Here is a 72089-nt window from a genome sequence, read left to right on the forward strand (position 1 = left end):
GGATTTGATGACTAAGGTGCCCTTCACTACAATAAAAGGAAATTTGTATTAATACATTTCACAGTAGATATACCTTGGCATTTTTCATGAGCTGGCTTTCTGTTCTATAAATGAATCTTTCCACTGCTATTTATTATTATATATGAGGCAATTATTTCAAACTAAGGAGATCCACATTTGTTAATACTGATTAATAATTTATCTTGATATTAATTCCCAAAACTACGTTCAATGCATCAACTACTATACTCCAGAGGGTACTTAGAGAATCATTATCTCTATTCTTACAAATAATTATTACATCTCTTACCAAAATTATTTCCATAATTAATAATTTTCGAAATGCTGAATTTCAAATAAATTGATGATTAACATACATTATAGATATGGATGTAATCTAGGTAAAGATAGTAATCTCTTCTATATAATGATATCTTCTACTGTTGCCACAGCTTGAACAATAGAAGCTAATGTGTGAAGAATTATTGATAGAACAGAGGGGTGGGTAGTCTGTTCATATGCTTACATAGGGGCTGTGTTTCATTTAACATTATCTTAGACATTCATCACTAAACTATTACAGTTCTCAATTTACTACTTTAATCGTTATTGCAACTCCCAATAGTTAATTATACTTCTAATACTATATAATATTTTTCACACTTCACCGTTCAATACTATTTAAAACTCATCCAAAATAATCTAGCACTTTCTCCATCGTCTCCTCTACTTCTTATTTTTTCTTTCTCGTTTCTCTTCTTGATCTTATATTTATAATGATTACTTGAATATTGTTGTTTGCGATGATGATTATTATTCTTTTCTATTCTTCTTCTCCTTCTTCTTTGTTTTCTTCTTCTTCTCCTTCTCTTCTTCTTCTTCTTCTTCTTCTTCTTCTTCTTCTTCTTCTTCTCTTCTTCTTCTTCTTCTTCTTCTCTTTCTTTTCTTCTTTTTCTTCTCTCCTTGATTAATTCAAGATCACAATTCGATGTTCTATTTCTTATTCTATAGTTCAGTTTCATAAGTTCTTTGCAATTTGTGCACATCCCTTCTTTCTCTTCTTTTCTTCCCTATTATTATCATTATTTTCCCTGTGATTTTTCCACTTGCTATCCAGCATGTTCAAATGTTTATTTCTCTTTCTATATCTATTCATCTTTCTACCTTTTCTCTTTCTATCTGATTACCTTCTACTAATATCCATATATTATATTATAATATCCATATATTTATCCATAAAATATTCGATTCTTTCCCACATTAAATCATACTATTCCTCTTCAATTTTATGCGAATATTATTCATTATCAGTTGTATTATGTATCTTTCCTCTATTGATAACTTTCTTCAAAGATTTTTCGTTTTTCTGCTGGCTTCTTCTTCTCTTTTTCAGTTTTTACTGGACCCCATTTCGCTCTATCTCCACCATAAACACGAACTTCCACTACTGGATTTCATCTCTCTCTATCTCCACTTGGACTCGATTTTCCACCACTGGATTCCATCTCTCTCTGTCTCCACTTGGACTCGATCTTCCACTACTGGACTCCTTCTCGCTCTACCTCCACTTGGACCTGATTCTTCCACTACTGGATACCTACTCGCTCTATCTCCACTTGGACCAGATCTCCCACTACCAGTTCTTCCTCAATCTTCATCTTATTCACCATTAGGATTATTCATCACCGAAACTCCACACATCTACATCTTATTGTGTTTAGTGAATTTTTGAACTAGTGCTTTAAATAGTGAAGGGAGCCGAACTGTCAAGGCATACTGAATGCACTCGAATCAAGAGACTTTTTCATTTAGGTTAAGTTTTATCAGTTTCATCCCCATTTCCCCTGTCATGTGTCGTTCTGAGGTCGGTTCACGGTTGGTCTGCTGCTTCCATGATGCCTCTCACTGACACGTCAGCTCGCTCGCCCTCAAGTAGGTATGATTATTTCAATAATAGTAATAATGACGCAGGTATGTTTCTAGCAAATAAGCTCCACTCTTTCAAAAAACTTTTCAAGGCTGCTCACCTTAACGTACAATCCCTCAGTTGCCACATTGATGAACTCAGAGCAATCTTCCGTTTTCAGGACTTCAATATAATCGGAATTTCCGAATCATTTTTGAAGCCTTGTATTTCATCAAATTTTGTTGCATTGCCTGGATATAATCTTTTCCGGAATGATAGATTAAATATAGCTTGTGGTGGTGTAGCAATTTATGTGAAAGATGGTATCAAAACAAAAGTTTTAATCACATCTAAACAAGAGTATTGTTCCAGACCAGAGTTTATGCTACTCGAATTATCCTTATCTAGTAATGATAAATTACTCGTTGGTATCTGTTATCGCCCACCAAAAATAGGTCATTTCACAGATTTCGAAAATGCCTTGCTTTCTCTCATGCCTTGTTATAACCGTATACTAGTTATGGGGGATATGAACACCGACTTGAACATGACAAATTGTAACTTTGACTACTTACAACTGACTACAATTTTCCAATGCCTAAACATTGGAAACATTTTACCCCTCGATCCAACTTATCATACTAATGAATCAGACACACTCATTGACCTTCTCATTGTTAGTGATACCAATGAGGTTGTTCAAGCAGGCCAAATCTCAGTCCCAGCTATTTCTAGACATGATTTGATCTACTGTGTACTTTCCCATAAGATACCCAAGCCAGAACAGAAAATTATCACTTATAGAGACTTCAAAAACTTTGATGAAGCCGCCTTCCTGACTGATGTGGCTCAGACTCCATGGCATCAAATTGAAGCATTACCCTCAGTTGATGACATGGTCAAGACTTTCGAGAATTTGACTTTGACTTTGTATGACAAACATGCACCTTATGTGACAAGGAGGATTAATAGAAAACGACGAGTACCGTGGATGACTGAAGACATACTTAAGATGATGGGACGTAGAGACAAAGCACATAGAAAATTTAAAAAGACATTTGACTTGGACAGTTTGATAGAGTATAGGAGCCTTAGAAATAGGGTTAAACAGGAATTACGGAACTCAAAGATTAGGTACTTGAATTTGTTTATGACAAACAATAGACAAGACTCTAAATCACTTTGGCAGGGAATAAAAGAATTCGGGCTTGGCAAACAGAAATCGAATCCACAAATTGACTTACCATTGAATAATATAAATGACCATTTCGTTTCACACTCTAACCAACGCGACGAAGTTGTCATTGCTAATCATATAGATGATCTTGAAGTGCAGGCTACAAACTTAGATTTACCAATCACTGATCAATTTCATTTCCATCCAATCTCAGAAGAAGACACTTTCAGAGCAATTCAACATATTCATAGTAATGCTACGGGTGTAGACAAAATTCCTATTAAATTTATCAAGAAGATGTTATTTGCTGTTTTACCAACCATTACATACATTTTCAACAAGTCACTTGAAGAAGGAATTTTCCCTGAAAACTGGAAGTTTGCTCTGGTTCGCCCTCTAAATAAAGTTCCATCACCCAATAAAGTTGAGGATTTTAGACCAATCAGTATTTTACCTGCATTGTCCAAAGTGCTAGAAAGACTCATTCATGCTCAAGTTGTAAAATTTCTAGACAACAATAGTAAGCTTCATAACTTTCAATCAGGCTTTAGAAAATTCCATTCAACTGAGACAGCTCTGCTTCGTGTCACTGATGATATAAGGACCAAAGAAAATGCACCATCCTCACCCTATTTGATTTTTCTAAAGCATTCGATACTGTTGATCATACAGTCCTTCTGAATAAGTTGGCTATTCTTGGTTTCAGTCACAACTCGTTAGTTTGGTTTAAATCCTATCTATTAGGTAGGAAACAATGTGTATCTGTCGGTGACAAAAAGTCAACTTGGAAAAAAGTTATGCATGGAGTACCACAAGGTTCAATTTTAGGCCCTCTCCTCTTCACTTTGTATGCTAATGACCTTTCTTCCATTATCAAATTCTCCAGTTTCCATACTTATGCAGACGACCTTCAAATCTATTTAAGCTGTCCCATAACAAAAATTAATGAAACAGTTGGAATAATGAATCAGGATATCAATTCGATAGTGGAATGGACAAAGAAAAATGGCCTTAAGCTTAATCCCATCAAAACACAACCCATTATAATTGGATATTCTCGTCTTATAAACAATATTGTCCTTGAATCGATTCACAAAATTAGTGTAGACGGTAATGACATTCCTTACTATAGCTCAGTTAAAAATTTAGGCATTATTATGAATAATACTCTTGACTGGTCAGAACAAGTGAACAAAACTTGTAGAAAGGTATTCTCAGCCATGCATGCATTGAAGAAAATGCACGATATCCTCCCTAGAAACATTAAATTATTATTGGTTCAATCTCTCATCTTCTCACATTTAATGTATTGTAATTCTGTTCTTAACGATATGAATGATAAACTACAGCGTTGCCAAAATTATTGTCTACGTTTCGTCTACTCTCTCCAACGCCATGATCATATCACCCCAGCCCACATTGCTAGTTCAACATTGAAGCTTCCCGATCAGAGGCTTTTTTGAATAGTCAAGCTTGTTAGAGATATCTTGAAATACGGTAATCCGAACTATTTTAAAGATGATTTAAAATTTGTCTCTGAAGGTAGGAGGATAGATGCTTCGCATACTAGAACCGGAGAGAGTACTTTAAGGATACCCAATCATCGAACTACTATTTTCACAAAATCCTTCTTAGTCAGTGCCTGTCGTGCATGGAATACACTTCCTGTTTCTATCAGGTCTATCGAGAGCCGAGCGAGCTTCAACCTGACTTTAAAAAAACATATTTTGGAACAAATGACTGAAACTGTCCGGCCCTAGAACGATCACATGACAACCATCCCTCACCCATTCCACCAATATAAACCTTTAAACCATGTTATAGAACGAATTGTATATATATATATATATATATATATATATATTATATATATATATATATATATATATATATAATATAAACTCATGTTATTTCAATTATCCACTGCATACTGCTGTATATTACTGAAATTTGATAACCCTGATCTACTTTCAGCCTACTTCATTTTATTAATCAACTAGCCGTCAGGCTCGCTTTGCTCGCCATATCCGTCTAGCCAGGGGGCGGATAATCCACCGACTGGATCGTCCAAGAATGAGATCAGCAGGCTCGCTTCGCTCGCCTGCATTTTTTCATTTTTGTCATATTATATTAGGACAATCCAGTCGGGGTCCAGACAGACTAAACGTCTGGCTAAATATGGCGAGCGAAGCGAGCCTGACGGCTAGTAATATAATATTCCCAGGATTGAAGTAGCAGTGCCCAATCAATTTTTCCGCGATAAATGCATTTAAATCTTCAACTTGGTGCCAACCTAACAAAATCAACTCAACTTAATGCCAACCTGACAAAATTATTAATTTAGTTGCCAGTTAACAACTGTTTCGAAGAGGTACTCTATCTAGATTATAGTTCTATAGTAACATATGATATGGAAATTTCAATTCTAATTAAGAGATTGGGAGAAGAAGAATATACATGCTAAAAGACGAACTTTAAACCCTTAGAGTTGAAATATTGCTAAAAGATTTCTTAGTGCGCCTCTAAAGGGCCAACTGAGCATACCTACCAAATTTGAACATTTTTGGTCCGGTAGATTTTTAGTTATGCGAGTGAGTGAGTGAGTGAGTGAGTGAGTGAGTCAGTCAGTCAGTCAGTCAGTGAGTGAGTGCCATTTCGCTTTTATATATATAGATTATTTGATCTTATCTACCTATATAATTATTTTACTTTATCAATTTTCTGTTTTTTTTCTCTTCAATATTCATATTGATTAAAACTTTTACAATATTTCCATTAATAAATAAATCCTTAGTTTAAATAACGAAATTATGTTTTGGTAGAGAGTTAGGGGGGAGGATATTTTTAATATTCTTCCCAAAGAATGGACATTGATATGTCCAAAGCTCCGCCAATTTATGTAGATGCATAACAATATGATTATTATCTATAGTTATTATATTACAAATTGCTTTTTCATATCATATACAGTTCAATAGTTATTTTCTTAGTCTATATTATGTAAATTCATCTATAACTTTGCTGTATTGTAAGCTATTGTATATAAGTGTATAAGCCAGTATATATTGTAATTCACATAAATAAAGTACTCAATCAATCAATTCTTTCTTATCTTACTTCTTAGACATGAGGTTCGAAAGACACTCTTGCAGTCTATCCCACCGTTGTGCACCAATGTAAACGGCGGAGAGTTTCTCCTCTCCTGTAAAATTTACTGACATTATACTACTATTAAAAATCTATTTGAATCTATGATTAGTTGGGAGCTTACAGTGGATTCGTTCATCCAAATGCACAGATTCTCAGCAATATTTAATCGTCACCTATTTTAGCAACTAATAACTATGAGCCAGGAACTTCAATGAAAAATACTTTAAGAATTTAACCTCAGGTTTAGACCTGATACACAAAAAACAACTGCAATAATACCCACTCAATTTCACACTATCACAATTGATTGGCTTCTTATTATATAAAATTCATTTTTTAGATTGGCTTCTTAACACTAATTCTATTTCCTATTCAAAGAGCAAAGAGAAGTTCTAGTTTATTATAGTTTTAAATAATTGTGAATGTTATTCTCGTGGATATCGATTCTAGAGAGCTATAGTGTATTATCTTGAGTCTTCGACCATGTATAGATGGCCCAATACATCCTATACATTGTCGAAATTTAAATCACCACACTTATGATTGCCGTCTGTCATGGATCAGTAGCCTCTCCACCATAATTTTGTGTATTGCTAAGTATATTGAAGTATTATCAAGTGTAGGCTATCAAAGTTTTATAAAGTGTTCTAAATGATAAGATCAGTATTGAAGTAATGATTTTCACAACACATCAAGATCATTATCAAACTTGCTTTACTCGGTTGACCCCTTACCCTCCACCCCTTCGATTCAGAAAAAAAATTAGCTTCTACACACACTCCCCCCCATCTATACAAATTATCGTCAGTCATACTACATCACTAGCTTTTTTGGGACCCCCACACAAGAATTTTATTGATTTAGAGAGAACCCAAGAATTTCAAGAACGCATAGACGGGGGAGGGGAATTAGTACCCCACAAAATTTCAATTGGAGTGAAACCTAAGTATCTCATAGGCCCTATCCAAACCATTTCAAGTACAAGCTTAGTCAAAAGTATAAACTTCAGTGAATCATCTTGAATGGAAATCGGTATTCAAAAGTCTGTATTCAATACTCTGTATCTTGAAAGTCTTAAAATTTCTCTATATCTTTAAAAGTCTTACTTTCTCATTTAAAATTTGAAGAAAACTTGAAAAGACAAAGATATCGAAATATTGATATTTTAATCTATTGCAGCAGTCATCATAATATGATTATGAATATGAATTTTAACATTATGTGTAAGCTCTAATTATTAATGTTAATATTCAAAATCTCTCATATAATTATATTTTAATTGATAATTAACTGAAGAGTTATTGGAGAGTTTGGAATAACAAAAGAAATGCAATTGCGAATATTTAATTGCAAAATCATCATGGAACTTCGTGGAGCATAACCTTGGATTATTGTCATAATAATAGATTGCAACATGTGTTTCATTTTATATCATTGAAAGTCTTCTTCCTCTTGATTTTGAGTAAACATTCCAAATCAATAGAATATCATTTAAAAGGACATTGAAAATACTGATGATGATGTAATCTAAGTCGAAATTATGTTCTATCATGTTAGTCTATAATATCTATAGTATCTATTGATATAGTATCTATCTATCGATCACAACTCAATGTGAAGCATTGAATCTATTGAAAGGAACAAATTAAAAGCTTGAAATTATTGTTATGATAACATGGGTGAACACACACTCCCCCCACTGAATTAAGAAACTCTCTCCCCCCCCCCCATGTAATATGCATCCCCTGGGCACCCTTGAAAATAATAATCATCCGTTGTAGAAGAATGGTGTGAATTTGAATACAGTCGCTTCACATTGATTTGAAAGGTTGGTGTGAGGAATTAAAAAATAAGTTGGTTGAGACCCTCAACTTGACCCTTAATTTTAAATGAAAACTGATAATATGATCAATAAATTAATTAATCAATCTCCAAATAGAAATGTTATATTGTTTAAATTTCACCAGATAATATCAAGTAGAAAAATTGAACTCAACTTCCTATACATTACTGTATCAACTCGAAATAAGTTGATATTTTCCTTCAAAAAAGTATTTAGCCTTAAAAATCGATTAGATGAATGGTGAGGAGGGAAGAAATGCCATAGTAATCTATTAATTCATCAAATGAATATTGATTGTTTATAGTTCACTTCTAATAGATAATTCCCCTAGAGTAGAAACATAAGAGCTGTTTTCCCACAAAACAGCTTTTTTGAGTTACTACAGTAATGATCTGATGTTGCTCCAAGCCAACGTTAGTAGACAAAAGGTTGATCACTCACAGGTGTATGATTCAAAGTGGTGGGGGGAACGCCAGCGTGACGTCATGTGTAGTAAAAATGTTCCAGAGTAACCACATTGAGCATACAGTTTATTCACCGTATCTTCAAATATATCGTTGTTTAATCTCCTCAAGATTGACCTAGAACTTTAAAATTCTCCATACTTATAGCGAATGAATCACCGATTCTAATGATATTGTTAAATATTTCAAGTTCATTCAACTTTTATGAATGAAATGAAGTTGAAAGTTTTTCATGAATCTAAAAACGTGACACGAAAAAGTTAATAAGCTGGAAAAGCGTTAGTAGACAATGTTATACTATTATAATTTCAGATTAACCCTTTAAAAATCTTGATAAACCAATGCATCACAATAAACCGAAAAACCGATCCCGATAAATCCCGATAAATTTTTGCTTTTATATGACAAAATGCTTGAATTATTCAAATGTTTTAATAATTATTGTTAAGCAGAAACAGAAAGCTTGCATGTCAGAAAATGTTTGTGTTATATAATTTGACTATACCACACCATATGATTTTCAAGAATGCGATATTCTGCCTACTCTGTACTACAGCCTACGTCACGGCTGCAGTTCCCCCACTCCAATTGCATTTCAACGAAAATAGAAGAAAGAAAGAAAAAAATGCTTTATTGAACAGTATTTCCATACAATGCAATGAAATTTGTAACACAAATTTACGGCTTGATACTTTTTGATCGTCAGCCGGAAAGTCGGTAAAATGTTGAAACTAGTGACAATAACAATGAAAATAAATCAATATCAAGCAATAGAGATGACTATAACTTGTAATAATCGAAAACACAACAAAAATCTGAGAAAAAAAAGCATAAAATACCTCGAGAAATAAAACAATAAGAAAAATAATAAATTTCACTGAACTTATTCTAACAAATAAAATCTAACTTTTTCTTTATTTTGTTAAACTAAATTCAACAGTTTGTTTGCTCTCAAATAAAACCTCTGGAAGGTAGAGGACTCATGAATTTGACCTATTGTAGATAAATATTTTTCCCCAGAGCATGACAAAAATACCCTACCAGTTGAAATCCTGGACTAGTTCTCGCCTATATCTCCAAGCGTCCCTACAATAAGAAGCTAATCTCTTCCAATCTAGGCCATTCATATAAGACATAAATACTTCTCTAGAGAGTACCGCCGCCCCTAACCATTTAATTCTCCATTCCTTCAAACATGGGCATCGCCCAACAAAGTGGAAAACGTTCTCAATTTCTTTTAAATTACACATTGAACAAGTATAGTTCCTATCTGACACCCATGGCTTATAGTTCAAATCGATCAGCTCGCCTCTCGCTTTAAACACCCATCTCATCACCCACAAATCACAATTATTCCTCTTTATGTAATTGTTCTCACCCAGTTGTAGGTTCAATGATCTATACAATGAATGGAAATGGCCTGCTTGTGCGTCCTGTAAGAATTTATCCCTGTGAATTATGCCCAAGCCTGAGAGAATTTTCTTAAATTTATTACTCCAATTAATATTGTCATTATAACTTATCCCTATATCATTACACAATTTTCTCCAATCTTTAAACCAGAAGACTCTCTTTTTTATTACTTCTTCCACTAGAAATCTTGGAAGTCGACCTTCTTTCATTTCCATAACTTTTGTAATATAGTTGTAATGCAACCTGAGACAGTACTCAAAAAGAGGTGACAGTTCTGTCTCAATAAACAACATGTAGTTTGGGGTGTTTATAGGAAGCGAGAACACTTTCTTAATGAAAAATCTCTGAAATTTTTCTACAGTATCATACTGTCTATAGCCCCATACTTGAGCTCTGTAACACAGAACTGCCCTTGCGCAAGCTTTGAACCATTTACATTTAGCTGTGAAATCTATATTATCACTATTTAAAAGACCTCTCCAAGCCAAATTCACCGCAAGTTTAGCCTTATCTGATTTTTCTTTCAAATGAGCTTCAAAATTCAATGTTGGTGTAAGAACTACCCCCAAATATTTGTATCTATTTACACATTCAATCTGCTCATTTTTAAATGTCCATTTCTCACACCCAGCTAGTTTTCCTCCATTCCTAAAGACCATTATTTTTGACTTATCTAGATTTACTTTTAAATTCCACATTTCACAGTACCTTTCTAAATTATTTATCATGTACTGAAGCCCTACTGGAGAGTCAGAAATCAAAGCTATGTCATCAGCGTACAATAGGACCCGAATCCTCTTACCATTTATCAATAGTCCTCCACCCAGTTCATCATTTAAATCATTTAAAAACAAAGAAAATAGCAAGGGACTCATTAAGCAGCCCTGTCTCAATCCTGATTTAGTTTGAAAACGTTGTGAGAGACCACCCTCTTCAGACCGTTGAGTGCACCATACTCTAGCAGAAGTATCCTCATTTAACGCTCTCAAAATAGCCAACATTTTTGTTGAGAGGCCCATATTACTAAGCTTATATAATAGAGATTTTCTGTCTATTGAGTCAAATTCGGCTGAATAATCCACGAAAAAACAGTATAATTTACCTCTTTTTTTAGCTAACTGAAGACTAGCGATAGATGTTAAGGAAAATATATTATCAATAGTAGAGTATCCCCTACGAAATCCCGCCTGAAACTCGTTTAGTACGTTATTTTCCTCCACCCAGTGATTAAGTCTATTTAGTATTAACCCTGCAAAAATTTTGAAGAATTCTGTTAAAAAACTGATACCTCTGTAATTACCTACTACGTTGCTCTCACCTTTTTTAAAAATCGGAAAAATAATGGAAGACTTGAAACTACTTGGGACCCTACCTATTGTAAATATTGTATTGTAAATATTCAGTAATCTATCTAGCATATTGGGCGGCGCATTCTTATAGAACTCAAAGGGAATTTGATCTTCTCCTGGCGCTTTGTTATTTTTTACTGATTTTAAAACTATATTCAACTCATCCAGACTGAAGTCACTATCTAATTTATCATTATAAATATAGGGTTCCGCATATAAACAAGACAATGCTAACATTTCAGGATTTAATAGTCGATGGAAATACTCTACCCATTCACGTGGATTTATTGAATTATTTACAATTTTTGATCTAATTTTAAATTTATTTAGAGCATGCCAAAAATCTTTTGGGTTTTGGGCCGAGGAAATATTATTCAGGAGAGCCTTTTGATAACTCTTCCTCTTCTCGTTACACATTTTTTTGTAATCATTTCTTTCAACTAAGTATAATAGCAGGGTGTGATCATTACTGATACGGCGGTACAGATTTAGAAAAGATAAGACATTATTTCGGGCTTTCCAACACTCACTATCGAACCATGCTTGTTTTTGTCTGTACCTATCTAAGCTTCGAACGGATCCAAGAGATTTAGCTACACTTCGAATACACTCTGACAAATCTTGACATGCCTTCTCGACATTTTCATTCAACAATAAATCATTATTTACTCGTACTGTTATCTTATCTTTATATTTTTCAGAAATAGACTTATTCCAAGACAGTTTTGGCAATAGAGGTAAACACTGATAATTATCACCTGGCTTCTTACCTACGTCTAATATAACTTCGATTGGAAAGTGATCAGAAAATGACTGGGAGACAACTTTGAAATCCAATGCGTAATTGAAATACTCCATACTAATTGCTGCTATATCGTTCACAGAGTCACCCATTGCTCCCACAAAAGTCATCTCCCCTTCTAGATCGCTATTCATTCTACCATTTAGTAAAATAAATCCTAATTCTGAACACATTTCCAAGTAACGCCGGCCTTTATTATTGACTGTTTTATCTTTGGAATTTCTATTACTTAACAATCTATCCGACACATATTGGCTCATCTTACTCGATAATCTCTGCTCTGTACCTATTCTCACGTTCTTATCCCCTAAAACCAAGAATCCCTCATCTGCGTTTTGCAACAGTAAATTATTCATTTCATAAAATTCTCTCTCCCAATTATTACAGTTAATGTACACTGGCAATACATTCAAGCAAACGGAATTATACAATTTTACAACAATTACACTCACATTATCAATATTTCTAAAACAAAGTTTTTCTTTAAATGCTGAATTTTTATTAATACCTAATAGCAAACCCCCACTAGCACGACCAACGAAAATACTATAGATGAGTGACCAACCTTCTGTCTACTAACTTTGGCGCCAAGCTATTGCTAGGAAAGAAATCTTGCTGTAGGAATCCATAGGGAAATTATAGTTTAGAGTTTCTATTGTTGGTAACACTGATCACGCGGACTCGCGTGCGTGAGCATTAACTTGTTACTGTGATAGTGTAGAACTGTATAGCGCATGCGCAATGACGTTATTATACTAAGAATATTACGGTTCAGCGGTTTAAAAGCAACTTTGGTGAAATTGGACCTAATTGGCTCGCGGCAGTGAACGAGATCAATTGATCTGGATCAGTAAGGCCAGTTTCACACGGCAGAGACCTCGCTCCTGGAATATCATATTACAGAAGATCATATTTCATATTTTGCAGCTCTCCTGTACTTTCACATGGGGATCTTACGAATAAGCCGACAGATCTAACAACTATGCCGACGTTTGCTCAAACCTATGACTCATCACTTTTTCTCAAAGTCTAACTTCCTTAAAAATATAGATAGAAGATTTCTGATTTCGGATTTGGATTCAGCGACCCCAAATTCTTTAAAGTGTAAGTCCCATTTTCAAAAATACCCGAAAACAAGGGAGTTATAGCTGATTTTAATATAGCTTTCCATTATCATATGATTATATAGTACATACTAAGATAATAATACTCCTGCCTCACAAAGGGAGAGGCAAAGGTTTTAAGAAGTTTTTGAACACCTGAGAAGTTTATACATAAACATTTTTAATTTTTAAAAGTTCTAGTTTTCCAAAAAAATATTGAACTATGAAAAGATGAATCCAAATATGAAATCATAAATCATCTCCACTAAAATCATCTCACTCCCCGTCATCACCCAATAAAATAGGAGGAAAAGGAATGTTGTACAGTAAAATTCACTGAATTTCAATTGTCATTCAACAATCCAATTTATCAGGTTCAAATCGTTGAATATCACTTTAAATTCTCAGCAATTATTGACTATTTCTTTTTACAATCAGAAAAATCTATTATGAACATACAGTATAAACATTGTGCTGATCTGAATCGATCTATGGTAATAATAGGAATTGAAAGAATAGAAAATGTAATGGCATTCCAAGTAGTGATGTCTGTGTATTAGAACTGCTGAGTTGATAATGCATACTGAAAAAAAGTCATGAATAGCTCAGACCAGCCTGGCGACTTTGATGCTTTTGAAACCGGAATCTTGTTTTATTTTTATTAAAGAATGATACGGAATGAAAACCATGAATCATAGTACAAAGCTTTGTATCATGAGTAAGATTGACAATCATGGCTTGTCGATTTTAGTTGCTGACCTAAATCCTCATTCCTCAGTCGTAGAACTATGGACCAAGCGCGAGCATTTGCCTTTTATGTCATATACCGTCAACACAAACTTTTGACAGTGACTGTACAAAACTGAACAAACAATTCTCAGCCGCCATTTTTTCTTCATTCTATCAAAATACTTGAGTACACAAGTTGTATAATTGATTTGAAATGTATTTTTGGAACAATGAAATAATTTTCAAACATTACCGTATGAGAAACACAAATTAAAATACCTGAAATTACATTTTAAAAGTTTATAACCATCCTAGACTTCATCCATGCTTTAGTTAGCCTACCCGTGTAGGTTAGACCCACTTGTACCGGTATCAATAATATTGAGAAGTTCTTTCAGAATTAATCCATTGAAATTACTCATTTTCAAATATGATTTCTATTTTTTAAAAAAGAAATTCGGATAGAATACATACCAAATAACTCAATTTCTGTTGTTTTGAAATTCAGATTGTTGTATCACAGCTTTTTAAATTAGCCGCCATTTTAGGTTTGTATAAAAATAAAAACTGATCTCAGTTATGAAATCAAATCATGAAAAAAATATATTTTCTTGATTAATTTGAAATTAAATTGATTATTTTATCAAAGAAATGATAATTATTATTAGATTAAATTTAATGGGATGAATTGAGTAACAGCTCTGTACAGTCAGTGGCAAAATGGAGAGACTTGGAAACGTTTTTCTCCTATCTTTCTTCTAATTTGTTGCCATTATAACGTGAACCTCACTATACGAAGCGGAACTTTCTAACAAGGTGGCGGATTTTTGCGTGAGGGTACTAGCCAAGTTTCCATACTGTATGTATACTGTGCTTTTGTCGGCGTCAGTCGCTTGAAATCTGTGGTTTCTGATGTGAATAGATAAAAGTCTGCTTTTATAATTTAATACCTTTTTATAGTTTAATCATGAGATTTTACTATTCATTCTGCTATTTTTGATTTTTCCAAATGAAATTGTACAAATTTTATCCTAGAAAGTGTTATAAGTTATAACGTAATAAGTAAGTTTCTATAAAATGATACATAACCTAAATTACCAAATATTTCCGATTGAGTAAAATATATTACTTTCAAAAATTCAAAAATTGCTTCAACATTTATTGATGGTTTTTCACTTCATTCAAAAGTTAGTACTAATTTGACAGTCTCAGATTGAATTGAAATAATGTTACATGCAAAAGTAACTTACACTGCAACAGCTATAGCCCAGCTATATACCTGCCAAAACCAACCACTCCTAAGAACTTATATAAATATTATTACCTTTTACTATTATATCTTTTTTACTAACCTATTCTATTTAAATAATACTTGTTGACTGTCAAGGAACTATGGATTTGGAAAAAGAATGTACAATAAGTTATTAGTTGAAATGGAGAAGGTAGGTGTATATTACATGACAGGTAGGTTTATATGAGACCTAGGTCTGTTTCATATAAGTTACAAGTCCTGTATTATAGGATAAGTTCCTGTATTACAGGCATATTACATGACAGTTAGGTCTATGAGACCTAGGCCTGTTTCATATAAGTTACAAGTCCTGTAATATAGGATAAGTTCTTGTATTACCTACAGGTAAAAATTGAAAGTTTGTGTTTCATAAACAACTTTTCCTGTAAAACAATTTATAAGTGATTTGCCTGTATTAGAAGTAAATAATACAGGTCTTTATCATAGTTGTGTTTCATAAAAAGAAATTTCCTGTTTTACTAGACCTGTAAGTTGTTGAATATTTTATTATTGTTTAGACTATCCTAAAACTTTTACATGTGTAGGTAAAATCTTGAAAAGTGACATTTTGTTGTAAAGGCAACGTATTAAAATTGATGAAGTTCTAGTTCTAGTGAAGATGACTAAGTTATTATTCGTAGGCCAAGAATTTTCAAAAACAGAATTTCATAAAACATGATGTAGGAGAATATTATGAATATAATGAACGGTTTAGATTAAGCTTTCCTCAGTAAAGTGTTATTGGAAATATTCAGAAAATGTACGTCCATAATGTTTTATGTTTTTTATTAATTAATAACATATTGAGTTAATGTCGTTAATTAATTATTAACTTTTGATAATTATTTTTTTTAACATTACTACTTACATAAACATAACTTTTATAATAAGTTTGTAAGTTAGGTAGCCTAGTTATTATAATCTTGACTATTTATTATTAACACAATTATTTTCCTGCATGAATACTTAATACTTAATACTTACTTAATACTTCAGGTCGTTGTCAATGACTGGGGTTTCCAGATAGACAGTGTCGGAATTCTCAATAAAAATAACCTACATGGTCATTCACACTGTGGAGGTGCTTGACTCCCAAAAAGAGGTTCACTGTAAAACTCCTGTAGTGAGTAGAGTGGCTTTTCCAGGAGTTTACTTTTCAGAGTGGTATAGAACCAAGAGTTCGGTGTTTCCTGAATTGGTCTAGGAAGGCTGTTAAAAAATCTTATTGCCTGCGAAGGAAAGCTATTGTAATTCCCCGCCAGTCGGCTCCGGGGCACCTCCAGTCTAGTGGCATGTCGCGTATTGTGGCTGTGTATATCACACCTTTTTTGAAACTGCACCAGGTTCTTCTTGATATACATAAGCGAGCACAATACATATTGACTATACACTGTGAGTATCCCAAGATCCCTAAATAGTGGCCTGCAGTGATCCCTGAAGCCGGAAAATGTCACTATTCTCAGAGCCTTCTTTTGCAGTAGCAGCACATCGTGGACAGACTTCTCTGATCCACCACACATCTCAGCTTACGAAGGAGGTACAGCACTCTGGACAATTTCCTGCATACTTGATTCACATGATGATTCCAGCTCAATCGCTCATCCAACCAGAGTCCTAATAGTTTTACTGGATCTGATATGACTGGCTGTCTTTTCAATGAGAAAACCAAGATGTTTGTTTTATCCTCATTTAATTTGAGCTTGTTGGCAAGAAACCACAACTTAGCTACTTCTAAGAGTCTGGCGGACTCCTCCTTTGCCTGTTCCACAGTGACACCTCTGGCAATCAAGGTGGTGTCGTCCGCAAAAAGCACTGCCCCCTGACCGCTTGAGAAGTCGTTCATGAGTAATATGAACAACAGAGGGCCCAAAACCGAGCCCTGTGGTACTCCATGCTTAACGCCTCTCAGCCTCGAGCCAGCACCTCTCAGCTGCACCACCTGTTTTCTATTATCCAGATAGGATATCACTGTCTTAAGGACCTTGCCACCCAGACCATATTTCTCCAGCTTTCCAACCAATATCCTGTGAGGTACGCAATTGAAGGCCTTGCTAAGGTCACACAATGTGAGGGCAAGGGATTCACCATCCTCAAAAATTCTCTGAATGTTTTCTGTCAAAGGCAGGAGAGCACTAGTTGTGGATCGTCTGTTTCTAAATCCATGTTGCAATGATGACAGCAGCCCATTCCCCTCAAAAAAGTTGGTCATCTGCATTTTCATCTCTGTCTCGATCACCTTTGAGAAGATAGGCACCATGGAGATTGGCCTGAAGTTTGCTGGATCACTGGTCTCCCCCTTCTTGTGAATTGGCACTGTTCTTGCTGTCTTGAGACAGTCTGGAAACCTTCCTGCCACAAAACAGCTGTTAATGGCTGCAGCCAATGGTTCAGCTATTTGTTTTGCTGTTGCCTTTAGCACAAAGGTTGAAAGTCCATAGATATCCTGAGACCTGGAGTTTTTCAGGTTTGAAACAATTTTGGTCACACGGTCTGCACTCACCAGCTTCCAGTCCATCATCTGCTGTTGCACCTGTCCTACATTATTCATGGGATTTGAGCCACAGTCAGGCAACTCCTGCAGAATGTTTTCTGCCACACTAACAAAGTAATTGTTAAAGTCATCTGGATTGAGAGGTGATTCCATTTGAGGTTTCCTTGGGCGATGGGTATTTATAATGTCCCAGGCTGCTTTGCAGTTATTATCAGCAGACATTATAGTCTCTGACGTGTAGTTTCTTTTTGCCATGCCAACCTGAATCCTATACTCTTTTTTTGTTTTTGGTACTGGTTCAACCAGTAGTTTTTATCTTCAGGTGTCGCTGCTGTCTTGTACATGAAGCAGTACCACTAGGTTCTTCACCTGGGCTAGAGTTTTGTCAAACCATGGCCTATTTGCAGTTTGAGTTCCTCTTCTGCTGTTTCTCGAAACATTTCTCATGGTCTTTGGGAGTACTGTGTTGAAGACATTAACATAACCAGCCAACAGGATATCCAACATGTATTCTTGCTTTGTGAGTCCAAAAACCTCCGTCCAGTTGATGCCCTCAAGCTTCCTGCAAAGAATGGGAATTCTTTCTTCTCTCACCACAATGGAGTAGCTGATGTAGTTGCCCTTCCACGGTTCCTGAGTTTGTTCAGTCTTATGTAAACTTGCTTGAAGAACAACAGCGCTATGATCGGATATGAAGGGATCAACCACTCTGGTAGTATACTCCCAGGAGTTCAAGTTGGTTATCACAGTGTCCAGACAAGCATCACCCCTCGTGGGACAAAGACTTCCAACAAATAGATTGTGACTTCGTAATAGGTTGACAAAGATATCTCTCTCCTTGGATGGAATTTCAAGGTGTACATTGAAGTCACCACCAATGATTATTCTGTTTTGCTGCCTGCTCAAGATGAAGGATAAAAATTCATCGAGAAGCAGTGTGAATCCTTCAAAATCTCCATTTGGTGGATGGTACACTGACACAACAATGATATGATAGTCCACCAGCTCCACTGCTGCAAGCTCCAATGTGCACTCCTTGCAATAATTAGTAACCTCTACTATTTTATATTGCAGTTTCTTATTCAAGTAAATTGCAGCACCCCCATTTTTATGAAGATTCCTGCAGTAGATGCTGGCTAGGCTGATTGTGCCGATATTTCCATAGAAATTTGACTCCTCTTCTTTCAACCAGTGCTCTGTGAAGCACATAATGCTGGGCTCCATTTCGTCCACAAAGAGGTCAAGCACATCGAGTTTTGTTCTGAGGCACTGAATGTTTAGAACTATAATGATTACATCCTCTGGTTTTCTTTGCTTGTTTTTGAAAGGTGTCACTATTTCAGTGTTCCCCCTTGCCCCCTCTTGAATAAAAAATGCCTGAGTGTCACATACTTCGGCCATTTTGTGCTGTCCAGGATTGCATCCTTATAGTCAAACTCAACTCCAAGCTTGAAACTGCAGTATGACTTACTTCTAATACAGGCAAATGACTTGTAAATTGTTTTACAGGAAAAATTGTTCATGAAACACAAACTTTTAATTTTTACCTGTAATTCAAGAACTTTTACTGTCTTACAGGACTTTAATGAAACAGGCCCCTGGTGAATATTACAAGTGATTTTACAAGTGTAGAATTATTATTATGAAACATAATTCTACACAATTGTAAATTTTAATTTATAATGCCTGTATATTTAAGGCCCCTATATTAAAGGCCCCAGTATATATAAGGCCCCTATATTTAATTTATAGGACATGTAATACAGACCCTGTATTACAGGGGTTTTATGAAACAGACCCATTTATTATTTACCTCTATTACAGGCAAATTACTTGTAAATATTTTTACAGGGAAAATTGTTTATGAAACACACACTTCTAATTTTTACCTGTAATACAGGAATTTTTCAGGCCTTGTTTACAGGACTTTTAACTTTTATGAAACAGGCCCCTGGTTGCACAAAAACCGATTAAATTTTAACCGTGATTAATTTTACTAGAGCGAATCAGAGAAGGCCTTTTTTGACCGAGCGAAGTGAGGTCTAAGATTCAAGTCGACGGTTTGGCATTTCTCTTAATGTTTATATGTTTTTATGTTGCGCATTTACAGCGAAACGCGGTAATAGATTTTCATGAAATTTGACAGGTATGTTCCTTTTTTAATTGCGCGTCGACGTATATACAAGGTTTTTGGAAATTTTGCATTTCAAGGATAATATAAAAGGAAAAGGAGCCTCCTTCATACGCCAATATTAGAGTAAAAATCAGACTTTAGAATTATTATTCATCATAAATCAGCTGACAAGTGATTACACAGATGTGTGGAGAAGCCTGTTAATTGCTGTATATCCATAAGGTCTATAGTTTCAATCAGGTACTTATGGATGAGAATACTGCGTGAGGTCTACTGTTCACAGAACTATTAGTGATAAGACGGCTTCTCTGATTGGTTCTCGTGGAATTGACCATGATTAAAATTTAACTGGCTTTTGTGCAACCGGCACCTACATCGATAGATAGGGGAGGTCAAGACGAGTTCAACCATGTATCACATTGTTGTCGATTTCCAAGGATTAGCTGAACAAACATTGTGGAATGTTAAAATTTTTCATCGTTTTTTTTATAATTTTTTTTATGGTTACAATAGGTTTTTAAATGGTGCAATATTATGTAAAATTAGTCGAAATATGTAGTTAAAAATTCAAACAATCAGAAAAAGATAATTTCGAAGTGAAAAATCAATTGGAACAATTACAGGCTAGATTACTGGTCTCAGAAACTAAATGATAGCATCGAAGTGTCAACCAAGCCAACAACAGAGGCGGCGGCAGCAGCATCAGGAGGATACGAAACAGATGAAGAGGAGCTGAGAAGAGAAACTGAATGTATACTTCAGAAGAACAGAAGACCCAAGAAGAGGAAAGCAAGTGAATCCCCGACAATAGCATCCCCACCAAAACCTGTTGGCAAATCTACAAACAAGGTAAGAGACAATCAATCTTCAATTCGAGGTGTCAACAAGAACCCGAAGCCCCCTCCAATCACATTGAGTAATGTTGATAACTACAATGAAATCAAGGAGATTTTGCAACAAGTCAACTTGTAATATAGAGCTACAACAATGAACAACAAACAACTAAAAATAATGTTGAAATCTATTAAGATTACAGAGAACTCACTAAACTAATGAATACTAAGAAGTTGGAGTGGCACACGTATGAAAATAAACAAGCAAGGCGTATCAGAGTCAAGGTAAAAGATCTCCATCCTTCTTGCGATCCAGAAGAAATAAAGAATGATCTCAGGGATCAGGGGTCCAAAATCATTGATGTAGTTAATAAGATAAGAAAGAATCAAGTAGTTGGTAAATTAATGTAATCCGACTTCCTCTATTCATGCTTACGTTTGAGAATTCAAAAGACGTTGAAAAAATAAATGACTTGCTGAACATATGCTACATGCGAGTAAAAATTGAAGCCCTCCGAACCATATTATACCTCAGTGCAAAAGATGTCAGCAATACGGACATACTCAAAGGTATTGTCAACATGAAGCCATTTGTGTCAAATGTGTTGGCAAAAATTTAACTATAGAGTGCACCAAGGATAGGACTACTTCGCCCAAGTGCTAAAATTGTGGTGATGCTCACCCTGCAAACTATCGGGGTTATCTAGTTGCCAAAGAACTACAAAAAAGAAGGGATAATCTGAATAAGAATAAAATCCAACATTCGCAAACCAAAGTAAACACAAATAAGAAAATTGTTAAAAATGTGACATATATATGCTAATTTCACAAAAACGAATACCAAAGAACCAGGCCAAATAGTACCTATGGATGGTTCAAGCATTACTTCAATATTGAAATAGATAATGATGAAGTTGGATAGTTTCTCAAAAAGGCTCGATATTTTAGAAACTGCTTCACCAGTGCTAAACAAACCTCAAACAAGTAGATGGAGTCGAGAGAACTGAAAATAGTAACTTGAAATGCTAACAGCATTAGAAATAGAAAACTTGAATTAGAAATATTTCTAGAGACAAATAAAATAAACTTGAATTAGAAATATTTTCAGAGACAAATAAAATAGATTTATGCTTAGTGTCTGAAACTCATTCAACAACTGATTCATTTTTGAAAATAAAGGGCTATATATATATATATATATATATATATATATATACTATTCATCCAGACAACAAAGCTCATGGGGGCAGTGCAATAATAATCAAAGCCAACATTAATCATTACGAAGAATGCAACTTACAGTTACCGGAAACTCAGATCACATTAATAGGAATTGATACACTTGCACAAAATCTTGAGGTTGGAGCAATCTACTGTCCACCTAGATACAATTTGAAAAAAAAATGCATTACAAAACAATATTAGAGCATATGGGCGATTCAGGTGCAGATTGAGCATATTCATTTCAGGTGGAGATTTTAATGCTAAGCATTGGGGCTCACGGTTATCATCCACAAAAAAAAATAATTGAGAGATGCTATAAATGAATCAGGATGCACTTACTATTTTTCGTTGAGTCCAACTTATTGGCCTACAGACACAAATAAAATTCCAGATCTCCTTGACTTTTTCATATTGAAGAGAGTATCTAGTAATTTATCCACATTGAAGAGAATTTCGACTTAAGCTCAGATCACTCCGCTGTAGTGCTCACAATTAGTCAAAGATTAATTCAAAGACAATCTAAACCTACAATAATACTACAGATTGGAGAAGTTTTCAAATCTATTTAGACAATGAAATAGACCTCAATGTTCAATTAAGGACCAAACAACAGTTGGAAGAAGAACCTGAAAAGTTCATCACTAATTCAAAAATCAGCATGGCATAATACAAGGGAGCGTACTCATCGGACAGCAGGAGTAAACGATCTAGTGATAGAGAAAAGAAGATCAAGGAGATGGCAGCAATCACGGGACTCAGCAGATAAGAGAACTCTCAACAACAAGACTCAACAATTGAGAAGGGAGATTAAAAACTGGAAAGATGAAACTTTCAGTGAAAAAGTAGAGGAATTCGCAGAATATTTAGCTAGAACCTTCCAGCCCAATCAAATTGCAAACGGAGAGATTATTGAGACCATGGAAAATCAGATGAATCTGATATTCAGCCTGTCAGTGTAATTGAAGTAACGAGAGAAATCCTTAACAATCTCAGTACAAGAAAAGCACCTGGCTTTGATCTCATCACTGGGTGTGTTATGAAAAACTACCAAGAAAAGCTATTACTCTGCTCACTTATTTATTCAATGCAGCATTCAGACTGAAGCATGTCCCTGATACATGGAAAGTGGCTGAGATAATAATGTTACAAAAACAGGAAAACCACCTCATGAACTCAAATCCTACAGACCAATATCATTGCTCCCTGCTATTTCAAAGTTGTTTGAAAAACTTTTCCTCGAACGACTACTACCAATAATAGAAGAAAGAGACCTTATACCAGCACATCAATTTGTATTCAGAAAGAAACATTCTACAATTGAACAAGGTCACAGAATAACAAATATAATAAGTCATTGGAAGAGAAAAATATTATTGTTCTGCTTTTTTTTCTTGATGTAGCCCAGGCCTTCGATAAAGTTTGGCATGAAGAACTATTGGAAAAAACTCAACGCATTTCTACCATAAAATATGTGGAGTTGCTTTCCTCCTACATTGCAAATAGAACATTTAGAGTTAAGCAGAATGATGAGTATTCAAAACTGAAAGAAATTGGGGCATGAGTACCTCAAGGAAGCGTTCTCGGCTATATTATACCTGTTGTACTCTTGTGATATTCCTCAATGTGTTGGCGTCACTGTCGCTACATTTGCTAGTGACACTGCGCTTCTGACTTCAGGCGCCACTATAGAAGAAACATCCAACACTCTTCAATTAGCGGCAAATCAACTATGCCAATGGACATCAAAATGGAAAATAAAGCTGAATGAATCCAAATCATCGATCATCAACTTTACCAACAAAAAAGTGACAGAAACAATCAACATCAATCTGAATGGCCATAGAATTCCCTGTGAAAATACAGCAAATCTTGGAATGACATTAGATGTAAAACTGAAGTGGAAGGAGCACATCAAAATCAAAAGAAAACAGCTTTATATAAAATATGGACAAATGTATTGGTTGCTTGGTCGCCAATCCACCCTATCTTTGAAAAACAAGATCATTCTCTACAACCAAATCTTAAAACCAATTTGGGTATATGGGATCCAACTATGTAACCAAATAACCAACTAATTTCAACATTCCACCATGTTTTTTCAGCTAATCCTTGGAAATCGACAACAATGTGATACATGGTTGAACTCGTCTTGACCTCCCCCATCGATCTATGTAGGTCTCAATACTGGATTTCGCGGCTCATAAACTCAAGTGCCCCTGTAATATTTGACCTGAGATATAGGCCTATTGATTTTGTGAAATTTGTTATTGCTTGTAGACCTATCTATTTTGACGATGTTTACATTATTGTTTGTAATGTTTTGACAATAAAAACATCTTTAATGGTAATACATTCGGGTTTTAGTGGTTCGCCAAAACGAAAAAATGAGCGACTGTATGTGAAGCAAGAAGTAAGAGCTCTTTTTTTGCACCACTTTCTTTTTATTTTGTTTTAATGTGTATTGTTGTTGTTGTTAGCATGTATTCTTTTTGTCAATCTGTATGAAACTTGCATGTGTGTGCCAAAAATTAAATTGAATTGAAAATAAAATTGGAAGAGTGAGATACCAGAATAGGTGGCAGTTTTAGCAGAGTCTGAGTGATTGCCAGCCGATTGCCAAAATCTTGCAACCCTAGTCTAATCTTTAATGAGCGCAATAATGCCCCGCGACTTGCTCGGAAACTTAACGACCGACTGGTGGCTAAAGGTCCAACACTGTCTTAATGACACTGCAATCTATTAGGTGCTGTACTTATATTATTGTTGCCAACATAATGTCGTCTATAGGAACTAATAGAAACTAGCGACCAAGGACAACAAAAAGTGCAATTCCTAAGCCATGACTACGATTCCAGCTGCGCGGCTGTTATTAATTGCCATAGATTATGAAAACCAGTGTGATTTTTTAGTCCTATAACTAAGGTTTACCCTATTCCAAGTGCGTAGTGATTTATTTCCAGTACAAGAAAATTTTGTTGTTATACGAAGTTGGTAGCCCTAGTCAATCGGTATAAACACGGCAGTGCAAGCTGATTATCCTTGAGCTGCGTAACATTATGTGAGGACTCCGGTGGTCTTATGATTAGAATGATTTCTATCATAGATCATGAATATTTGGTGAAAAGAGTCAAAGCGTGTATAACTTCATCATGCATCTCAATGTTCAAACATAAGTTCTAAATAGTGTGTTTGTCTTTCGGTCCACAAATTTTATAGTTTTTTTAAAGTTTGGAATTTTCCAATTATTTGTAATTAATTTAATTCAATTTAGAAGTATTTTTTCAATTTAAAAATTATTTTTGTGTTTATGGATTGTAAACTGAGTGTGTAATTGAAGAATTTTGAAGTGACACATAACCTCTAGTTACATTTGGATTTTTTCTGTAAGTTGTATAATTCTGAATGATTAAATAAATAAAATAAATTCAGTGCGGCTACAGCCGTCGTTCAGGAATTGGACTGGTGGCCGAATGTAATACGTATGAACCTAACACCTAATTAGGCTGTGATTGAGCTCATTGATAAAAGCATCAATGTTTCAGTTTTTTGATTTGCTTTTGTGTAAAATAATAAGCCATTGATCTGTAGTTCATGAGAAAAATATTTCATATCGTAATAAACTGCTTTCATGTCACGTTTTCCAGAATACTTGCTTGGTTGTACCTTTCCGTGATAATGTCGTGTGTCAATGTTGATGAGTTTGAATTTGTCCCACCAAAGAAGGCAGTTCTCAAAATGAGTGACATGGAAGTATGGGAGAAATCAGAGGCTTATCTTGTAAGTATTCATTGTTCATTTCATTTAATCAATAATTTAACCCCATTGTTTGAAAAATTAAAAGTGTTGACAACGGTGAAAATTCATGGCATGTATAATTGAACTGGAAAAAATGTTTGCCTTATGACAGTCTGATACAATAACGGGAACTGGAAGAATCTGCTGAACCAAAAACCTGGCTTTTTTGTAGTACTGAGGGCCCCCATTTGATGTGGAAGCATATTTCCAGGGATATTACTTAGATATTAATTAAAAGAGTTTAATATGTCTTGAAGATATCATGAGATCTGGTATAGGAACGATCTCTATCTATTTCAAGGAACCGGCAAATTTTAGTCATGTAAGAGATGCACCACTTCTTCACGTCTCCAACGAGCCTATTCAGATTCTACTCCAGTGAAAGTTAACAGAAATTCAGCGACGAGTGGTAGTGGTAGTGCTCCAGTGACGATCGACCAACTAAATAGTGTATTAACAAGAGTAGAAGACGAGCTACTAGAAAAGCTTGTAACTGAAATAGCTGCTTGCAGAAAACCTCTAGAAGAAGATGCAAAGGAAGGAAGAAAACTTATTCCTAAAAACCAAAGGTAGTTGGACCTGAAACAAGACGATCTGGAGCAATATAATTGAGACTTTACCAAGTTTAAAAGTTCACTCCTGTGGGAATTTTCTCAGTGCTACATGTTTTTCTATTGAAATGGTCACTTCCTGCAAGTACGGTACTTGAGTGATTCTTGGACCATAGAATGAGGTGGACCACTCACATTCATTATGCAAATAATAATGGATATATTATGCAAATTATGCTATTCTAATCTCTCTCTCTTATCCAGTATGTAGTTCATCATCCTGAATGCATATATAGGGTGTTTACGAACTCCCTGCCAATACTCTAGGACATTGTTCCTAGGTGAGAAACATATTTAAATTGTCCGGAAGTCTTCAGTTACTCACACAGCGGCCATTTTGCTTTTTCCACTCATGTTTTTTTCTAAATAATGGTTGAACATACGAAATTGAAACTTTGCACATTCATTTATAACAACTAGACAAAGCTACAAAAAAATATGATAATTTTTCAAATTAATAAAACAATATAAAATCTTATAGCACCCTTTATTTTTAAAAAAACTTTAAAATAGTTTAACAACTAGTTTTGGTGATATCACACCATCGTCAGGTTATAAAATAAAATTATTGAATAAATGTTTACTAATTGATACAAAATGAACATAATATGCTTAATTTCATATGATTAATTTATTTCTGGTTAAAGATATTAAATTTAAATTTAAAATTTAAAATTTTATCTATTCACTTTTAATTTTATCAAAAATAGGATTATTTAAGTCAAATTGGATTATATTTATTAAATTATTCCTATTCAATTTTGCAGTTTTATAGATATAAAATTCTTCTTTTACATTCAATTTATTACTTTCATTACCAATGCTTAATATTTTCATATTAGAATTGATATTGATATAATTATGATTATTTTCAATAAAATGCTTAGCAAACGCTGATTTTTGAGTAGTATTTTTTTTTATTTTAAAGCCTGAATATGGCTTTATTGTCAACTTCTATCCCAACTAATGAAACTATTAACATTTTAAAGCAAAACTTGATTGAAAATGATGTGAACAGTAATGAAATAGATGATTTAATAGCATTACAAAAACTTGTATAGAACAAAATTATTTCACTTTCAATGACAAAATTTATAAGCCAAAGGAAGGTTTAGCTATGGGGTCACCATTATCAGGATAACTTGCTAACATATATATGAACAATTTGAAAAAGTCTAAAATTATGAATAATAATAATAATCCTTTGAGAGAAAATATCATTTATTGGTAAATTGGTAAATTTCATATGTTGATGATATAATATGCTTATACAATAATAATGATGAAACATATGAAGATTTAGAAAAATATTTAAACTCAGTTTCACCTTCTACAAAATTTACTATGCAAGTTCAAAAAGAGAAAATACATTTTTCAGACTTGAAAATAAGTAAGAGAAATGAGAAACATAATTTTAATACCTTCAGGAAACCCACACATACAAATTCTCTAATTCCAAAAGACTCTAACCATCCATGGCAGCAAAAAACAGCAGCATTCAGATCAATGATTTATAGATTGATAAATATTCATTCCTATGTCAAAAGAAAATTATGAAAAAGAAGTGAAAATTATAAAACATTTTGCAGTAACAAATGGATATGATACCAAATTTATTGATAAGATGATATATAAGCAAAAATATAAACAAATTAATCCACAAAATGATAGAAATTCAGAAAATAAGGAATATATTTGTGTTCCATACAACACTATTCTCAATAAGACAATCTTCTTTATTAAATCAAAAGCATTATTCGTTACGAATAAACAACGAATAATGCTTTTGATTTAATAAAGAAGATTTATAATAAAAAACAGGAACAATTTAAAAATCAGGCGTTTATAAATTGGAATGTAGTAATTATTGTCAAAAATTTTACACTGGTCAAACACATAAACGTTTTAATAAAAGCTGAATCTTTTACCATCGATAGAACCCTCCCAGAGGGTCATCTCCCAAAAGTCCCAAGAAATCCCTTTGGAGCTTTCCCCCCTAGCCCCCCTCAAAGTTGAAAAATGCAGGTAATCACGGAAAATCAATTATCTCTGTACCCATTGATCGGAAACAGTTCTATTATATGCCATTCGATTCGTTACATTATGGACTACAATATTAGTTATATTCATTTTTTCAATAAAATTAACAGTTTTCTTGATAAAATAATATATATGTAAAAATTTAGGGGGTTTGCGATTTGATTTTTTTGTTTTCTTCGATTAACTTCAAAGCAAGTAGTTTTAAAGAAAAATGAGACAAATAATTAATGTAGCCACTCTCATTGCAAATCCATTGATGTATATTGTTATGTATTTGCGATTTGATTTGACGCCGTGGAAGGGGAAACAGTCGACGCGGAACGGCGCGGCTGACTCTCTTAGCCATAGTAAACAGCAAACTGGAAATCAATTATCTCTGTAACCATTTATCGGAAAAAAATCTTTCATATGTCATTCGATTTGTTAAATTAAGGACTACAATATTAGTCCGATTTATTTCCTCAATAAATCGAACAGTTTCCTTGATAAAATAATATAATGTAAAAATTTAGGGGTTTTTCGATTTGATTTTTTTGTTTTCTCCGATTAACTTCGAAGCAAGTAATTTTAAAGAACAATGTGACAAATAATTATTGTAGCCACATTCATTGCAAATCCATTGATGTATATTGTTATGTATTTGCGATTCAAGTTGACGCTGTGGAAGGGGAAACAGCCAACACGGCTGACTCCCTTCAGCATAGTAAACAGAATAATACTGCTGTCTACATTGAATCTCATTTACACTATGGCGCTCGAAACAATTAATTTTGTCTATTGTTTTGACATGCGCTGTATATAGATTTTCACTTTTCAATACTCTAAAAAATATTTCAATTTTCTTGATTTATCCATGCTCATGATAAAAATCAGGATTTCGTTGTTTGATCACAGAATTTATTATATTAATTCGAAGTGTGCCTTCTGCATACGAGTCAGAGGTAACACAATTTGATAACTCTAGTTTCAGATATTGATGTTTTTCAACAAAGTTTCATGATATATTATGTGTCCGACTCCTTCATCTTATCCTTATTTTGTGAAAATGAAGATTCAAAATTTCTTTTCATAGCTTCTCTTGTGTTTTATCTTGTTCCATCACTCTTTATTATTTAAACACTTGATAATGGAATGAATATCATCAGATCACGTGAACAAAAAATAAATAAAAGGGTGGGCCTACCTGAGATACTAAATTATAACACTGTACTCCTGATAAGTTGAACTTTTTCAAGCTGAACGTAGATTAATTTGTTGCACATTCGGTTCAAATATTAACAAATGTTACCAAATATTACCAATATTATCACATATAGTGAGAACGAATTACTCTGAAGCTTTCTATTCTCACTGAACATGAAGAGGCAATACCAAGCCAGAATCGCAGTTCCGTTCAAATCATTATTTTCAGAGCTTTCAAATTGATGCTATGGATGTTATCCCCATCTCACAACTTCCCTATTTATCCTTATCCTGATTCAGAATAAAGTTGTTGATCTCTATAATCACAAAAATCAATGTACAGTACCTAAAATAAATAGTAAAAATAACAAAATTTCTAGTAATAATGCAACTTTTTCTAGGTACGAATTTCAAGGCTCATAGAATTACTTTTTCTCAATCACAGGCAGAAATTCCAATGATCATCATAATAGTAATTTAATGAAAATTGTTTGTATTGTACATTGTTCGACGTAAGATAAGCTACATCTTTAAGGTAATCAACATATTTAGGATTATCATGTTTATGAATGAAAGCGAGACTGTGATAGAAGATTGGTCAAACTGAAATATAAATATTATATACAATACATATTTCTGATCAACTATAATTTTACAAATGATAGTATCAAGCCGTAATGAATTGGGCAACTGAATTTCAAAGTTACTATCCACTGTTCAAATCGCACTGTGATTTCCTTTTATTTCCAAATGGATTGAATGTACTCTTCAACGTAACAATTATTGTAAAAAAACCAGTGGAATGTGAACGTCATCCAAATAGCATTTGAATTTCAATTTTTAGATCATGAAATTCATAAAAAACTAATTCTTGAGAGAATAGTGATGGAATGCAAACAGTGCAAGTAACATTGATACAAAGCGAAACAATGCAAATCAACATCGATTAATTTAATACTGGACTTATCAAATTTATATTATTTATAAAGCTTATAAAATGTAAAACCAACATTTCAAATTTTCTCTACTGGAGCAAAACATCGATAGAAAATAAAGAAGAGCCCATTATAAGCACAATATACTTGTGTACTAGAATTCACTTGAACTAACTCATCACTTCAACCCTTCAATGATCACAATGAACTAGAATGGTACATAAAAACCATGAAATTGATAATCAGGTAAATTTTTCAAATAGCTTCACCCAACTAAATCTGTGAATGCTAAGTCATAAGAATTCATGTTCAATAGATTTAATTTGAATGCTTCAAATAGAAAATGATCTATTCTTTTGGTGCCCTAATCAAAATCAATTTCAATCAACATTAATCGACATAAAGAAAAGCTTCTGCCAACCTTGTGTAATGAATGACAAGATGCGAGTGGAGGTGAAAAATCGATGTTAACAAAAATAATAGAAGATGATGAATCATCTTTCAATACGTATTAATCTTATACGGTAGGGTACTTTGTGGTTAAATGTGAAACACTTTCATGATTTTCCTACCTTTTATGCATGCTTACTCTTCCTTAATCTGTATGTTTGCATGGCTTTCATCTTTAGAATCTACTGAATTTTCATATTGGACTATCTAAATAATGTAGATTCAACTAGTAAGAACGGAAGATAAGCTACTTTACAGAGAGAATCATAGAAAGTTTCAACTCAACAAGCCCAATGTATAAATTTTATTGTGCCCCAGCCATCATATATATTTGGCTCAACTGTAGGTATATTATCAACCTGGCTTGGAGAATATTAACTGTAGAAAACAGCAAACACTGCACGCTATGATTTTTCAGGAAATCGCCACTGTTAACACTATTGTAATCTATGATTTATCTCAGTTTTTGACATTCATAACTTATGATAAATTTTAGCATAGAATTATGATCATACACACATATTTTAAATATGTATTATATTATGTAATAGTATGAATATTTTATCGGTTGCAAACAATATCTTTGTCTGTCATAGAATGCATGATTTAGCACATATATAACAACAAAATGATTTTAGAGAATTTAGAAAATTTAAATGTGAAAAATTAGTTTCATCGCATGTCAAAACAATAGACAAAATTGATTGTTTCGAACGCCATAGTGTGAATAAGATGCAACTTAGAAAGCAGTAGGCCTACTACTGTATTTTACTGTTTACTATGGTGAAGAGAGACAGCCACGCAGTACCGCGTCGACTGTTTCCTCTTCCACAGCGTCAAATCGAATCGCAAATAAATAACAATATACATCAATGGATTCGCAATGAATGTGGCTACAATAATTATTTGTCACATTGTTCTTTAAAATTACTTGCTTCGAAGTTAATCAGAGAAAACAAAAATCAAATCGAAAAACCCCTAAATTTTTACATTATATTATTTTATCAAGGAAACTGTTTGATTTATTGAGGAAATGAATACGACTAATATTTTAGTCCATAATGTAACGAATCGAATGACATATGATAGATTTTTTCCGATTAATGGTTACAGAGATAATTGATATCCAGTTTGCTGTTTACTATGGCTAAGAGAGTCAGCCGCGCCGTTCCGCGTCGACTGTTTCCCCTTCCACAGCGTCAAATCGAATCGCACATACATAACAATATACATCAATGGATTTGCAATGACAGTGGCTACATTAATTATTTGGCTCATTTTCCTTTAAAACTACTTGTTTCGTAGTTAATCGAGGAAAACAAAAAAATCAAATCACAAACCCCCTAAATGTTTACATATATATTATTTTATCAAGAAAACTGTTAATTTTATTGGAAAAAGAAATATAACTAATATTGTCGTCCATAATGTAACGAATCGAATGGCATATGATAGATTTTTTACCGATCAATGGTTACAGAGATAATTGATTTCCCGTGTTTACCTGCATTTTTCATGTTTAGGGGGCTGGGGTGGAAAGCTCCAAAGGGATTTCTTGGACTTTTGGGAGAATGTCCCTCTGGGAGTGTTCTATCGATGGAGGGAAGTTCAGCTTTTATTTAATTTTCGGATCGAAACTGCTTTTTTGGACCTTCATTGACTGGGCTATTAGCTAAGAATATTAGATTATAAGTTGAAATCAGGTGACTTTTAAAAATCATATCAAATGTTTCTTAGCAGCTAACCCTTTTAAAAATCATATCAAATAATTCTTAGCAGCTAACCCATTAAACAAGATTGAATATGTTTTATACAGTAGCTGAAAATATTGGGTTATAAGTTGAAAGTCAGGTGACTTTCAAAAATCATATCAAATAATTATAACAGCTAACCCTTTAAACAAGATTGAATATGTTTATACATTAGCTAAGAATATTGGATTATAAGTTGAAAATCAGGTGACTTAAAAATCATATCAAATGTTTCTTAGCAGCCAACCCTTTAAACAAGATTGAATATGTTTATACATTAGCTAAGAATATTGGATTATAAGTTGAAAATCAGGTGACTTAAAAATCATATCAAATGTTTCTTAGCAGCCAATCCTTTAAACAAGATAGAATATGTTTATACATTAGCTAAGAATATTTGGTTATAATTTGAAAATCATGTGACTTTTAAAAATCATATAAAATGTTTCTTAGCAGCCAACCCTTTGAACAAGATTGAATATGCTTATACATTAGCTAAGAATATTGGGCTATATGTTGAAAATCAGGTGACCTTTAAAAATCATATCAAATGTTTCTTAGCATCTAACCCTTTAAACAAGATTGAGTATGCTTAAACATTAGCTAAAAATATGGGTTATAAGTTGAAAATCATGTGACTTTTGAAAATCATATCAAATGTTTCTTAGCAGCCAACCCTTTAGACAAGATTGAATATGTTTATACATTAGCTAAGAATATTGGGTTATAAGTTGAAAATCAGGTGACATATTATCATAGGGTACTTTAACATAATGATGTTATATATTTGTATTTTGTTTCATGTTATCATTATATTATCTATATAAATAAAAATCGAGCCTCAAATTTTGACATTTAATAACTTTTTTATGTATGTACCGAATTTGATGATTTTTTGGTTGTGTTCTTTATGTTCAGGACCAGGTTTATAGCCTATCAAATTCATAATCCGACTTCAGGACTCTTCCCTACGTTCCTTCATAGTTTACATGTAATCCTCATGGGAGAAGTTTTTTGAGCTGGCCACAAACAGAAATAAAAATCAGCTGTTATAATAATTACGTCATCAAACACCCGTCGGTAGATAGTAGACAAGAGTGTGTGCTGCTCCATAACCGCCCATGTATTTTATTCCAAACGCCCCGATTAAAAACAAAATGGCTGTTTTGTGTGTAACCATCCAGCAGTGCGGTCTCAGGTTAAATTTTTGAATTTGAATCGCCCGGTTTTCCACCTCATAATCTGCAATTGAAAGTTGGTGCAGTAGTCATTATGTTAATGAACATAAACCAACCACGTCTTTGTAATGGCACTCGGCTTACAGTGAAAAAATTTATGAACAACGTCATCGAAGCCACAATTTGGGTCAGCACCTGAATCAGCAACTATGAGCACATTACAATCATCTATATACATTATATGAAAATGAATGGGTTGATAGAATTGGCTATCTCGGAATTGAGTCAACGAATTCCGAGTTAGCCAATTCTATCAACCCAAATGAATGTCTGTTTGTGTGTTAGTTTGATTGTTCCCTATAGAATTGAAAACTACTCGACAGAACGGCATGAAACTTTGGGAATATATTGTGTGCATATTACGGATGGTTTCTGACCAGAAATTTTAATAGGGGGGCTCTCTCACTCAGACACAAAAAGAAGGAGAATGCTGCCAGGTAGTGGGAGCGATTAGTGGAGGATAGAGCATCGGACCTCTCCGTCTTCGAGAAAGAGCCGTGTTAAAAGTAATTTATCTCGCACTTTAGCTGTAAATAATGGTTCTTTAGAATACCTATATAAATAAATCAGTCCCCTATCATTAAGGAACTGAAAAAATGTTAGGAAACAATGATTCACCTCATGAAAGTGAGTTGTTCATATCGCATCATTAATTACTGAAGAATGACAGAATAATTTAATTTTTTTAACTTTCCTTGCCCTATTACCATAGGTAAGGAAAGTATTGCTTTCCGAAAAAAATATTAAGGTACCCCAATTTCTGAATTTCTATACGTTTTAAGGTCCCCTGAGTCTAAAAAAGTGGTTTTGTGTGTGTGTGTGTGTGTGTGTGTGTGTGTGTGTGTGTGTGTGTGTGTGTGTGTGTGTGTGTGTGTGTGTGTGTGTGTATGAGTGTATGTGCGTCTGTGTACACGATATCTCATCTCCCAATTAACGGAATGACTTGAAATTTGGAACTTAAGGTCCTTACACTATACGGATCCGACACGAACAATTTCGATGAAATGCGATTCAAGATGGCGGCTAAAATGGCGAAAATGTTGTCAAAAACAGGGTTTTTCGCGATTTTCTCGAAAATGGCTCCAACGATTTTGATCAAATTTATACATAAAATAGTCATTGATGAGCTATATCAACTGCCACAAGTCCCATATCTGTAAAAATTTCAGGAGCTCCTCCCCATCTATGCAAAGTTTGATTTTAGATTTCCAATTATCAGGTCTTAGATATAATTTAAACAAAAAATTTCTAGTGGAAACGATTGAGCATGGACATCTATTCAATTAATGTCCAGTAACATTTTCACCTAAAATTGAAAATAAGCTTGAAATTTGAGAAAATGTAATTATTCAATTGCAAACTATTGGCAACTGTTGATTCTATTAAATCATTCACTATGAAGAGATAGCAGATCTCGTGTGTATCCATCGTTATTGACCTGTCACCAGCTGGCTCAGATCTTTGTCTTGAGATGCGCGTTCACACTGGCGTCAGGTGATCAATTTTCATAACGGCAAGGAAAGTTGTGTAAGTGCGCCACACCAGATTTTTTAATTCAGCTCAGCTGATATTCATCCTAAAATGGAAGATCGAAAGAATTTATGGATTTCTGTGTGATTCATTGTACATCGTATATTTCCTGGACCATCTATTGACAATCAAAAACTATGGACGCATTAAATTCATCTTTGAAACACTGATTTAATCTATCTATTTTTTTTAATTCAACACTTTACTAATAGATATTATCACGAATCGATTGAGATGAATATGTTTTCGGAATAATAAATGCTGTATGACTAAGCACATAGGAAGTACGTATTGAGATCTAAATGGAAATATTGATTGTCAGATAAATTTCATGATTCACCAAATAAAGTCAAGTATGACATGAGATACATTGACTTTTTGGCGGTACGAAGTTCGCCGGGCCAGCTAGTATTGTATATATTTGACTGTTGTATTGTATCTGAAGATCTCAGATATGACTGCAATAAAGTTTCGATTCTATTCTATTCTAATGTTAAAAACAACTTTTACTATTTTAAAAGTATTACATTTCTTACTCAAAATCCAATATTTCAGGAGTATATGGGATTTATTATGGCAATGAATGAGGCAGTGAAACATCAGCCTATGAAACTGTCTGAAACTCCTGAAAGGCTGAAAGGTATGATGGATCTGTTGAAAACATTGGATGATTGGGTTGATGAGATTCCACCAATTGAACAACCTCAGCGTTTTGGAAATAAAGCATTCAGAACTTGGTGTAGCAAGTTGAATACCGTAAGTTTTTACAGATTTCATATTATCACATTTGTGATTACATTTTTTATATCAATGAACCCAATTTATTTATAAATTCTTCAAGATATTTCTTTAATAGAGAAGTCAACTGACCTTTTTTTCTTTGTTTCATTATTGCTTGAAGTTTTAGACTTCTTGCATTTATTTGGTGTTGAATTCATTGAGTTATGCTTGACCGTACTCTATTTTATAAACACCATATCCAAAATGTTGCTGAGAATCTGAAAACAAGAAACAATATTGTTCAAAACTTTGTGCTGTTCTGCTCTGGCGTGGTGTATCCCACCGCTGAATATTGTGCTGCTGTGTGGATGAATAGTGTCCATGAATACGCAACTAAATAGTCAATACGCAACTAAACACCACTATGCGTTTAATCACTTGGCCAATTAGATCCACCCCCATTTATATTGGCTCTCAGTTCTCAACAATATTGCTCCACCGGGGCTGCCTGGATCTTTTGCTCTTGTTCATGAATACAAAAAGATAAGGAGTAACAGGACACTTACAATCCATGGATTTGGGTAATCGGTTAAAGTAATCCTTCCATGCGCATGGTAGAGTAACTGAGCAATAAGAATTTCTCCAAGAGCGAGCTGAGATGAAAAGTGGATGGAAAACACCCCCCTCAGCATCTGCTTTGGATAATCAGATGGAGTAAATGAGGCTGGATTTGAACTGCCGAGACGAACGTGGACGGCCCTCAACAGTGATAAAACAGGCCATGGGAGATGTGGGGCTACCCTCAATGACTGGGGTAGTTTACACTCCCCTGCTTGTAATTGTGGAGAAGCTAGTCAGACGATGAAGCATATTATCAACAATTGCAAACGACGTGCCTACTAAGGCGATTCAATTGATTTCATTTCAACTTCTCCACAATCACTATACTACATTGACAACCTTGATATTTAAATATGATATTTAGATATGTTACTTACACAGGAACAATGCCCTTGAGTATTGGTAGTTCGTAAACACTCTTTATATATAAACACGAAATGGCACTGATCCATTCACTCACTCATTCATAAATAATCAGAAGAACTGGAAATCTTCTGGACCAAATACGTTCAAATTTGGCAGGTTTGTTCATTTGGTCATCTAGAGGCGCACTAAGAACGAATTTGAAAAAATTCCAAAGATACGCCCAAAATCTACGTTTTTCAAGCGGTTTTATGCATTTTCTCAGCTTCTTCAAGAACCAATTGGTAAAAAAATTTTAAACTTGGCACACAGGCTCAGCTGAGATATAAAAATGTTGTATTTAGTCCAGGCGCTAGCTTACATTGAGCATACATGAGAGAGGCAGAGAATTTGACTTCGGATTATTCTTAGGGGGTCTTTATTTATTTACATTGTGAAACTTTTTTAGTGTATATGGAACTGAATGGCCCATATGAATAAAACCAGAGCAAATGCTCATGAGCAAGAGCATGGAGCATAAGGTTTTGCTCATGAGCAAAAGGTAGAAGCAAAAGCATTTGCTCATTTTCATATGAATAAACTTTACCTTATACTCTTACCTTATGCTCCTGAACTCTGGAGCAAATGCTCACGTATTTTAAAGATTTTTCATCAGCTGATTCGCTTTTGTTGCCTTAATTTGTTTTTATAGCTTACGGAAACGCTAAATATGCAAGTAGGGTGCACCGCTTGTGTTTGCGTCGTCTGCTCTGTTTTCTATTTATGATTATGAATAGAGTTTTAGGTTAGTTGAGTTTAGAATTTTGAAATAATAGCGTGAAAAAATGTCATCTCTATAATAATCTTCAGCATATTCTTATAATATCAATAGCCTCCATATAATCTTCTACACTCTCATCTTCTTAAATGCCTATTTCCTATTTTGTGTTGGCTATCTTTATAACAGGTAGCTATCTTTTGTTGGGATAATGGTGATATATATCATGGTTGAATCTGAAAAGAGTTCTATAGTTCTCAACTATTGGTTGTGATCGTATCTGGTATAGCTTCCTCTTCCTTATACGAATTAGTTGAGCCATTTTACTATGAGCAGAAGGTGATAAGCTGCTCTAGACTAGACTCACCTTTTTTGAAGCATTTGCTTCAAAAGTTGAGCAAATGCTCTAGTTTATTCATACAATTTTGAGCAAAAGCTTTTACTTTAGAGCAAATGCTCGAACTATTTTCTTGATGAGCATGAGCAAAAGGTTTTGCTCACGTTTATTCATAGAAAAATAAATAATAAAAAAAATAAATAAATAAAGGCTTTTATTGAACGAAATTTCATTACATTTTAGAAAATAATCAAGTAAATGTTAATACATTTTTATTGTCAGCATTTTCTCCTTGGCTGAGTGCCGTCAGGAGGCACTATATTCATAGAAAATGAAGCAAATGCTCCATATTTTAGAAGTATAAGCAAATGCTCAACTTTATTCATATGGCCCAATGTCGTCACGTCCCATGTTGGTCGACAGATTGGTGGTGGGGGGGTGGGGGTAAGTTGTAAAAAACTTAGTTTAATCTTATAAACTTAGTTTAATATAAATTTACATTTGAAGAACAAATAATGCCAATTACTCCCATGTTATTTGACTGAATATTTGATTGTAAAGTAAATACAACTCTAACCAACTAATTACTGTAACTACGAATAGGTACTTTTCATCTGGCTGAATTTGGCTATAATAAGTTAATTCTGCAAGAAGACTAAGAAATTACTGTTTGAAATAAACGATACTTGTATTTCAAGAAATATAGTAAAATGGAATAATGATAACATATATGTGTTTTTGTTTCTATTTCAAGCTATTTTATTCTGATAAGCTGCAGGCTAAATTATTAATTACATACTGGCCACGCTTAGGGCCTACTTGTTGTAGTGGTCAGTTAATTTCCAAAAAATGTTTGTGCAATATCTTAGTTTTTTATGGTGGAAATGGAATTTATTATTGATTCATCATCGTAAAAATTATTTTTAGTATGAAAAAGTTAAGATTTCGTGAATTTTAAGTTTGTCGTGAACTTTCGAGAAATCATATCCAATATAATAATAGATATGTATCAAAACAAAATAAAACTAAAATTTAAATATTTAAGTATTTAATTACAACGCGTTGAAATTTATTTTTTTTAAATAATGAACCTTTTACCATCAGGAACTGGAATAGTGTCCAACAAATATTTGAGATAGCATCTATCAAATTTCTGTATCTTATTGCATGTCACATTAATAAATCTCTGCCACAGCTTTAGAAATTAAGTCTCGATGGTTTGGATAGCATATTATTGGAGTGATTCTTTTACTCTGCTACTTCTAGTATGTTCACTACCTTTGTTTAAATTTCGACCATATACATGAAAAACAATTTCCACCTGCATCAATCCATCTTCATTGAGAATTTTCTTACTTCTTCTTATCACAAAGTTTCCATAATCTTGTAGCGTATTGAACGTTTTGAGAAGTGAAGTAGGAGTTGAATGCAGGCGAGCCATGTCATCATTATGTGAATTTGTCAACGATATTCAGGGATTTTGTCAAATTCACAACTTGTCTCACTTACAATTTCATGTATCAAGTGAGATTAAGCGTTTTTTTTTTTAAATCCATCAGATGTTGACAGAGATTGCGGTTATTGTAGAAATGCATGCTGCACTAAAACTTTAATGCTGGATTATCTTTAAACAGCTAGTAAAAATAATACAAAGATCAGATATTTTTATTTTAGAATGAACTAAGTCTAGGATTTTTTGTTTGATTGCATCGTGAAGAATGATAGCACTCTTTCTTTTTATAGGTGAGAATACACTTTTACGCTCTGTTACAACTCTGTTCAGATAAAAATCGTTGGAGAGCGAATAAACTATTTCTTTCTACATTCAAAAGAGAATCACTTCTTCACTTGCTTCCAAACCATTGATAACATTTTGCAGATTTTGGTGTTCATCAGAGTCTTGAAGAAAAATATCATGTCCTCGTGAGAAGGTTATACGCTTCTGGAAATCATTCTTATCTCTCATTATTTTTGTTTTGCTTCCTTCGTTGACTTCCTTCACAATTTCCAGTTATATACATAATGATATCAACATACTTGAACAGAATATCTTTGATGGAAGTTTTATTTGAATATAGTAGCAGCCATTTCAGAAAAGCCTTCGAAGAACTAGCTATTCCAATTACTCCCCCATGAGTTTAGATGATCAAATGAGGATTTGCTACAAAGCATGATCGGTTGCCACTTTATTAAATTTTCAATGTTTCCTTTTGACAGAGAGATTTCCTTATTGGATATCATTTTCTACTTCTGTGGGTATTTTCTTCATATTTTTTAGATATAACACAGACTCAATAACATAGTTTGTGTGATTGAATGAAAAAAGTATGGGATCATTTTCTCATACAGCAGTTTCTATGTGCAAAACCAGAGTTCTTCCTTATCAGTACGAATACAATTTACGATAATTTAAACTATGCTACAATAATCAGTCATAAATTTCAAGTAGTCATTGATTTTGCATTGTGATTCTAAAAAAAAACTCCACAAATTGCTCCTGACTTAGCTCATATTTGAACCGTTCATGAGTCCCTCTTGTAGTTGTTTGATTGCTTCCTCTCACACCTCTATTAAACTGAGCTCCATCAATAAATTTCCAAAAGTATTCTCTTCGAATATTTCAGATTCAACAAATATAGGCTATATCCTATTCCACTTTCATTCAAGTACTACCCCAAGACAATCAGCCAAACTCAGCCAGATGACCTATCCGTAGTTACAGTAATCATTTGGTTAGAGTTGTATTTACTTTGCAATCAAATATTTAGTTAAATAACATGGGAGTAATTGGCATTATTTTTTCTTCAACTGTAAATTTATATTAAGAACAATTTTCGCTCCTTTCACACGGTGCTCTATATGGGGTATATTATTTGTTTAGCTGACTCCATCACTTGACTTTCGCAATTCCAAAGTCATCATTAAATTAAATTTAATAATCATTCACTCTTTATAAAATATCAATTTTATCGACTGAGAAACACTAGGATTCCTACCAAGATGGTTTATCATTACAATATAATCATGAATTGAATGAAAAAGACTAAGAAATTGTCAAAAGGCCTTAGCCTCTTTCATCCAATATGAATAATTAGCACAATATCAACTTCTCAACTACACATAGTCCAAAAATGAGATCAGCGGGCTCGCTTCGCTCGTCTGCATGTAGACCTCAGCGGAACCTCTGCACCGAATTTGAACGTATTATGTCAATTTGATCTCGAAAAACACCTGTTACTATATCGGCGTATCTTTGGCGAACAAAATTCTTCCACCTCAGCTAAACCTGTGTACTGATTTTTTAAAAATATATTTCCATCAATTATTGAAAAAGGTGAGGAAACGCAGAAAAGCTGAGAAAACGCTGATTTTTGGCGTATCTTTGGCGTTATTTTAAATTCCTTCTAACACAACATTATTGCACCCCAGCTGAGCTACTGTAGTAAATTTTAACATTTTTTTCTCATTTGTTCTCGATAAAGCTGAGAAAGCGCAAAAAACGCAGATTTTGGGCCTATCTTTGGCGTTATTCCAAATTCCTTCTAACACAACATTATTGCACCCAAGCTGAGTTTCTGTAGTGAATTTGAACATTTTTCTGTTTATTTGTTCTCGATAAAGCTGAGAAAACGCTAAAAAACGCAGATTTTGGGCGTATCTTTGGAAATTTTTCCAAATACGTTCTTATTGCGCCTCTAATGGGCCAACTGAACACACCTACCAAATTTGAAATGTTATGTCATATTTTTATCATAATGTTAGGACGATCCAGTCGGGGGTCCAGATTAAACGACTGGCTAAACGGATATGGCAAGCGAAGCGAGCCTGACGGCTAGTAATATAATATTCCCAGGAATAGCTCTGGTTGAAGTAGCAGTGCCCAATCAATTTTTCCGCGATAAATCAGGACCTCCTAATTAGGTATTCAGGAGGTACTGGATAAATTGGTATTTAGGAGGTCCTGGATAAATGCATTTCAATCTTCAACTTGGTGCCAACCTAACAAAGTCAACTCAACTTAATGCCAAGCTGACAAAATTTTTAATTCAGTTACCAGAACAACTGTTTCGAAGAGGTACTCTCTTTAGATAATAGTTCTATATTAACATATGGTATGGACATTTCAATTATAATTATTTTAAGATATTGGAATAAGAAGAATATACATGCTAAAAGACGAACATTAATTTAATATTAGTTTAAAACCCTTAAAATCCAATCTTAGAGTTTAAATATCGCCAAAAGATTTCTTTGTGCGCCTCTAAAGGGCCAACTGAACATACCTACCAAATTTGAACGTTCTTGTTCCGGTAGATTTTTAGTTCTGCGAGTGAGTGAGTGAGTGAGTGAGTGAGTGCCATTTCGCTTTTATATATAATTATTATATATATATATATATATATATATATATATATATATATATATATATATATATATATATATAAGATAAGATATAAGAAGAGTGTTTACGAACTACCAATACTCTAGGGCATTGTTCCTGTGTGAGAAACATATCTAAATATCATATTTAAATTGTCCGGAAGTGTTCAGTTAGTCAAACAGCGGCCATTTCGCTTTTCCACTTATTTTTTCCTAAATAATGGTTAAACATACGAAATTGAAACGTTGTACAATCATTTATAACAACTAGACAAAGCTACAAAAAATTATGATAATTTTTCAAATTCATAAAACAAAATGGCGGCCATTTGAAACTTTGTTTCTTATATAACTCAGATACCGTTGGTTTTACAAAAAATTACAAGAATAACTTTTTTAATAAATTCAATTACCTATTGAGTTGTACCTGTTTTAAGATCAATATTAACTGAGATATGGCCGCTTTAGTGATAGGTGACCGCCGGGGGTTAGTTGCGGCTAAAGTCTGCCACAACATTGCAACAGTCTCCGTCTACTTTGCATGTCATTTGTAAGCTATTTTAGATTATTTCAAACAATAATTAATGTTACATAGCCATCTTGGTCACGGCATAAGTTTAGAATAGCTGTGTTTATTATGAGGTTTGAGGACGAATAAAGAATAATGTTTTTAGAGCACAGTAATGATTTGAATAGTAAAGCTATGAATTGCATTTCCGAAGGTCCAGCTTGACATCAGTTCAAGCAATGAATGATGTAATAAAAAACAAAGGCATATAAATAAAGCATAAAATAATAATTATAGTTCACAGTACCTTATTGTTGAAGTTCGATGTTTTTCGATGAGTTGCCTGAATTCGCGACCATGGCATGGAAAGAATACGCATAGTTCACGAGCCCTAGACACTTTCACTGGTAACACTTGTATTGAGGTGTAAACGAAAATAACAAGGTCTAACTAATTGAGGAGTTTTAACAAATAAGAAAATACTGTCTAGCAACGTTGAGGGAGAGGCTCGAACAATGCGTTATGAGCTTGTAACCGACTGCATCTTGCAGAGAAGTGCAAGTGACTTGCTCTACTAGGCCTATATAGTTAGGTCCACGTTATAATGGCAGTGGAGAAAGCTGGGAGAAAAACGTTGCCGATCCTCTGTCTTGACAATGCCTTCTATAGATGTTAGCTGATACAGGTTTATTGATCTAATATTAACGGTTCATTTTCGTTTAAAATCATCAATTATTTTTTATTGAACAAGACATTATATTTTTAATAATTTCATAATGAATTCTCGTAATTAGGATGAAATATTTTGTTAATTCTACATTGTTAAAATACGATCTGGCAACAGAGCAAAGCGAAAAAGAGATAGCGCTATCCGTATTGTTGAATAATAGACAGGGATAACAATACCGTTGCTAATCAAACACTGCCATTATAACGTGGACCTCACTGTAGCTACCCCGGGCAAAACTCCCTCCCGGACAGAGGTATGCGACTAGAGCACCGGAGTGATAGCACCGCACAGACGTATTATATAGAAGATTATGATGACATTGCAACTAGAATATAATAATAATTATATTGTTGGCGGGCGTGTCGCGCTAAAATATGAAATTGATACAAGAATATAAGATATATTCATTCAGTATGATTATTAGATAACAAACTGTAGGCATATTTATTTCACTTGAGTAGAGAAAAATTAGGTTAATATTTTAATTCAATTTCAGTTTATTTCCAAAAAAAACATAATACACGAATAAGAAATACAATAGACAACTTTTGGAATCCCCCCACTAGACTATCCATGTGTGTGTTGGGGGGGGGGAGTTCCACTTTATACATATAAGCTTAATCTGCCCATAGAAGTAAATGATAGAGAATAAACTTATATTGTAGATGTATTATTAATATTCTGATTATAAAATAGATAATATATTGTGCTGATGTATAATTAAGAATAAGTATGTAGGAATATGTATGTAGGAATAGGTATACTTAATACATTGATTGATTAATAGAATAAAGAAGAAAAAACAATATTTTATTGAAGTCCGCAGTGGCAGGGATTACAGAAATTCTCAGAAGAGAGAATGAAAAAAAACATAAACCAGAAAGGCAAAACTGTCAAACCGGTTATAACAATGATAAAATAAATACCAATCAATTGTCTGGAAACCTTGAAGTCGTGTTGCTCACCAAGCATAACGAGATTGGAGTAGTTCTTCTGAAGCTTCCCAACCAATCTGGTACAGCCACCTGTCCACCCTCTTCCTAAACACTACCAAACTAAACGCCTCTGCTTCCCTAATCACCCCTGGCACATTTCTGTGCAAGATATGGGCAGGTATGAAGGATTTGTCAATTCCGAGCCGTGAGTCAGCTGAGGTATCTCAAAGCTGTAATTGGATCTGTGGCGAGTTGAGTAGCTATGGTTAACTGTTTCTCCCGGAAGTCCCGTTTTGTATTTTTTTATGTGGATCAACAAAGATTTAATAAAAAGCTGTCCAACATTCAGTACGGGAAATTCGATAAACAATTGTATTGTTGGGTATCTAAAGTCTCTCTTCTCTTTAAAATTGTTTTTATAATTGATCTTTGGGTGACTGCAAGAGGCTCAACGACTGAGGCCCCTCCCCAAGCTAGAATTCCATATAGTATTATAGATTGGACATAGGCAACGTAAACTGCTTTGCACTGATCCACACTCAGAACATTACTCAGCTCTGAAAATGCGTGAAGCAGTTTTTTGAGCCTATTCTTAGCACACTGAACATGTTGTACCCAACTCATCTTGGAATCCAAGACAACGCCCAGGTATTTGTAATGATCAACGCGCTCAATCATACTACAATTACATCCAGCAGACCTGGGATTATTACAAGAATGCATCGTTAGTGTTAGTGAGCCTCGATCAGCTTGATTTCTTGTAACTATTGGCATAAACTTTGTTTTTTCCACATTTACTGTAAGGCTATTATGATCAAACCAGTTCTTTATTTTTTACAAATCAATTGAAGCACTCATGTAGGCCTCCTCCCAAGTGCTCCCAGTAGACACTAGTGCTGTGTCATCAGCAAACAGATACAACTCACCTTCAACTACTAATTTTGACAGATTGTTGATATAGATTAGGAATAGCAGTGGCCCAAGGGTGCTTCCCTGGACTACCCCATACTCAACATTCTTTTTATCACTATTTTCACCATTTATGCATATTGATTGCTGTCGATTGTGATAGTAACTCTTAAACCATCGGAAAGAGATCTTTTTTATCCCCAATGATTCAAGTTTTTTTTTATTAGAATTCTCCTGTCAACTGTATCAAAGGCTTTCGCCAAGTCCAAAAAGGTTATCAGCACTTTTCTTCTTGATTTAATACTACTTGAGATAGCCCTAGACATATTGAAAAGAGTATCAGATGTATTTTTGGACTTTTGAAAATCATACTGTGAGTTGGAGATGATGAGATTGTATTCGTTTAAATACTTAGTTGTATTTTTATACACTTTTCGATTATTTTAGATAATGTTGCCAACAAAGAAATGGGTCTGTAATTGGAGAATATGCCTTTGGGGCCTGATTTATAAATAGGTATTACTCTGGCTGTTTTGAGAGCGCAAGGAAAGTGTCCAGCCAGAATGCTTATATTGACTATATGTAGGATAGGATGGATTAATATGTCAATATTGTTTTTAATCACTCTAGTAGGGATTCCATCACAACCTGGAGCTGATCGCCCTTTCAAACTGTTGACCACCTTCCCCAATTCCTGTCTCGAGACCGGTTGCAGCTGAAATTCAGAGTCTACAGCATGGTCATCATCTCTCACTACTGGTGCATCCTGGGTTATTAGAGAATTTGCTCGGTTTGTCCCAACTGTGGCAAAATATTGATTAAATTGGTTGGCAATTTCTTTAGTTTTTTTGAGAGTCGATGACTTCACCAGGGCGGGAGAATGCACTAACGGGGAATGATATACTATTATCTATGCGACCTGAGATTTCGTTTATAACCGACCAAAATTTTCTAGGGTTACCAGTCGCTTCTTCTACTTTGTTTTTGTAATAGTTATACTTGGCTCGCTTGATTGCTGAATGTAGCATATTTCTATATTGAGTAAACTCATTTCTAAGGAGATAGTTAAATGGTTGTCTATTGAGTTTTTTTCTGAGTTTATCACGATGTCGAATAGAATTTATTAGTCCAGCAGTTATCCATGGTTTGAGTTGAGTATTTCTAGATGAAATTTTTACTTCATGTGATTTTTCGGCAATTATGTTTTGTACCGATTCAATGGAAATATCTGTTGCATTGTCAACGTTGTTTTGTTTAATGACTCTATTCCAATTGTGACTAGAAAGTGTGTTCCTCACCTTCTTCCAATCTTTTAATAATGACTCTATCTGTATTAGGCGGCTTATGAGTTTTTGTCGATAATATATTCAAGCAAATAGCATAGTGATCGGTAACCGAGGACTGCAGAATAACAGAAGATGCATTGAAGAAACGCGGAAGCTTGACAAAAAAGTGGTCAATACAGGTGCCGCTGGCCGGCCGTGTAATTTTGTCAATACAGGGCACAAACCCTACGTCACTCAAAATATCGATATAACGCTCCTTAACAGAGCCAGGGGCAACATTCAACGTGTCGCAATTGAAATCACCTGCCAGAATTCGGACGACTCCTGGCAATTGTTCATTGCAATATACGTTCAACGCGTTTACGAATGTAGTTAGATTAGTGCTGGGGCTGCGGTAGACAGCCAGAATTTCGCATGCCGCCCCCGCCCAGGTAAAGGTGAGGGAGAGACAGGTGGCCAGACCGCCCAGTACCAGTTCATTACAAGTGACTGGAAGTCCTTCATCGATGTAGACCACCAACCCATCGCTCTGGTTCAGACTATTGAATGATCTGAAAGAATGGTAACCTGAAATGTTGATTGGATGGCTGTCGTCGTTAAGCCATGCCTCAGTTAATATTATTTGTTAACAATTTGCTTCTTATTTATATCAATACATTCTGAAAGAAAATAAAAATACAAAGAGAAAAGAATAAAATTAACAGAGGTTGGAAAACCTAGCCAAACTTCAAATAATTTGCTCGAAATGCCGTCCACCTGCTCGGATACATGCCACGGATACAAATCTTAGCCTAATTTTTCTTTACTCAATTGAAATAAATTAAAGTTATTCTAAACTTATACCAAAACCAAGAGGGTTATGTAACATGAATTATTGTTTGGAATAATCTAAAATATCTTACAAAGAAATGACTCAGGAATGAGAAATGGTTTCTGAGTTATTTAAAAGACAAAATTTTAAATTGCCGCTATTTTGTTTTATGAATTTGAAAAATTATCTTATCATTTTTTGTAGCTTTGTCTAGTTGTTATAAATAATTGTGCAAAGTTTCAATTTTGTATGTTTAACCATTATTAAAAAAAAAAAATGAGTGAAAAAAGCAAAATGGCCGCTGTGTGAGTAACTGAAGACTTCCGGAAAATTTAAATATGATATTTAGATATGTTTGTTACCCAGGAGCAATGACCTAGAGTATGGGTAGGGAGATCGTAAACACTCTGTATAGAAGAAGAATTTAGAAGATAAAAGATTTGCCAATAATTCACAAAACTTTTATTTTTCTGACAGGAAGCATTACAACTGTTACACAAAGCTCTACCAGAAAACTTGCATAGAGCAGTGCCAGAAATCAAAGAATATCTTGTTGAAAGTTTCGGTAGCGCAAGCAGAATAGACTACGGAACTGGCCATGAAATGGCTTTCTGCATGTTTTTGTGTTGCTTGTTCAAAATTGGAGCATTCGAACGGTCACAAAGTATGGAAGTCATATTTTTAGTCTTCAACTCGTAAGTTAAACCTTGAACTCAGTATTTCATTTATTGGCTCTTCTTTCATTTTAATTCATATTCGAATCAATTTTTATTTGTATAGTACTTTATCCACAGCTACTATACAACAATTTTTATTATAACACTCTTGTAAAATTACTCTTTGTGTATCAAGCATTTCGCCACAAATTCAAGTTTATACTCAACAATATTATGGTGATGAATTGTCTTTATATTCAAGTATTTCCTCTTATTTAATTCATTGAACCATTTGACCTTTCATAAGAACATATTATTAATGTATAAAAAGTCAACACTAGCTATAGTTTTGTATATAATAAAATCACCAAAAGTAATTCATATTAAGGTACGAATAAATTTAATTTGCTCAATTGATAGGTTTGAAAGGTTAATTTTTTATATGTTTATTGAAAGTTTGTCTTGAAGGCTTCAAGACTTTAGGTTGTTTCCTAAAAGCTTTTACAAAGCTGCATTTAATATTTTTCGTTGTCATCTTTATGAATTTATCGTCGAATAACAACATCGATAATAATTTTTTGTTTATAGATACTTGGAATTGGTGAGAAAATTGCAAACAGTCTACAGGATGGAGCCTGCTGGCAGTCGTGGGGTCTGGTCTCTTGACGATTATCAATTCATCCCTTTCATTTGGGGTAGTTCTCAACTTATAGGTATTTTTTGCCTTCAACACTTTCATATCCAATTTACCCTTTCCTTTCTTCTGTTGAATTATCTCAACCAAAATTTCTCCAGTACCCAATATCAAGTTATTTTATTTCAGTTTTACGAATTATTGCCTGCTGACTATAACTGATATTCCATTCATTTAGGTATATTATAAATCCTATTAAATCCAAATAACAGTTTATATTCAACTTTTTTTACTTATAGTCCAGTCAAAGAAAGGTTATAGAGGGAAAAGTTTGGAAGACAATTTTTGACCCCGCAGTTCTGTTCAGGGTAGTAAGGAGGTAAACATATCAAAATTCCCCACTCCTACCCACTGTGCAAAGGGAGTGGGGGTGGTTCAAAGGTACCATTTTTTGGTTTCTCGCATATAACTCGAAAAATGTGTATCTTACGGGCAAAATTGTGATAAACAAAATTAAAGCTTACATAATTTCCTACAATATTCATCTCTAAACTTTTTCCATATCTCCTTTATTTTTTGAGATATCCGCTCTTGAAGGTGTGACACTTTTGAAAAAAAAACACGTGTGCCTCCAATTTTTTTCAATGTTTGCTCTTAAAACTTTTTTAAAATTGATGGGAAAAATCCATGCTGATTATGAGCTAATAGAGCATCAAATTCTCTTCAATTTGATGTATAATTTTACACTTTTACGAATTTCCCTGCATCTGTTGCAGCAGCTTTAGTGTTGAGTGTGAAATCTCCAGTTTTGCATCAATGAATCAATTGACAAAGTAATTTGGAGGGAATGTCTTAAACACAATTTTTGACTTTGCAGCGTTGTTGATACTAGTTAGGAGTATAACATATCAAAAGTCCCCATTCCTAACTGAAATGCTTATCGTAGGTTTGTAGAACATTGAATTCTTTTTGAAATGATGTATTATTCCACTATTCCAAGTTTTCCTTTCATTGTTAGGCCAGTTTCACACGGCAGAGTCCTCGCTCCTGGAAGATCATATTACTGAAGATCATATTTCATAATTTGCAGCTCTCCTTTACTTTCACATGGGGATCTTACAAATAAGCCGACAGATCTAACAACTACGCCGACGTTTGCTCAAAGTAAGACTCATCACTTTTTCTCAAAGTCTAACTTCCTTAAAAATATAGATAGAAGATTTCTGATTTCGGATTCGGATTCAGCGACCCCAAATTCTTAAAAGCGTATGTCCCATTTTCAAAAATACCCGAAAACAAGGGAGTTATAGCTGTTTTTAATATAGCTTTCCATTATCATATGATTATCATTTATATAGTAAACGTACTAAGATAATAATACTCCTGCCTCACAAAGGGACAGGCAAAGGTTTCAAGAAGTTTTTGAACACCTGAGAAGTTTAAACATAAACATTTTTAATTTTTAAAAGTTCTAGTTTTCCAAAAAAATATTGAACTATGAAAAGATGAATCCAAATATGAAATCATAAATCATCTCCACTCATCACCCAATAAAATAGGAGGAAAAGGAATGTTGTACAGTAAAATTCACTAAATTTCAGTTGTCATTCAACAATCCAATTTATCAGGTTCAAATCGTTGAATATCACTTTAAATTCCCAGCAATTATTGACTATTCCTTTTTAACTTCCATCCAACTTTTGGCGACTTCATTCCGGTCCTTGTAGATGTCAAGACTTTTATCCCAAAGAGCAGGTCGGTTGCAAACTGCAGTAATCAACAGCTCCACATCAAACTCAGACATCGCGTAATGACTGGTGTCAAAGTCAAGTCAAATAAACAACTGACAAGTCAACAAGTGTCAACTGGAGAAGTGAGTGAGCAAGCACAGTGCTGCCAAAATGCGAAAAGCATAACCATTGTACCAACTATTCTAAATTATCGTACTGTATTTCGTGAAGCCATGCTTTGTTAAAACCAGTTACTCAGAAAGCGTTTTTTGTTGTTCGATGTTTTGTCGTCCTTATAATTTCTGTTGAAGCAAACATAATGTTATTTAAGAAGTTGTGCTGAACCTGTATAAAGAATTCATAGAATTCATAGGAACGGTAAAAAATCAATTTTACGAAAATCTATGTACATGTAACTGGATTTAGAAGATCAATACGATAATGTGCTCTATCACAATTTAATCACAGAAATGTTTAAGTGAAAACGTTGGGCGCAAACCTTCTGCCATGAGGAGACAAATAAATTTATGAAAAGCTTGATAGCTTGAATAGTAGTGATATGATATTTGTTACACGTTTTTAGTCTAAGACATAATATGTCTTAGACTAATTTTTAATGTTTCTCCAATCGGCAGGAAAACTTTGGTTTTTTAAAGTTATCTTACTCCCTTATTTTGGGGTATTTTCAGAAATCAAGATAAATATCCTACCAAATTTCCTACACGAATACAGTGTAAGTTGTATTATAATAGCTACAGTACTTACGTACTGTATAGTACAGTACCTGTTCGTTTTTACCGTATAATTATATGATAATAGAAAGCTTTATTAAAAACAGCCATAACTTCCTTGTTTTCGGATATTTTCGAAAACGGGACTTACGCTTTAAAGAATTTGGGGTCACTGAATCCAAATCCGAAATCAGAATCTTTCTATCTTCATTTTCAAGAAAGATAGTTTTTGAGAAAAAGTGGTGACCGGAGAGACGTAGAATCACCATGTGAAAGTGACGATTTGTCCGCTAGTATCTCGATCCAAGCCGGTTTCTGCTTGCCTCGAGGGGAAAAGACGTGACAAAACGAGGTTCCTGGATAGGAGTCACCATGTGAAAGACACGATTTGACTCAATGTACTTCGACAAAAAAACGTGAACACTGTTCAGTGTTCAAGTTGCACGTCTCCTATCGTGTGAAAGTAGCCTTATAGCAGCTTCAATGTAGGGGGTGAAATTTTCATTGCTGCAACAATTGATGGTTTGACTATGATATTTGAAGGGGGTGTCTGTGACACCATTTTTGACTTTGCAGCTAATTTAGACTAGTTAGTAGGTGAACATAGCAGAAGTGCCCATCTTTATCCCCCTCTGTTGAAAGTGTGGAACCACTGAGTTGACACTTGTTGCAAAACTGGAGATTTCACACTCAATACTAAAGCTGCTGCAACAGATGCAGGGAAATTCGTAAAAGTTTAAAATTATACATCAAATTGAAGAGAATTTGATGCTCTATTAGCTCATAATCAGCATGGATTTTTCCCATCAATTTTAAAAAAGTTTTAAGAGCAAACATTGAAAAAAATTGGAGGCACACGTGTTTTTTTTTCAAAAGTGTCACACCTTCAAGAGCGGATATCTCAAAAAATAAAGGAGATATGGAAAAAGTTTAGAGATGAATATTGTAGGAAATTATGTAAGCTTTAATTTTGTTTATCACAATTTTACCCGTAAGATACACATTTTTCGAGTTATATGCGAGAAACCAAAAAATGGTACCTTTGAACCACCCCCACTCCCTTAGCACAGTGGGTAGGGGTGGGGACTTTTGATATGTTTACCTCCTTACTACCCTGTACAGAACTGCGAGGTCAAAAATTGTCTTCCAAACTTTTCCCTCTATACCCTTTTTTGAGCATTCATTGCCTGGACAATTACACCTTATTATTTCACTATTTCAAAGCTGTTCTAACACTTGAATAATAATAATAATAATAATTTATATTGAGTGACCTGTCTGGCTCTGGTCTGGTGTCATAGTTTTCAGGTCGCAACTGATCAATTTCAGGGCCTCCGACATGACCTAACGACTGCTTCTTAGGCAGCCGGGACCGACGAATTAATGTGTCCATCCGAAACACGAGAGTGGCCCAAGATAAATATCTTGCCTTGGCCGGGATTTGAATACGGGCCTCTGAATCATAAAGCCAGCATCTGATCCACTCGACTACGGCCACTACTAAAACAACAATTGAATGAAAACATGACATAGGTAGTGGAATAGTACATCGAAATTAATGCTCTACAACCCTACGATGAATATCCATTTTTTCCATTCATTGATGCAGAGTTATAAGCCCTGAAAGTGCAAAATGTTGGATGAAAAATGTTATTTCACACTTTGAAGAGCAGATATCTCAAAAACTATTGAAGATATCACAAAACTCTACTCGATTACAGGTGTTTCAAAAACTTGACGAAAAATGTTATTTATTTATTCATAGACAATGATACAATCCAGGTGTAAAAAACATGCATTCGCCCAAAACTGCTTTCATTCTTAATTGAAAATAAACAGTCCAGAGGTAATGTGGAATACATTATTTGATTTACACATAATTTTAAGTCCAAAAAAATGTATCAACTAGAATTTTGAATTTACCCGAATAATTTACTACCAAACACATAACCAAACAAGAAACTTCTATCACAATTTTCTATTAGAATTTCACTTGAGAAAGAACGAAAAATAGAGCGTACGTCATATAATAGAATCAATTGATTATAAGCTTGCTTGCAGTATTGATATTCATATACTAATATTAGTGTTTTTCAGATCATCCCAGAATTGAACCTCGATCATTTGTGCAACCAGATATAGTTGAATCATTCTACAAAGACTACATGTTTCTAGGGTGCATAAAGTTCATCAATCAGGTTTGTTTGCATTAATAAACTATACATCTAATGAAATTACATTTATTCAGCCATAATTGGTAAAATAATACAATAACAATGGTAATAATTAATACAAAGTTAAGCAAAGTAATAGAATAATTTATATCAATCCTTATAATATATACACGAAATGGGCGCAGTTGTAACTGTTCCAGCTTCGAATTGTTTTTCCAAAAATGACATCTTTTCACCACCTCGCCATAGAAGCTGGAAGCCCCTCCACGAGGTGCGCCTGGATATCCAGATCAGGATGGAGACCTGAATCTGGAGAACTAAATCGGTTACAACCCCCTTGTTCCAAAGCCCTTGTTCCAACTCCCCTCTTCCTCTTCTGTATGCTTTGGACCTCTCAATTTCTAGAATGGCACTAATTTCTATTGACTCAGCTGTGTGCCATTCTTTCTTTCTCTTTCTGTCGGCCTCCCTTGGCCAAACTCTTATTATTTTCTTCAGGCGTCAGGTGGCAACCGGCCGTAATAATTTCAAGCCAAAAACTTTATCGTAATCCAAATTATGATGACACAACCAAAGAAAAGAGATGTGAAGGCTAGGGCGTCCCCCTCAAGCGACGGAAATAATAGGGTGTCCCCCACAAGCGACAAAACTGTTAGTACCAATCTTATCAGTTTACTTTATCAGTTAACTGTCATTTTGATGTTAATTATCATTTATTCAATTTACTGTAACTTTTGAACGGTATTGAAATCAGGAAAACGATTTATGGGAGCGGAAAGAGGAGAAAATTCTCTTCAACCTTGACTACTTTTTCGATTTTTTATCTGAAGTGTTTCACAAGATACGCTACTTTGAATATGCGAAAATTTTTTGATACATTAATCATTTCCACAATCTTGTAAATTCAAAGTTGCGTATCTTGTGAAACACTTCAGATAAAAAATCGAAAAAGTAGTCAAGGTTGTAGAGAATTTTCTCCTCTTTCCGCTCCCATGAATCGTTTTCCTGATTTCAATACCGTTCATAAGTTACAACCAATTGAAAAAATTATAATTTTCATTTTCTCATTTTTTCTGCAATTTTACTGTTATTCAAGAGTCTCTAAAATGAGTAAGATACATGATAGACACTTGCGATTGGTCTCAAATGGAAGAGAATTACATGGTCTAAAAGCTACATTGCCTTAAACCCATCTTGCATAACTGTTTATTATCGAAAAACTGTCTAGACTGTGAAAATGAGGAAAATATTGCAATTTTTTGAATCAAACGTATCTTACCTCACGATTATATTTTTACGAAATTCCTTTACCTCACATGGAAGAGGAGATTCTTTTCTTCAAATCAAGACCAAGTACCATTTTTTGTCATTTCGGGTTACCGATATACACAGTTTTGAATATGGAAGTTGGCCATTTTTCTGTGTATTTAAATAGGGGCTAAAATACACTAAAAGTGGATTTTTTCATCAAATTTCAATTATGATACATGATTTTGAACCGCCTTGACGAGCTGAGAAGAATGAGCTGTAGTACGAGGAGATCTGATCATTCTGTCAAAAGTTATAAGTGTTTAAAGTTTTGATCCTTGACATATCCTTATGACGTACCCCCCACTAGGAAATACTGAAATTAAATGTTTCTAACGGGTGATTCTCATAGAAAATAACTCGCGTGAGATGATTCCAGCTAAAATATGCATTTTTTTTGTTAGGAAGGCCTTGAAAAGGTATTATAATGGAAAATTTGTATTTTGGCTGTAGGACATAATTTTTCTATTTTTGGGTATATTCCCCCTCCCTCCACTACTAAATTCGAAAATTCCTAAGGGATCCTGTTCATAACGAATTGTTCTTTCACTTGATGTGTGGTTCTTTATCTGTACTAGAAAAATATCCATGTTGTATAGGGTAGAAGTGGTAGGTTTGCATAATTTTGAAAACCCCTTAAAAAATTCCCCTTTTTTGAAAATTCATATTTCCGGAAACAAGAATTGTAGAATCTTGCGCGACGACTTAATTTATTGGACATTTTATTCTCCTTAATTTTGTCGAGAATGATTTCTCTTGAGAAACTCAAGGTTCACGAGATAAAATGCAAAACTTGAAAAAAGACCAAAATTTTGGTGGTTTTGGGGGTGAAGCCGCCCTCTGGCGTGTCAGCAAATTTCAGATTCGAATTCAGTGCCCCAAAATACATAATATGTATTATATTATATGTATTATATTATATTATATATGTATTCTATATTATAGAACCGTCGAGAAAAATTCTTTCGGGGCTGTTTCCTGAAAAACAACCATTTGACTGAACTATTACATAGACGCAATATTAATATAATATGCTGCATCCAGGAACTGAAATGGAAGGGGTCCAAATCCAGGGACATTGGAATGGGATACCAGCTTACAACAAACAAACGAAATGGAGTTGGCATTGTCTTAGACAAGCAGCTGAAACAGCGCATTATATCTGTGGAGAGACATAGTGATAGAATCATGACCATCAAACTTGCACTCGACAGGCAACCTTGCTTAAATATCATTGTTCCTTTTAATTATAACGACGGTCGAGAGGGGATAGAGACTGAAAAAGAGAAAGAATGGGAGTAAGTGGGGGAAAGAGAGAGAGAGTGAATGAGATTGATTGATTTTTTTCTTCTTCTCTCTCTCTCTCAGGCATAATATGCCTTTATTAGGGCATATTGAGAGATTGATTGATTGAGTACTTTATTTATGTAGATTACAATATATACTGGCTTTTACACTATACAATAGCTTACAATTTTCTCTCTGGCTAAAGAGAGAGAGAGAGAGAGAGAGAGGAAGAAGAAACAAACCAAGAAAGAAACGAATGATGGGAGAGTGAGTGAGTGAAAAAGCAATACGCAAAGACATCGTGTGAGAGCCAAAGTAGCATTCGATATGGCGGTTGATATGGCGTGGATTCCTCCAGTTGCGCCTCGGTCTGGCTAAACCCGCGGATCAAAGTTGCTCTCGACCAAGAGATGACCGGCGGCTAAACTCGATCTTAGCAAACCGATTTTTTAGCCGAGACCAAAGTTGCGCTAGACGCTAGACACAACGTTGCACCGGGGTTAGCCAGACCCGATGTCAGCAATCGCCCCTTAGTTTTTATAATTTTATAATTATTATAAGTTTTTGTATTCAAGTCAAAATTCTAAAATCATAAATGAAATTACAAAAATTTCATTTACAGTGTAATTTTACATTTCAAAAAATAATAACATAATTTAATTTCATCATTGATCCATCTATTCCCACTAACAATTATCATTCTCCTTCTCTTTTACAACCTCAGCGCATAACCTAAAATTGAACTTCCTGTCCCTTCAACAATAACAAACATTAGTTCAGCTGAAGATGTGGTAGGTGTTCCCATGAAACCTGGTTCTGTAATGTAAATTAATTTTTGAACGAATATAGTGGTACTGACAACATCCACGTTTTATTCTTTTAATAATAGAGAAATTAGACAACATCTCATACCATACAATCAAATTTCTCTTTTTTATTGACTGTCCAACTTTCACTTCCATACAATGGAATGAAACATAAACCTTTGATTTTACTCTCCTACTCACCTCAGCCTTTCCAAAAATGCATCTACTGAGTGAATAGTATTCCTGCATAGCTTTTTGAGTCCTTCACTTCTTCTTTAAGATTGGCGGTGCAGTTTATGCTTGTGCCCAAGTACTGGTCGTTGTCAGTCTGCTTTAATAGTTGGCCATCGCACTCAATTTCGATTTCCTCCACCTATTGTTCAGTTTTCCTTACCATCATGATCTGGCTCTTCACTTAGCATGCATGTCTCTTTCCTTAAAGCAAATCGTACAATCTCAAAATGTCGAAATTAAAAAGCGTAGGGATGAAGTGGACTCTAAAATCTGAAAACAAAGAACTAAAGCAGTTGTTTGTGAATTTGAAATCAGAAGTTAATGCCGTTAATGGATTACAACAATATTCTCAAATTAACAGTGTTGATATACAAGATTTACCTTTCTCTGAAGACGAAAATATTTTCAATACGGTATTGTGTTTGCAGTTGCCATAACTATTCGATTTGATTTGAAACCCATTATGGTGGATGCTGTTCACGGGCTTAGATCTAAATTGAATAAGTCAGGACTCAATCCTGGTAAGACATCGGCTCCATTCCTCATGGAAAAGGGGGTGAGGCAGGGAGCAAATTATCTCGACTCTTGTTTATAATATTAATGGATAAAGTGATAATTACTTGCAGAAGAAGAAGAGGGAGGTCAACCGTAGGCATGAGAAACCTCAGGCCAGTTCAGTGTCAGGTTCTGACATACGCAGATGACATAGTCCTCATAACAGACTCGGCTGAAAAGATGCAAACGGCGGTTACAGAATGGAATATTTTCATGAGTAGAATCTGTAGATTTGGACATTTATTTAGAGCGAAATTCAGCCATTACTTTTCAGGCTTTTAATACAAAATGATGGAAACGAAGTGTATATCACTTGGAAAGATAAATTTTTGTTTTTATTAGCCTACCATTAAGACATATTATATCATTCACATATCTGTACTATTATAGGCCTACAATACTTTGTGTTAGTGCATTGATATTATCAATTATATTAAATTTCTCATGTTCATTCATGTATATTTTTTTGCTAGAATATCCTGAAAGAGGTGTTGCCAAACTTTCTTGTTTTTTGAAGTATTTTTGTTTTATTCAAAATAGTATTGATTTATGCAAGTTTTTTTCAGTCTTGAATGTATTAAAAATAAAGATGGTTGGTTAATATGAAGAGTATTATTTATCCAATATCTAACCATCAACCATTCCAATGGAAATGCAACAAAGAAAAATACATTTCTTAGAATGTGAATCATTTGCATGACTCAAGTATTTATAGAAAACCAACACAAACTGACATAATTATCCCAAGAACCGGGTTCATTCAAACCAAATCATCCAAATCATTGAATCCAATCATCCTTTTACTTGAAATAGCAACATTCAAAAATATTATTAAATATAGTAATTGAAACTATGAAAAGGAAAAATGATTATACAAATTTTGCAATAACAAATGGCTAAAAGACAAATAAAATGATGACTTATAATATATTTGGCCGTCAGTTCTCTCTTCATAACTATGCAGACTTAAGTTTCGGAGTAAGATACTAAACTTTTGCAATTTAATTTAAACAATATAATACAGAATTGATCAATTTTTCATCCTCTACTCAAACTACATTGCAGGTCAAGAAAGGACCATTTGCTGAACATTCAAATCAGCTCTGGAATATCAGCGCAGTTGGATATTGGAGCAAAGTTAACCAAGGTCTAATAAAAATGTACAAAGCTGAGGTATGTTATATTTCCTAACTTTACTACTTATTATTTTTTCTTTCAAAAATAAACAAGGCTTGTTTGCATCAAATGAAATCAATTTTAATCCTAGATGTTGAGATTATTAGCTGATTGGTGCACCACCATTGTACCATTTCGTGTTATGACGAAATAATGTCAACATTTTACATGAAAAATATTGGAAGCAGTAGACAAGAATATGTTAATCTTGAATTAATAATATGAATATTCTTGAATTTATCAAGAATATGTTATCTTTAATTAATTGTTATCACTTAGGAATCGGAGGGATGTAGTAGCGCGAGAAGTGGGGATGCCGCGCTGATGCCAGACTGTGTTGAGTTACAGCTGTGAGCCAACCGACCAACAGTTCACATGCCAACTGTGCTGCTGTGCCTAGTTTTCCTTATCGTAACTCTGGCAGAAATGTACATGAGCATGCGCGCATATAAAAGCGAATACAGTGCCTGTTACTATGGCAACTGCGTTGCTATTCTCATTGTTATTGGTTCAACATTATTGGTCCATCACACTCAAGCGTTAGTACTGTATGCCTCTCCACACTAATTCATAAGTTATAACAATCAGAATATAGTAAATTTCTTGACACTATCTTATCTTGCTTTCTAAAATCGTCTAGAGAACTTTAATAAAAATAAGCACATTTTCTGATGTGTTATGATTTGAAATTCCTAAACCGATTGTAAAGTTTCATGAGAATGTTCCAAACAAAATGTACGGATTTTTAGCACTATTCACTTAATTTTTCAATCATGAAGTCTCAAATTGAGAAAATTATATTGTGAAGAGGTCTAAATTGTACTCGTGATTTGTTTGGTTGGATTTGTAATCCAGAACTGGATAACTGGACTGTTCAATTAGTAATATATTAGAATTCAAACAAGTTTTTAAAAAACTTTTGCATCACTTCCCGCAATCAAACGTGTAGACTAGGCCTAAATCCTTATTGCTCTTTCCCGGTTTTAAATCAAAGAGTTATAAATGTTTCAGGTCCTGTCCAAGTTCCCTGTAATCCAACATGTTCTGTTCGGAAGTCTTCTACCATTTCGTATTCCACCAAAAGAACTATCAACATCTCAATATTAATGTATGTCTTACTTCTGTGAATGTATGTTATTTTGTTGTTAATTTATTCATTAAATGTGATGTTATATAAAATTCATTCGTTATAATATTGATTCGGCTGAATATTTTGGAAACTTTCTACTGGTGAAATTTTCAAGTTCTTCTATTTTTATGCTGTTAGAATTTTTTTATTTTGATCACTTGATAGTCTCCAAATCGAAGAAATTGAAAAATGTCACCAGTAAAACTTTGCTTTAAGAACCTGCTACATATGGTTTCCTTGAAGAGCTTTCCATTCTCCCTTCTGATAAAATTATTTTTATTACGTCATCCCATAGTTCTGAGAGAAGTGATATTCAAAAGAAAATCTTATTTTCCTGATGTTTTCAATTTCATCAGAAAAAATGAATTTATTTTTAACCCTTCAACCCAGAAACTTTTTTAGCACTACCAGATTTTCGGGGATGATTATTCTACATACAATTCAGTGGTTGAATTAGAAATTTGAGAGTCACAATTTTACATAAATTGGCAGCAGCACTGTTATTTCTTCGAATGGAGTAGGGCCAAGTCTCACCTATTTTATCCACAGTAGGCTATGCTATAGATTGTTTGGGTGGATTCCACGAACACATTAACCACAGTATATACACGGTATTCTGTGTATTTACAGAATGAATTACACAATCAGAAATAAAAATATTGATGGCTGGTACTCTTCAAATAGGTAAAAAATCAATAAAATGTAAATCGTTCAGAAATTACTTACAGAATTACTTGATAATGTAAACCTGCACATCAATTATCTTAGAGTGAGTTTCATATAAAATTTACTGGATATAAGACAAAGCCACTTGAGGGTTGCTCTTTGGCGACCCACTGGTGGCCTAATGTAATATGAGTCTAAGGCCGGCATTACATAGGAAAGCCAAGTATCCGAGCAAGTCGCGGGTTATTGACCAAGCAAAGTGAGGTCTAAGATTCAAGTCGACGATTTTGCATTTCTCTTTATGTTTATATGTTCCGCATTTACAGCGAAACGCGGCAAATTGATTTTCATGAAATTTGACAGGTATGCTCCTTTTTGAATTTTGAGTCGACGTTTTTGAATTTTAAGGATAATACAAAAGGAAAAGGAGTCTCAGTAGTGGTTTTGTGCCATTCGAAAGCCCATTTAACGTCAAGGTCAAGAGATGTTATCTCAACCACCACCCTGTCCCAACTGAATTTTCTGTTGGAATGAGCCCCGTATTTATAGCCCAGGGAGGAGATGTTTACAGCAAGAATTTCTATTAAATACTGAGGTAAATATTTCTATTAGGGGGTGTGGCCTAATTCAATTCCCCCCCCCCTAAGAGGTGTGGCCTAATTCAATTGTATCCCACTAGGTATACAACCAAACGTCAAGGTCAAGTCAAGTTCATCCAAGGTGAAGGTCAAATTCAAGGTCAAGAGATTTTATCTCAACCACCACCCCGCCCCAGCTGAATTTTCTGTTGGAATGAGCCTGGTATTTATAGCCCAGGGAGGAGATGTTTACATCAAGAATATTATTTCTATTGAACACTGAGGAAAATATTTTCATCAAGGGGTGTGGCCTAATTCAATTGTTCCAATTTATATAATAATATAATTGATATCAATTAATCCATTTATAATTTAATTATTGAACAATTATTTACATCAGTATTGTGTTCAATTAATTAATTTATAACTATATCTTTATCATAATTAGATTTGTGTAAGGACCTTTAGAATATTGATTTTCATGTTACAAAAAAGTTATCAAATCACCAGGATTCAAACCCAACACTCCAGATTGGTAAGCTACCAACTACACCACTATATTTGCTTGGGAATAATAAACTATCTCATAAGTTTGCTATCACAAGAATAAATAATAATTTACAACTTCACTAATTATCCTATTATATTAAGCAAGAAATAGAGAGAAAAATAAAAATCTTAGTACCCTTTTTGAAAATATTTATTCACAACATGTTTCGGACATTGATGCCATTTTCAAGTGATATGAAATAAATAAACAAATACTGTTAGAAGATTCTTATTTTGATCATATGTTAGTGTATTCATATGATGTTATGAACTAAAACTATAAATAATTGTGGATTTAAATTTGCATGATTCTATCAAAAATGGGGTTATTGGTGTCTAATTGGATTAAGTTTATTATTTTATCTCTGTTCAATTTTGCTGCTTTATAAATATGAAATTCTTCTTTAAAATTGAGTTTACCACTTTTATTACCATAATCTAGTATTTTCATATTGGAACTTATATCTGTAAAATTATGGCCTGAATCTATCAAGTGTTCAGCAAATGCCGACTTTTGTGTATAATTTCAAGATTTTAGTGCTTGGATATGTTCTCTAAACCTGATATGGAAATTTCTACCCATTTGTCCGATATAGAATTTGTCACAATCACTACATTCAAGTTTATAGATTCCAGATTTTTTAAACTTCTCTTGCTGTACATTTAAATTTGATTTCTTTCTTATCAGTTTGAATGCATTGTTTGTTGTCCTATAACCTAAAATGAATTTATTTTTTGTAAAGGTTTTCCTTAAAGCTTTATTAAATAAACAAGACATTTCTGTATATATCTAGCAATTTTTATATCTGGTTATTTTTAGATCTGGCTATTTTTATATCTGGTTACTTATGTTTTATGGATCTCGAAAACGGCTCTAACGATTTTCACGAAATTTGGAACATAGTAGGTTTTGATATAAAGATCATCGAGATGCACGACAAGCAAAACCCCACCTTGAAGGTGAAGGATTGGAATGTCCTGCCAGCCAAGCCGGACCTGAAAGGTTATGGATTTGTCTGTTTCCTGGATGAGGCCTGATTTATTGCTGTCAGGTCAGCCAACCTAGGACTCTGGCAGGTTTCAATTATCTCAACACCAGTTAAGGATAATGCCCAGGGTCCTTCAAATCAATCTCCACCACAGTAAAGCAGCATCTGCTGCTTTCTGCCAGTTCTTCCTCAGAGAGGGATTTGACCTGGCACTAATCCAAGAACCATGGCTTCACCGAGGAAGAGTTGCAGGCCTGGGTGATACCAAGGGTAGGTTGATATACTGTACCTCTCTCAAGAATGTCAGAATCTGCATACTTTTGAGAAAGGGTATGGACTGCCTAACTCTTAATGAATTCTGTTCCAAAGATCTTACTGTGATCTCATTAACCTGGAGCTGTGAGGGCAGGAAATGGAGCACAACTGCATGCTCAGCCTACTTGCCCTATGACTCTGGAGATCTTCCTCCATCAAGAGAACTTGAACTCCTGGTGGAGTCATCTTGTGCTGGCGGTCGACAACTCCTTGTAGGTTGTGAAGCCAATGCACACCACACAACTGGATGGGGCAACTCAGACACGAACCCACAAGGTGAGGCTCTTCTTCAGATTCTCATATCCAAGAATCTTTATGTCTGTAATGTTGGAAACCGTCCGACGTTCGTTACAGGAAACCGGAATGAGGTTATTGACATTACATTCTGCTCAGAAGGACTCCTAAGGGTCATTGACAACTGGCTCGTAAGTCATGAGGCCTCTTTGTCTGATCACAGGTATGTCTGTTTCGACATGCAAAAAGCGAGGGCGGCTCTTCCTGCTATTGGGATTTGAGGAAAACAGATTGGTCACTCTATAAGTCTGACCTTCTGTCTCAACTTGGGTCACTGGGCAGGAGGGTAACCTGCTTTGCAGACATTGATCAGATTGCTTCTGACCTTCAGAATGCAATCATGAGCTGCTTTCAGGACAGTTGCCCATTGTGGTGGGGAAAGAGTCACACCAATACTAAGTGGTGGACTGCTGACCTCGACCGCAAAAGGGCGGCTATAAGGAAGCTTCATAACCATTGCAAACATAGCCGTATTTGGGAGCCATACAACAGGGCACTCACAGAATACAGCCTTGCAATCAAGAAATCTAAAGAAAATTCCTGGAAACAATTTACACAAGAGGTAAACAGTCTCAGAGCAGCAGCAAGACTGCAGCATGTTTTAGCTTCAAGTCCAATTGGCCTCTTGGGAACTCTTAGGTTGCCAGGGGGACAATATACCACTGGAATTTATGGAAGTCTCAAACTTCTTCTTGAGACTCACTTTCCAGATTGTACCTTCGAGAGTGATTGCTCATGCATGTCTGGCAACAGCTAAATGAGCTCATGGCCAAGAGCTGATCGTGGAAGCTGGACTTTAGCCAGGCGAATTGTCACACTCTCCAAAGTTAAATGGGCCATATCCAAGTTTGGCCCCTTCAAATCTGCTGGGGGGGATGGCATAATACCAGCTATGCTGCAACAAGGACCAGAAGCTCTACTAGTTCTCTTGTGTGAACTTTTTAGAGCAAGTCTGGCCTATTGTTACATCCATCAAGCCTGGTGCCTCAGTAGAGTGGTCTTCATTCCAAAGAGAGGAAGAGCAGACTACTCAACTGCAAAATCATTTCGTCCAATCAATCTCACATCGTTTCTCTTGAAGATGCTGGAAAGACTGGTGGAAAGACATCTAAGGAAGGGAGTGCTTTCAGATACTCCCCTCCACAGGAATCAGCATGCTTATCAGCCTGGCAAGTCCTGTGAAACAGCCCTGCATCAGCTTGTGAGCAGGGTAGAGGACAGCTTTGCTGCCAGGGAGATTTCCTTGTGTGCCTTCATGGACATTGAGGGCGCATTTGACAATGTCACTTACAGGGCCATGGTCCGAGCGGTCCAGGGGCGTGGTCTTGAGCCTGCCATATATAGTTGGGTTGAGGCCTTGCTCTGCTCCAGGCGGATCATGCCTGATCTTCAAGGTGAGTCAATGGTGATTGTTCTGAGAGGGGCTGTCTGCAGGGAGGTGTGCTTTCACCTCTTCTGTGGAACCTTGTGGTCGATGGTCTCCTTAATGAACTCACAAGTAAAGGTGTCTTTGTACAGGGCTATGCTGATAACATAGTCCTAATGGTACAGGGAAAGTTCACCAACATTGTTGCTGAAGTCATGAACGTCAGCCTCAAAACTGTTAATGACTGGTGTCTTGGAGAGGGACTAAGTATAAATCCCTCGAAGACTGAAGTCATTCCATTTACAAGAAAAAAGAACCTGGAGTCTCTCTCCAGGTTGAAACAAGTACAATCAAATATTTACAGCTGACCATTGACTCAAAGCTGACTTGGAACAATCATTTAAACAATACACTGCTTAAAGCTGAATGGGCGCTTATGGCGACCAGAAGATTTGCAGGCTCCATGTGGGGGATAAAGCCTCACATAGCTCTGTGGCTGTACAAGGCAGTAATAAGGCCTCAGGTAACTTATGGATCACTAGTCTGGTGTCAAAGCTGAACCAGGCTACAGCCACAGCCAAACTCACAAGTCTACAAAGGATGGGCACACTTCTAGTCACTGCAGCTTTCAGGAGCAGCTCATCAGCAACTCTTGAAGTTGCTCTTGGCTTACTGCCATTGAACATTTTTATTATGGCAGAGGCACGGAAATCAGCCTATCGACTGAAAGTTGCAGGCCAATGGAGAGAAGGCCTGTCTGGAACAGGCCACTGCACAATCGCCAAAGCTGTTGCTCACAGCCCTGTGCTTGAGATGATGTCAGATGTCATGAGCACGGAGTTGGTCATTACTAAACCTTTCTCTGTTAAATTCTGCTCTAGAGAGGAGTGGAAGTCTGAGGAAGGGCCCTATCCCAAAAGAGGCAGCCTTGTCTGGTACACAGACGGTTCTCTCATTGAAGGGAAATATGGCTACAGGGTGTACAGTGATTCACCTAGAACACAAGTCTATTCAAGTCTGGGACAACACTGCACCATCTTTCTGGCAGAGATTTGGGGCATCATGGCTTGTGCCAACATAGGCATTGCCAGGCGCTACTGCAATAAGCATATAGTAATCCTGTCAGGCAGCCCTCAAGGCTCTTAACTCCAACAAAATCAAGTCCAAATTGGTGTGGGAGTGCCACAAAATGCTCAGCAGGCTTGCAACGCTCAACTCTGTGCATCTTTTGGTTGGGTACCTGGCCATGTAGGCATAGGAGGTAATGAGCGTGCAGATGAGCTTGCTAAGCAGTGTTCTAGTATGCCATTCCTTGGCCCAGAGCTGGTTGTGGCATAAGTAAAACAACTGCCTTCCACACAATAAATAAATGGTCCAGGGACTTACACCACCAGCAATGGCAGGGTCACCCTGGTCAAAAGCACTTGGTAAAAGACTGCTGGTAGACACAAGCCCTCGCTTCACCAGGTGGCTAGTGAGTCTGGGTAGAGGTCAGGTCAAGCAGGTAATTGCTCTGATAACTGGACATGGCCACTTCAGGAAACATCTCCACACAATTGGACTCATAAATGAAAGCCAGATGTGTAGGCTTTTTAATCAGTCTAAAGAGACTGCTAAGCATATCATACTGTATTTCAGAAGTCTTGGAGCTAGAAGAAGGGCTCTGTTTGGCTATATATTTGTAATATTACATTTTTTCTCACATTGGAATCGAATCTTCAATTCGAGATCTATGAAACTTTATAGTAAATATCAGAGTCATCGATAGACGGACAAACTTTTTGACGGAGAATTTATTATCGTAAATGATTGTTGCATTGTTCCATGGTGTCACCGAGGCTCGGTTGACAGAATTAAAAAGATAAATGGTTTAGTTAAATAGAGATGATATATGAAAGTTTGAAATAATAGTTTCAAAATAAAGTTTTATTGAGAACAAATATAAAATGTGAATTCTAAACTTGTAATTTATAATTTTTTTGGTGACGTGTCTGTAATATCGACACCAAACAAGGCTTTGCTCTGTGACTTGTAACTTAGGCTTTTCCTGTTCTTTCTTCTCTGAAACTAATGGCTGGCTATGCGTGTGTTGTAAATTTTTGCTCTGAATCATTTTCCATTTAAGTGAATTTATTAATGTTTTAAATTGAGTTTTAAACAGTTTATAGTGTTCTATTTTGTCCATATAATTTGTTTTGTGTGTATACAAGCCAATAGCCACTGTTTTTTCAACTGTAAACTAGATAAGTATTTTAGTTTGTAGTAACTCTAGAACTTAGGCTTATAAGATATAATTCTTTGTCTATTTGTATTATATTTTTCAAAAATTCATCTGAAGATTATAAGTTCATTTGCTCTGAAAACTGGATTTCTCATTCATAGGCGATAGATCCATTCATAGTTTATCAAGAATCTATTACATTGGAGCCGACAACTATCCTTAGGTTAATAGGTGTTAAATGCTATCCAGCCGATTTAAGGAAAAAATGGTAGCACGGCAAATGGTATGCCCTGTGGTGGGACCAAATTACAAAATAAATATGTCCCAAATGGTACACCATGAAATCCCTGGTTATAAAAAATTATTAGTAGGATAGATATATTGATAGGTTATGAATGGTATACTGCTGAGTGGGAAATCGGTTCAAGAGAGATCAAGTCCTAATGAATATATTATCTGTGCAGACTAGCAAAATGGCATACAATATTGTAGGCAAGATCTGCCTTCACCGAGTATGTAAGGGTGGGAAAATGAAAAACAAGAAATGATCGTACAGGTTTTTGATAATTAAAACAAAACAATAAATTATTAGTACAAAAATTAGAATTATAATTAGAAATTATGAAATAACAATAAATAGATGAATATTTCAAGGGCTAATCGCTTGGCTGCTAGTGAAGATTAAATTTGTTGTGGTTATGGAAAATTTAAAACAATGACTCAGTAGTCACCTACCTTTATGATAATGGCCCCCAATTTGGCATCCACTGGTTGAACGCGACGTTAATTATTAATGAAAAATAAAAAAACTGATCTAATGAAGTGGGTTCAGATCCCTTCCTATTCAATAATACAATTCTCTTTAAACTGCCCGAACTGTGACAGGGAAACTGTATTATAAAACAAGAACAAAATCTATCCCCTTCACCAGAACAGCCGGACTTTACTCACAGTCCTATCGAACGAGCTCACACACCCAAAAGTAAAATTTTGGGTATTAATATATAACTCAGTCAATGCCAAACATGAAGCCATTTCAAATACGGTACATATTTTTATCAGTCGCACAAGCGAGCACGTTTGTTATGAAAAACAAAAGAGTAGCTACAATAATTTGATAACAAGTGAAATAAACAATCTTTCTGTCGATGACAAAACTGTTCAAAGACAAAAACATTGTTCATTAAACTTTCGTAAATTAAAACTCTAAAATCCTGATCAATATGAGATAAATATATGATTCATATATATGTCCCATATGACCAGGTGACACATCACCCATCCCGCTGAAAGACTCGTCCCTGAGTCTGTAGTCAAGAGGGGAACAAAAAAAAAATAAATAATGATTAAACAAAATAATATACTCGGGAAACAAACGTGTGCCTGATTGACTTGATAATGCTACTATACATTGAAATCAAACATTTACATAGAAAGGTAGGTTACTCAAACTAAATTACAAACATTCAAATCAAATTCAAAACGAAACTATGCTGCACAATAACATTGATTATATATGAAACTAGCTTTCAATATTATACACATTAATATACATTGCACTTTAATTTAATCTCATCTTGAAAAAAAACGTACATGAATATTCAACTTATTATGAAAAGAAAATCTCAATTGACAATAATTTATTGTGAATCAACATTGAACTACTTCAAAAGCTGCAATAAAAATCGAAAAAAAAACTTTGTAAGTACATTATGACTCATAACTATATAGTCAAGAAAAAAAAACAATAAAACAGTTAATCCATCAAAAAGTAACTATATAACTCTTAACTATCGATTATATGTATCTTGGGTTGTGCTACCGTTACAGCAGATAATTTACACACATACAACTTGATGCCTAAATATGCACAGAATAAAGTTAAAAACCCTAACCAGCCAAATAATATATAAAAAACAAAACTAGAGGAATTTACAACATCTCCCCAAGAATTTGGAAGATCTACTTTGTGAAATATATCTGACGATATTACGTCTTGAACTGTAAATTCTGGAACCTTTATATCTTTATCAGTTTTTAAAATTTCGCTAAAATTAACAAAATTAGGATTGAAATGCGGTTGCAAAACATCAATTTTTAACGAATTAAACTTAACCCAATGTAAAGGTAAGTAATGGAGAACCTGAGGTTGTTTATCAACATTTGCGTCACACGGAAAAGTCTTTCTCACCATTATTCTCCCGCCGACCGAAATCTCGCAATGACAGGGTAAACCCACATACATTGCTCCCGGAATAGGTTGAAGATGATGAAACGAACCTCCCTCGCAAGTGACTGTAGTGTTGGCCTGTATATTCGCGACGATATACTCCGAAGGCGAAAATTCGACGATCTCCAACTCCTGCTTAGCTGGACGACAGCTTAAGCTGCAATATTGTTGGATGTCCTTCAGCTCTGTCGCCGCAAACAAGTGATGCATACATCTTGATGACATATGTCCTCCATGCACCAGCCGCGGAAGATAGCATAAGAAATCGTCCTGTGCCCGACAAGAAGAGAGATGATCTCCCGAGATGACCTGAATCTCACCGTCCTCCTGTCTCCGCGCCAAAACGAAATCCTGCTGCTGAAGCTGACAAATCTGGCCGTCGAAATACATAGGTGTCCTCACATACTTGTGCAATTGAAACTGTCCGCCGATGCTGACCAACGGTACTTTTAAGCTAAGCACCATGGAGTTCTCCTTCACCACGCAAGTCGTAAGTGGAAGATCAAAATATCGCTGCAAATCCGATAGAGGTATAGCTAACTGGTGTCCTTTCGACTTATATCCTTTCTCCAATCTGAAGAGATCTGAACGTAATAAATTGGGGTGTACCAGCGAAAAGGGTAAAAGCTTTTTATCACAGCGTTCCTTTGCAGTATTTATGAATTCCTGCCGTGATAAAATATTTACATTTGAGTAGAGGTGAAAAATGTAAGTTAATAACTGGTTTGTGAACAGTGTTTTCTCCTCCGATACATTCTGTTGTACGAATAATCTCATACTGTCTGTTAATTTGCTATACGCATCGTGAAATTGCTGAGAAAAATTTCCAGCAAACTGCCTCAAGTTGCGAGAAATCCGAATTAAATCTTTGTGGTCGTCTGCAACCAACCCTTGGAATGCGTTGAGGTGATCAGCTACATGTTTTTCGTTGAATTCCAGCTTATGAAGTTCACCATCCGTCGCTACTGCGCAGCAAAAATGAAGAAAATCGCCGACAACATCGATCGCTCTGGTTTTTCGTGAATCTTGAGTTCCCAAACGAATTGAAGAGTTGAAAACAGCATGACTATTGCGAAGAATTCCGTTTGTAGAATTATACAAAACTTCTACCGCATCCGCTAAACTGCAATCCTCTTGTTGACAGTTAGGCCAGAACACCCTTTCCGCCTGCAAGATGTCGAGCTGAGCTGCCGGGAAATCTACCTCGTATGTTAGTGGAACCGATGACTCATACGCTACAGCGTGACGTAGCTCCTTGTAGAAAACTCCCGCGAAGACCCTGACTGCCTCCAGTTGCGCCGTGAAAGTCGTGAGAATGAGAAATGACGCAAAATGTACCATAATTGACATGTGTATGCGTAACAGAACCTCTTACAAACAAAAAAACTCTACTTTGAAGCAACCCGCAAATGAATCGTAATAAAAAAAATCAAGAGAAACGTTTACAATAATATTAACAAACTCGACGTGAATATTACAATTAACAACTGGACTGGCTGGTTAGCATATATTATTAATCAGAAACCTAGAAATGATACAATTTATTAGAAGTGCATAGGCCTATATATATACTGGAACAATTCTGAAATCAGAACAATATATGAATCATATGAAAACAAAATCACAATCATACAATAAAAAACTTATACTCTAGTTATATTTTTATTTAGAAAGAAATTCAAGTCAAAATAAAAGTGAATAAAATATTCATCCATCAAAAATATAATTGTCTTATAACAGCTTCATTATGAATTTCTATTAGTGAACGTTTAAAAGTATCAATAACGTTTGTCACTCAATGAACGACCTTGCCCTGGATATGAATAACAAGATTGACAACTAAACAAAAATACGTGACAATTGCACTTTTTTCAACGTAGGTCACATCAGTACAAACGCAAAAATAAAATAACAAAACAATGAATTACATTACTGTACTTTTTCGTGGCACCAAATATTAAAACGTACCATGATTTATCGAGAAAAAAAAGAAAGTTATATCAGTGATAATGTTATATTACAAAAATGTAACATGTAATCAGAATATGTAATTATGTGAATGAAACATGACCATTTGGTTATCATAAAATGGTAAACTATCCATCAACCATATTTCCTGTTCATTTTCCTGGAATAACCATAATTTGAAATAACTAAGATATAATTATAATGACTATGAAATATAACATGGTTAGTCATAACTGTAAAATCAATACAAAATCAATAATGCAACTGTGAAATTAAATGTAAAACCCAGCCAAATACCAATTTTCATAGGTAACTGTACCCTAAAATTATAAATATGTAACCATGGAATAATAAACCCTCTTCTATAATAACTGATTCTATATCGTAAAACATGGTTCTACAATGATTACCAAAAATCACTTCTGAAAATAAAAACTCAACCATAATAATAAGCCCTGAACTCAACCTATTGTGCCAAAAGAAAAATTTTTCTACTCAAAACCATTAATATTAGAACCATGACACAATGAAACTCAAATATTATCATGAAATATAATCAAGAATATAGTAATCATTACTTTATACTGAGAAAAAATTATAAATCGAAATACAATTCAAAGATATAAACGTATAAAACTGAAACTCTGCTATCCATAGCTAAAAAATTCCCCTATAACCGTTTATTATTACCCATG

At 34.7% G+C, this 72089-nt stretch overlaps 2 protein-coding genes across 7 annotated transcripts; one reads left to right on the forward strand and one right to left on the reverse strand.

Moving 5' to 3' along the window:
• The first annotated feature begins 14776 nt into the window (after positions 1–14776).
• Positions 14777–60272, forward strand: LOC111058596 (serine/threonine-protein phosphatase 2A activator). 6 transcript variants are annotated; one of them, XM_022346140.2, is made up of 9 exons: positions 14812–14998; positions 20476–20701; positions 25554–25686; positions 35997–36197; positions 48276–48493; positions 49043–49167; positions 53647–53747; positions 58979–59086; positions 60101–60272. In XM_022346140.2, exons 3-9 carry the CDS (start codon positions 25585–25587, stop codon positions 60194–60196), a joined length of 951 nt encoding a protein of 316 aa, XP_022201832.1. In that variant the 5' UTR covers positions 14812–14998; positions 20476–20701; positions 25554–25584; the 3' UTR covers positions 60197–60272. The 6 variants fall into 6 exon arrangements, with proteins under 6 accessions (XP_022201834.1, XP_022201831.1, XP_022201830.1 ...); XM_022346141.2 differs by lacking the exon at positions 20476–20701 and adding an exon at positions 24274–24319 and having other exon boundaries at positions 14815–14998; positions 60101–60258; XM_022346142.2 differs by lacking the exons at positions 14812–14998; positions 20476–20701 and adding an exon at positions 14777–14795 and having other exon boundaries at positions 60101–60258.
• Positions 60273–68570: 8298 nt separating this feature from the next.
• Positions 68571–71114, reverse strand: LOC120350433. Its single transcript, XM_039423820.1, has 2 exons — positions 70530–71114; positions 68571–69900 (listed from the first exon to the last, which is right to left on the reverse strand). Exon 2 carries the CDS (start codon positions 69889–69891, stop codon positions 68983–68985), a length of 909 nt encoding a protein of 302 aa, XP_039279754.1. The 5' UTR covers positions 69892–69900; positions 70530–71114; the 3' UTR covers positions 68571–68982.
• Positions 71115–72089: the final 975 nt, after the last annotated feature.

This window comes from Nilaparvata lugens, chromosome 3 (assembly GCF_014356525.2).
Source record: "Nilaparvata lugens isolate BPH chromosome 3, ASM1435652v1, whole genome shotgun sequence".
In the NCBI taxonomy this organism is placed as follows: Eukaryota; Metazoa; Arthropoda; class Insecta; order Hemiptera; family Delphacidae; genus Nilaparvata; species Nilaparvata lugens.

What these genes read in the sequence shown, in the direction of transcription:
- LOC120350433 (XM_039423820.1), bottom strand. Translation starts at nt 69,891, where the DNA reads ATGGTGCTTAGCTTAAAAGTACCGTTGGTCAGCATCGGCGGACAGTTT.
- LOC111058596 (XM_022346138.2), top strand. Translation starts at nt 15,101, where the DNA reads ATGGTTTTTCACTTCATTCAAAA. An exon ending in AGAAATCAGAGGCTTATCTT is followed by an intron (nt 25,687 to 35,996) that starts GTAAGTATTCAT and finishes CCAATATTTCAG; the next exon opens with GAGTATATGGGATTTATTAT. An exon ending in TAAAAATGTACAAAGCTGAG is followed by an intron (nt 59,087 to 60,100) that starts GTATGTTATATT and finishes TAAATGTTTCAG; the next exon opens with GTCCTGTCCAAGTTCCCTGT.